This window comes from Arachis stenosperma, chromosome 5 (assembly GCF_014773155.1).
Source record: "Arachis stenosperma cultivar V10309 chromosome 5, arast.V10309.gnm1.PFL2, whole genome shotgun sequence".
NCBI lineage: Eukaryota > Viridiplantae > Streptophyta > Magnoliopsida > Fabales > Fabaceae > Arachis > Arachis stenosperma.
In genome coordinates this window covers 69,909,807-69,981,895 of record NC_080381.1, presented here as the reverse complement: position 1 = coordinate 69,981,895, position 72,089 = coordinate 69,909,807, and the positions used below count along the sequence as shown (strand labels likewise).

The following is a 72,089-nucleotide window of genomic DNA, read 5'->3' as shown; positions in this document are numbered from 1 at the left end:
ACTCATCTAAATAATCATCTGAGTCATCAAGATCGTCAAAATCATCATTCCTTTGAGAACTCTGTGGTTGTCCTGATCGCTGCAAAATAGGTGGGAGTTTTCTACCTTGGGCTGTGCTTTTCTGAGTGCTTAGAAAAGTAAAAGAAGGAGGTGGGAAAATACATGATCCAGAATTATTAGGACCCATGGACCTCACATACTCAGTCAAGCTGCTCAATTAATGACTAAACTGATCCATCTGTGAGTTACTGGTGTTGAGATCTTCACGTAAGGATTCAACAGTCTGTTGCCACTCTCTTTTCTCCTTTTGGTAGCGATCTTCAAGCTCTCTATATTTAGCAGCATGTTGTTCAACTTCCTTATTGAGTATTGCGATTCGTTCTCTAAGATCCAAAACATCAGTGCTGGTGGTCGTGGTTGGCCCATCAACTCGAGGTTGCATCATGGAAGAGTCCCTTACCTCACCCATGTCATATACCCTACCACTTCGTTTTCCACCCACTATCTCAATCCATATGCTTTCTTTAGAGACATGCGGTGGATTAGTTATACCACCCTCTATAGCAGCCTGCCGCTCTTACTCAGTCTAAAAAATACGCTCTTGAAATATATCCTACAATGAGAAAAAATGATTGATAAACTACTATAAGTATCAATAATGTAAAAGCTAAAAAAATGTGAAAAAATAAGTCCAACATTACAATGAAAGAAAGTATCAAGTTATTTCTTTTCACACATTCCAATTAAAAAAATAGTTACAATGATGAAAGGTAAGGTACCTTGTCTTTCAGGAGTGTTCATCAACCCATTGAGTCCTATCCTCTTTACAGGAATGAGTGTGCTCAAAAAACTCATCCATACGTGATGGTCTTCCAAGTGAATGATTCTACATAATGTAACCAAATTATCAACAAATATAGGTGTACAATTGATGACGTACTGAACTAAGCAATTGATGATGTATATACTTAAAGCCATGTATCAATAAAATCTCTCTAATCAAGTTTCATCAAACCTTAATACACAAAAGGTACTTACACAAAGTTGAGTGAAAATCTAGCTTTTTGCAAACTTCATACTTTAGTTAATGATAAAATAAATACAAATCCTAAGTGTATCCTCCCTATACATACAAGTTACTAAAGAAATTAAATTAAAAAAGTAAGAGTTATTACCATGACTCCAAAAGCCAAGTTAGTAATAACAGAGTTTTTAACAGAAATAGCAGCAAGATAAAGCTCACTTGTCAAACCAGCAAATGATAGTATAATTCAACACAAGACAAGTTAAAAACCAATTAATTAAAAAGTAAATATGAAAACATGCTAAATATAAGTGTAGTAGTTATCTTGGCAAATGATAGTATAAAGTAATACAAGATAAGTTCTCTCATGCCTTTTTACAAGACAAATTCTCGACAGTATTACAGCCTCTTGATCAGAAGAAAACTTAATAATGGGATTGCTAGAGGCCAAGATAAGAAGCATGCGTTATTGGAATCAAGTTATAAACACACCTTTCATGTATAATATGCTCTTATTCACTTCTTTGCTTACCTATCTAGGATGCATGTTTCAGGACCATGCAAAAATAATATAAGACATGTAATGTAATCCCATTATGAAGTGTAGGTGTGTAACTAACTGTGAACATGATTCTTAGCAAACCACAATTTTACAGATTCTGAAACCAACAAAGTAAAAAGTACAACTAATATTCATAAATTACCATAAAACATACACTAGAGTTGAATTGATCATGTCATATCCGATGGGTCATTTCATAGGGTTAATGTCACGATTACTCTGTGATTATACAACGAGAAGAGAATTAAAACCAATAATTCTTTGTCACTAATGATAAGTTTGACAATAAGCTAAATTAAATTAAACTCCTTTGGAAGCATAAAATGCAAATGAAGCAAATTGATTATACTATGAAATGATAAATTCACTTAAAAAAACATAAGTCAACAATTTCTAATAGAAAATTTTAATTTTTGGTTTTGAGTTAGTTGCTAAAACTTGAAAAGAAAGGACAGAAGAGTCCCAGGGATGGGCCAGAGTAGCAGGTCCATTCAGAATCTAGTAGCAAAAGCGAGATCTACAAGCGCAGTAGTGACCAATCAGATTGCTATAGCTTTGTTCCTTAGCAATGCCCATTTTTTTAATGTTCAATAACCATCACAATTAGTCATGATTGGTAATAAACTAATATCAAATCAACTCTATGTTTGTTAATCATAGTGGATTTATTTAATGTGAGAAGAGCTTACGAGAAAGCAATTTATCCATAATATGGCTCAAGCTAATTAACAACATTACAGATCTAGTTTCTTAAAAGAAAAACTTAGTGTGTCATGTCTTATACAGTTATTCACATTTTTACAAATGATAGTATAAATTATGATAGCAACTGATAGTATAAAGTAAAAAACCATTTAATTATGATAGCGTCACAAATTCAAAAGTAATACAAGACAAGTTCCCTCATGCATTTTTACTTGAACCAAATAACTTAAACAATGCATAAAGTAAAAAAAAGGTTCTATAAGCAACTTACCAAGTGTAATCTCGCTTCTGGAAAGGTGGTGCCTCCTACAGTGTGAAGGGAGGTACCTCAAGTCGATTTTCTGGCAGCTATATTTCTCGCCTATAATTGTCTATAGGTATCAGTGTCCCAATGTCTCATCAATTCACCAAGAACTTCTAGTGGGATCCAATATGGACGGGCACCTTTTTTTTTCCGAATGGCATGGAGTATACCTCGCAAGCGCTTGGCAGCTCTAAACCTCCAAGCTTGATAAATATCATGCTCTTCCGTGTCAAGAATGTCAAAGCATTTCTATTTTAAAAAAGGAAATAACATCTTGTTATTATATAACATACTATGATACATGTGGCTCAAAGTAATAAGAACAATAACTTGATGTCTCTCTAGCCAGGTATGCTTAACAAATTGAACCATCTACTCTAGCCCAATTCTTTACTGATCTCTTATAGGTACCTATTTCACGCTCAAATGGATACATCCACTTATACTGAGCTGGTCCACAAACACGTGCTTCATATGCCAAGTGAATTGGTAGATGCTCCATTACATCGAAAAAAGCAGGAGGAAAATTTTTTTCTAACTTGCACAAAATAACAGGAATATTAGCTTCCAATTGTACATGATCGCTGACCCGAAAAATAGATGAACAAAGGTCCCCAAAATATTGACTTATTTCGGTCAACGGTTTCCACACGTGGTCCAGCAACTCTTTGAATGCTAACGGAAGCAAAGACTCCATAAATTCATGACAATCATGAGTTTTCATCCCAAACAATTTTTCTTCCCTAACATCGACACACCTTTGTAAATTTGAAATATATCCATCTGGAATTTTCAACTCTTGTACCCATTTACAAACATTTTTTCATTGTTGGAGTGTCAAGACATAGTTTCATTTAGGCTTTGTCCACTGACCTTCACGTACCTGAACCAAATTCAAATCCGGTCACCTTCAAAGCACAACCATGTCTAACCTTACCTTTTCATTGTCTTTTGTTCTTTCACTATCATTAACAGTATTCATTATGCTATCAAAAATATTATTCTCAATATGCATTAGATTCAAACAATGACGAACCCAATGATCTTTCCAATATGGGAGATCCTAAAATATACTCTTTTTGGTCTAATTGTGTTCCACCCCATATCCACTCAATCGCACTTGTCCTCTTGTGTAAACTATTTTAGGATGTTTTCTAACTCTTTCCGAGACCTGTTCGCCGCTAAGCCTAATAGGAGGTTCTTCATCCTCCTCAACATTCTTCTTAAAACCAACTTTATTATGCCTATAAGATAACCTTCAGGTAAATATCTCTTATGACAATCAAACCATGAATTTTTTCCACCATAATCTAACCAAAAGGCCTTGGTATCCTCTATGCATATTGGACATGCTAATCTTCCCCCCGTGCTCCAACCAGACAACATTTCATAAGTAGAAAAATCGTTAATAGTCCATATTAATACGACCTTTATCTGAAAATTCCTCTTGCTATGAATGTCGTATGTTAGGACGCCTTCATCCTACAACTCTTTAAGTTCATTTATCAATGGTTGAAGATAAACATCAATTTTTTCTTTGGAATTTTCTTTTTCAGGTACGATGCACGTTAGGAATAAAAAAGGGGTCTTTCATACATATATGAGGTGGAAGGTTATAAGGGGTGACTATAACAGGCCAGCAAGAGTATGGTGTGCTAATATGAACATTAGGAGAAAACCCATCAAAACAAAGTCCAAGTCTAACGTTACACGGTTTACTTGCAAAATGGGGATGCTTGGTATCAAAATGTTTCCATGTTTCACCATGGGAAGGATGTGTCACCATGTCCTCGTTTCTGCGATATTGGTGATGCCACAACATATAAGGGGCAGTACTCATTGATGCATACAACCTTTGTAGCCTTGGAATCAATGGCGAATAATGCATTCTTTTATATGACACCTTTTTATTTTTACCGTTCCTTGACTTAAATCTCTGCTCCCCACAAAATTTACATTGTCTAAGATCTTTCTCCTCTTTGTAATATATCATACAACCATTGACACAAAAATCTATCTTAACCTCCTCAAATCCAAGCTGAGAAACAATTTTCTTAGCTTCATAGTAATTAGCAGGAATTTCATTTAGAGTTGTTTGCATTTCTCTAAACAAAGTTGTCCACTCATGAAAATATCTCTGGGATTGGTTTTCCTCTGGTTTTATACTCAGTATCTTACTAGCAAGTGATAATCGTGAATGGATACAATTTTCCCATAAGGGTTTACTAACTGAATCTAAGAGGTCATAAAATCTCTTAGCATCTCAATTTGGTTCCTCCACTGTTGGTTACATGTACATGTAAAACTCGGATTGCAAAGCATCAACAACCATCTCATGATAATGATCAAAATTTTCTTCCCATGTAACACCACCTAATGCAGAGCTACTTTCAATATCTTCATCTATCCCAATCTATCTTAAACTCTACCAATACTTTTTCGGAACTCGTTGCTTCCTTTTCCAAGACTCTTTCCCTTTCTTGATTTCTTTGAGCTGCATCATTATTATTTAAATAGATGACATACATAATTAGTTTGTTATTTCAGTTAGTTATAGCTTTTTGAGAGTTAGTTACGTGGCAATTAAGTAGTTAACTCATAGTAAGCTAACCGACATCTGCGTAAGAGCAAGAGGTACTACGATGAATTCAAAACAAGGATTGATAAGCTTTAATGTTAATAACTATGACTGCTAAAAAAATGATAAAACGAAAGAGAGGGGACATACACAAAGTGAGGGAGAAGACTCGGTAATAACCCCAAGAATGGTAAGAGGAATGCTTAAATTAAAATCCTTTTGATTAGCTCGAGATACAAATTCGGCAATATTCAATAGAGCAGTCTCAAGAACATAAACCTTACTCTTAGGCTCTTGATTTAATCCCTGCAATAGAGAAGGAAAAGTTCTGTTTAGCCAAGTAACAATGATAAATATCCTAATCAATTGACATATAAAATTGCAAACAAGATACATTTCACAGGCCCATGAGTAAACAAATTTCAAATAATAGGATATATTCACAGCTTACTTACATTTGATTCCAACATTCCTATATTTGTTTTTCATGCATATGTTATTTTACTCATGTTTACATGATGAATTGGCACAGGGATCAAAAAAATAAGAGTCAAAGTTTGGAGAGGTATTCAATATTTAACTCTTATACCTCATGTGAATTCTTGTTTAGCCTTTTCCCCAAAATCAAGATGTCTGTCCTTTCTTTTATCGTTCATGAGGTTGTCGGATTTAATGCCAACTATGGTATTGACATATTAGGTTCACTGCTTAGATATTATTATGATGTAGATAGTTGATGATCCTTATTCGCACAAATAGGAAGCTGAATATAGCACTTATGAACATAGTGAATAGCTGTGACATTAAATTATTTTAGTTTCGTGCTGCAGTACATCAAATTTTCTACTAAACATGATCCTCTATGTTTCAACCTCAAAAACTGGTAAAGAAAACTTATCCAATCCTCCCTTGGAATAGTTATTACTATGCACTGCATTAGTTTCTTGCAGCAAGTACCAAAATTTCTCAAAATAATCCTTGTTAACATGATTTCTCCTATGAGGGTACCCTAAATACAAGTAATTTGATGGATTGAAAACTGGTGTTTCTTTCTCACCTCTATGCATTTTATTATTGTTATTAGGCCCTATACTTCTATGCATATAATCATCATCATAATTCTTTGTTGGCACTGAATTATTTACCTTCAAACATTTCTTTATCACCTTAGCTTCTTCCCTTAATCTTTCTCCTATGTCATTGATGTTTTGCCAATGCTTACATGATCTTGAACTACTACTAATACTACTACTCCTTGATGATTTCAAACTTGAAGAAGATCCATTATTATTGGAATTACTAGGGATTCTATTGCACTCAATGCATAAACAATTACCTTGATCTATTTTAGCCGAAAGAGGACTTATATACATAGTCGTACATAATTCATGTTGGAATCAAATGCAAGTAAGCTGTGAATATATCCTATTATTTGAAATTTGTTTACTCATGGGCCTGTGAAATATATCTTGTTTGCAATTTTATATGTCAATTGACTAGGACATTTATCATTGTTACTTGGCTAAACAGAAATTTTCCTTCTCTATTGCAGGGATTGAATCAAGAGCCTAAGAGTAAGGTTTATGTTCTTGAGACTGCTCTATTAAATATTGCCGAATTTGTATCTCGAGCTAATCAAAAGGATTTTAATTTAAGCATTCCTCTTACCATTCTTGGGGTTATTACCGAGTCTTCTCCCTCACTTTGTGTATGTCCCCTCTCTTTTGTTTTATCATTTTTTAGCAGTCATAGTTATTAATATTAAAGCTTATCAATCCTTGTTTTGAATTCATCGTAGTACCTCTTGCTCTTACGCAGATGTCGGTTAGCTTACTGTGAGTTAACTACTTAATTGCCACGTAATTAACTCTCAAAAAGCTATAACTAGCTGAAATAACAAACTAATTATGTATGTCATCTATTTAAATAATAATGATGTAGCTCAAAGAAATCAAGAAAGGGGAAGAGTCTTGGAAAAGGAGGCAACGAGTTCCAAAAAAGTATTGGTAGAGTTTAAGATAGATTGGGATAGATGAAGATATTGAAAGTAGCTCTGCATTAGGTGGTGTTACATGGGAAGAAAATTTTGATCATTATCATGAGATGGTTGTTGATGCTTTGCAATCTGAGCTTCACATGTACATGTAACCAACAGTGGAGGAACTAAGTTGAGATGCTAAGAGATTTTATGACCTCTTAGATTCAGTTAGTAAACCCTTGTGGGAAAATTGTATCCATTCACGATTATCACTTGCTAGTAAGATACTGAGTATAAAACCAGAGGAAAACCAATCCCAGAGATATTTTCATGAGTGGAAAACTTTGTTTAGAGAAATGCAAACAACTCTAAATGAAATTCCTGCTAATTACTATGAAGCTAAGAAAATTGTTTCTCAGCTTGGATTTGAGGAGGTTAAGATAGATTTTTGTGTCAATGGTTGTATGATATATTACAAAGAGGAGAAAGATCTTAGACAATGTAAAGTTTGTGGGGAGCAGAGATTTAAACCAAGGAAGGGTAAAAATAAAAATGTGCCATATAAAAGAAGGTTGTATGCATCAATGAGTACTGCCCCTTATATGTTGTGGCATCACCAATATCACAGAAACAAGGACATGGTGACACATCCTTCCCATGGTGAAACATGAAAACATTTTGATACCAAGCATCCTCATTTTGCAAGTAAACCGTGTAACGTTAAACTTGGACTTTGTTTTGATGGATTTTCTCCTAATGTTCATATTAGCACACTATACTCTTGCTGGCCTGTTATAGTCACCCCTTATAACCTTCCACCTCATATGTGTATGAAAGACCCCTTTTTTATTCCTAACATGCATCGTACCTGAAAAAGAAAATTTCAAAACAAAAATTGATGTTTATCTTCAACCATTGATAAATGAACTTAAAGAGTTGCATCTACACTTTTTATAAAGGTGGAAAATATTCATCATTTTCCATCTGTGGATGTTGATGCAACTAGAATTTGTAGCAAATATAAAATAAAATAAAATAAGATGCTGCTTAAACAGGTTTCTAAACGAGACGGTAAACAATGATCTAACATTGGATTGTTAAACTAACGTGCTAACATTCTGTTGCATATAACATAACTAGGCTAATGATAGTCTAATAATTTTATCTTTGAGCTTTCAAGTTACTATTTTGTCACATATAAAGTTCAAAGTACTCCATTTTCACCAATACAACTGAATCATATAGTTTATATAATCCTTTATTTGGAAAAAAAATAAATTAAATAAAATTTTAAAAACTAAATATAGAATAAACGAAGTTTATATATTTGAAATATTGAGGATTAAAAATAATAATCCATGAGTAACAAGTAGTTTTCTTGTCTATTATTAACAGAATTTATTAATCACTATAAAGAATTTCCAGAATGGCAAGGAAGTGCATCACAAGCTTATCAAGCCTACAAGGAAGCGTTCTAGCTTCTATTTATTGTAAAATTACAAGAAAGTCTTAACACATATGAATAAGAAAGTTAGAATGCTAACATTATCAGGATGCCAAGAGACACTTGTTACTGAAGAATCATGTCTTTTTCTGATTAGTTTGCTGACCCACCTGCAAAAAAAAGAGAGGAAATAAATCAACAAAATAAAGAATAAGAACAGAAATAGCATGCAACATCTAATAATTAAATAAGGTAGACATGTATACATTTTGATATTCTTTTAACCTCATAAAACACACAAGTTTAGAATTTGCAGAAAAGCTAATTTCAATGTTAGATTCTACTTCTAGCAACCGTTGCACTTATATAAGATAGAAAAAGTCATAAGTATGCCTTAAAGAAAAAATAGAAAACACAATCATTACATTGCCAGGATGAAATAAACATGGAAAAATAAAATATATGAAAGAAGCATGGACAAACCAGTTGTTTTTCTACTCATAGTAACATATACAAATAGTTTTGGCTCCATTTCTCACTACGAACTTGTTTTCTACTAGCACAGAACTTAAACACATATTAAAAACAAATGAACCAAAAAACAAAAGCTATGGAATAATTATGGAAAACAAGAAGAAATGTTATATAGGAAGAGTGGTCACTTGTTAAAGAAGGGAAAAATGACCGCGTAGAGGACAAAACCTCTAACATTAACATCACACCATAGGCTTAGCTCTTAAAATAAAATAGGACTAGAAAAAACATGACCAAAATTTCTGTAAGAACCGCAATTAATTAACCACTTAATTAATTAATTTAATTACCCAAAATATGTTTCAAAAATTTAAAATATTAATTAGAAAATTTAATATTTGGACTCAATAAATTTTTTTAAGTTGGAAAATGTAATTTTCTGCAAAAAATTGTGTAAAAATGTGTATCGGTAAATCAACTAGCAGTACTGGCTTAAATTTGTCCGGTACTGTGTGAGAGCAGTAAAAACTGTAGAAAAACTTAGAAAAATAATTAAAGTTAAAAATTGGGCACTAATTCTAAAAGTTTAGCCCAAAATTGGGCCAAACGGGCCAAAAACGCTAATGGGTTAGACCGGGCCCAAGTTGGGCCCAAGCCCAACATACATAAATGGGTTATAACCAATGTTCTGAAAACTGAACTGGACCAGCCGGTTCAACCGGATTAACTGGAAATCGATCACTTAACCGGTTCGGTTCAGACATGAAACCGTTCTGCAAAAAACCGATTTGAAAACTGACTGAATCGGCGGTTAACTGGTGAATTGCTAGAACCGACCAATTTTTTTCCAGGATTTCCGGTTCGGGTATATAACCTCTAACGCGTCGTTCCCACGCCACCCCCACCTCTTTCTCTCATCTCTGAAAATCAGAAACCTTACCCTAACCTAAACCCAGCCACCAGCCCACCATCACCATCCCCTATGGCCGAACTCTTCTTCTCCGGTGGATGGTGCTTTCGCCGCCGGCAGGAATCGTGGGTGCCGTCGCACTCTTCTCATCGCCAATCCCTTCTCATCTTTCCATTTCCCGTCACCATCGCACGAGGAAGCGTTAATCCCGTGGCCTCATCGTCGCGAAGGTTGCTCGGTCGATCGTCGTCTCTTCAAGCACGCGCTCTCTCTCTCTCACTCACTCTTTCTGTGTCTGAGCTTTGAGCTCTTTGTCGCTCTTTGTTTGAGTTCACTTCCCCTGTTCCGTTGTCATCAGCCTGTCACTTCCCATTCCTCCCTCGCCGTCACTTTCTTTCCTTCTTCGCCGCTGGTAAGTGTTGCTGCTTTAATTAATATTGCTTGTTTTGTACATTTGTTAATAATACCGATTCTGGGTTCTGGGTTCTTTGATTTCTGATTCTGAGTTTGATAATTTTGCTTAATTCGAGTTACTGATTTTCTGAAAGATGATTGAATTGAATGATTCGATTAAATATTTTCTTTGCTGAGTTAATTTGTTTGAGTTAATTTTGTTGAAGGTTAATTTATTTTTGCTGGGTGTTGAAGATGGAACAGGAACAATAGCCAGAAGTCATTATTTATTCAATTTGTTGAATGTTGATGTAATTCTGAATTCAATTTTATTTGGATTCTGATTTTGGAATTTGATTCAATTTAGTTTTTGCTGTTGATATGTTTTCAGATAGTTTGGATTCATAAGTTAGAACTATATTGTTGATTAATTGATTTGCTGCTGAAAGTTTGAAACTATGTTCCCTTCCCTTTTTTTTTGTGTAGTGTGTTTTCCCTTCCCAAGCACAATAGCATGAAAACTAGAGTAAATGAATGGAACACAAGCACAATAATGCAAACACAAATGTGACGAGGGTGCTGTTGAACAAGTGATCATGAAGGCCTTACACACACATGTGCAATATCCACACAAAAGTACAGAACATATGTGTCAATATGTAGAACCTCAAATGAAATGGTACATTGTACAAGTTCTGGTAGGATTGCTTTTCCATTACTTTTCCACTTGCTCTAGATGCTCTCTTTTTTTTTTGTTGCAATTTTACTTTTTGTCAGTCAATAGTTATGTATATATGTTTAACGGGATTTTGTGAAAGTTGAAAACTTGTCTGTTAACGATTCTTTTGATAGTTAGTAGAATATTATGTGTTTGTCATTGTGTGCGTTTTGATTATTTTGAGCTATGAACTTTGATGTTTGAAGTTGTTTGTGAACTTCTAATATTAAATTATAGATAATTTATTATGTGAAATTGTGAAATTTTGAATTTTATTAAGTTAAAAATTATTAAATTTATATATTTAAAATTATACATAGATTTTCTAATAATTTTATTTAATATTTAATTAAACCGGTTGAACCCCGGTTGAACCTCGATTGAACCAGTGAACCATTAAACCAGTCATCTTACCGGTTTATTAACCGATCCGGTTCTCACAACCTTGGTTATAACACCTATTCAGCACAAACACTCCACAAAACACAACACACACCAGCTGTCAAGGCAAGAGAGGGAGAAGAGAGTGACACTATTCACACCAACTTTCGGTGGCCATGACTCGGGCTACGGTGCTTCAATTCGCGAACGGTTTGCAGCCATGTGAAGCTCTCACTGAGCCTGTTAATTCTATCTAACTTTTGTTGGTAAGATTTTGAAACTCCCTCCCCATTCTACATCCTTAAGAAATTCAAAATTTTATGTTTGAGTATTGAATAGATTTTGTGTTTTCAATTTATCAGGTGGTATCTAAGGTTGGGCTATTGGTGGTTTGTACCCTAAATACCATCAGGGAAGGTAAGAAAACTCTTTAACTTTGTTTATTTGTGAATTTGATAAATTCTAGGTTGATTTATGGTGATTTATATGATTTTAGCTTGAATGGAGTAATTTGTGGAGTTGTCTTTGCTATTTGGGAGCATTTGGACTTGAATTGGTGGCTTGGTTTTGGTTGAAAGCTTGATTGGAATAAAATTTGGTGTTTTGTGCATATTGGGAATCGACCAATGTATAGTTTCGGTTTCGTCAATGTAATATATAATATTTCTAGACACTTAGGCTAGTGGACCTTAGGATAGGATTGAAATTGGTTGTTGACAATCATTAAATTAATGATGTGTGATGATGTTAAATGATTTTGATGATTTGATGACTTATGGTGAAAATTGTTGATGTTGAGGTTGAATTATTGTAATTATGAGACTTTATGATGAGGTATGGTAAATGATGCTTATGAATAGTGAGATTGTGTTAAAGTTGCGAATATTGGAATCTTGATGTAGAAATTGTAGATTTTTGTTGAATTATGTTGGAAAAGTTGAATGAAATAGGTTTAAAATGATGGAGGATGTTAATTGGTAAGTGAGGAGACACAGGGATGTGATTGTGGGCATGAATGGTGAGATTTGGTGTGAACTAGAATGCTTATGAAATGGTTTTGGTTGTGGAGTTTTGAAATTTAGAGAACCTTGCTGATTTCGTAAAACTTGGTTTTTGATGAACTTTGGTGGATCATAAATTGATCCTCAAACCTTAAAATTGGATGATCTTTGTTTTAAACTAAAGGTTATTTCAAGATCTTTAAAATGATATAAAGTTTGAGGAAAATGGAGTTTTGTAGAGGAATTTATGAGCGTTTAAATTTTGGTGTTTTAACACTAAAATTCTGTAGCTTAAGATTTTTCTAAGTCGAGTACAGCATGCATATGCGACACGGTGCACACGACGCGAGTATTTTTCACTGCATGGGCATCTTGCCTACGTAGGCTTTGCATGTGTACGCAGACATGCAATTTTTTATACTTGCGTACATGAACATTTAACACACGACGCGAGCATTCCATTCGGGTTGGGACACTTGCGTACGCGAGCAGGGGGTCGCTTATGCGTACGACCACCCATTTTTAACAGCATGCGTACGCGGGACAGGGACTTGCATACGTGAGACCCCTGTCTTGCTGAAAAATTGTTTTTCTTCATTTTTAAAGGTTCTCTAGCTTTCTAATCTTCTTTAAGTACCGTTTAAGAATACTATATAGTAATTAGGTCCTAATATTACTAAAGAAGAGTTAGTGACTTAATTTAGTGAATTTATGTATGAATTTAAAAGATGGAGAGTTAGGTTTCTGTGGTACTGATGATGGATTAATTGTGTGAGATAGCGGAGTACTGCAATGATGATTAATGTGATTAGTTGTGAAATTACGCACTAATGATGTTTGAGACGAGTTTAGGACTTGGGGTTAATGATGACTTTACTGAGTACTGAAAATGATTTCTGAAAACCACTGATATATTGTTTTATACTAGTATTGTTGAGATGCTATGCACTTGGCAAGGACGATGGTTAATCCCGCTTACGTTGAGATGTGAGGTCTGTGGCAGAGTATCCCACTTGCATCCTTTCGAATCACAAGAGTGTGTCCAGCACTATATCTTGGGTAGTGTGCCCGGCGCTATATCCGTGGGGAGGGGGGATCCCACTTATATTTATGACTGAAAGGCGACATTCCTATGGGAATATGTCGGGTTGGAAGTTGAATCGACAATATGATATCATAGCCAAATAGGACAAACATTCATCATGTGCACATTCTATATGTTTGCTTACTTTGCTGACCTGCATTGTTTTGCCTAATCGTATAACATACTTAATTGCTTGTTGAATTACTTGATATACATGATTCTACTTGTGTTTTACTTGTATTGCTATTACTTATGTTTTCTACTGGGATTGAGGAGTGATGAGCGGATAATTTATACGCTTTCTGGCATTGTTTTTAGTATGCTTTTAGTATATTTTAGTTAGTTTTTATTATATTTTTATTAGTTTTTAGTTAAAATTCACTTTTCTGGACTTTACTATGAGTTTGTGTGTTTTTCTGTGATTTCAGGTATTTTCTGGCTGAAATTGAGGGTCCTGAGTAAAAATCTGATTCAGAGGCTGAAAAGGACTGCAGATGCTGTTGGATTCTGACCTCCCTACACTCGAAGTGGATTTTCTGGAGCTACAGAAGCCCAATTGGCGCGCTCTCAACGGCGTTGGAAAGTAGACATCCTGGGCTTTCCAGCAATGTTGCAAATCAGCATCAGAATTCCTGGCGTTTAACGCCGGAACTGGCATAAGAATTGGAGTTAAACACCCAAACTGGCATAAAAACTGGCGTTTAACTCCAGAAAAAGTCTCTACACATAAAAGCTTCAATGCTCAGCCCAAGCACACACCAAGCGGACCCCAGAAGTGGATTTTTACGTCATTTACTCATTTCTGTATACCCTAGGTTACTAGTTCACTATTAATAGGATCTTTTGACATTGTATCTGTACCTCATGACACTCTACACGTTTCTCTTTGTATCTTCTATAGCATGAGTCTCTAAACCCCATGGTTGGGGGTGAGGAGCTCTGCTGTGTCTTGATGGATTAATGCAATTACTACTGTTTTTCATTCAATCATGCTTGCTTCTATTCTAAGATATCACTTGTTCCTAAACCTGATGAATGTGATGATCCGTGACACTCATCATCATTCTCATCTATGAACGTGTGCCTGACAACCACCTCTATTCTACCTTAAATTGAGTAGATATCTTTTGGATTCCTTAATCAGAATCTTCGTGGTATAAGCTAGAATTGATGGCGGCATTCAAGAGAATCCGGAAAGTCTAAACCTTGTCTGTGGTATTCTGAGTAGGATTCAAGGATTGAATGACTATGACGGGCTTCAAACTCCTGAAGGCTGGGCGTTAGTGACAGACGCAAAAGAATCACTGGATTCTATTCCGACCTGATTGAGAACCGACAGATTATTAGCCGTGCTGTGACAGAGCGCGTTGAACATTTTGACTGAGAGGATGGGAGGTAGCCATTGACAACGGTGAAACCCTACATACAGCTTGCCATGGAAGGAGCCTTGCGTGCTTGAAGAAGAAGACAGTAGAAAAGCAGAAGTTCAGAAGATAGAGCATCTCCAAAACCTCAACCTGTTCCCCATCACTGCAAAACAAGTACTTATTTCATGTTCCATTGCTTTTTACAATCAACCTTGATAATTATTGATATCCTGACTAAGAGTTACAAGATAACCATAGCTTGCTTCAAGCCGACAATCTCTGTGGGATCGACCCTTACTCACGTAAGGTGTTACTTGGACGACACAGTGCACTTGCTGGTTAGTTGTGCGGGATTGCAAAAGTGTGATTGCAATTTCGTGCACCAAGTTTTTGGCGCCGTTGCCGGGGATTGTTCGAGTTTGGACAACTGACGGTCTATCTTGTTGCTTAGATTAGGACTGTTTTGTTTCTGTTGGTTTGGAGTCTTTTATTTGAGTTTAGTTTCAAATTCTAAGTTTGGTGTCCCCTTTGTGTTTTTCCTTTAAAATTTTCGAAAATTTGTGTTTGATTTTCTAAAAATTTTAAGTTTGGTGTCATTTTGCTATTTTTCTCTTTCCTCATTTCAAAAATCAAATCTTTTTCAATATAATTTTCAATCATATATTTTCAATTGCTAATTCCAAAATCTTTTTAATTAACTAATTGATTTAGTTCTCAAATTGCTTTGATCTTATTTCTTTTAGTTTTCGAAATTTGATTTTTTTATTTGTTTTATTTTATTATTTTCGGTAAAAAAAAGTTTTACTTTACTTGTGAATTCATATCATATTCCCTTTCTCCATCATGGACTAAAGTGGAATTGAACAGTTCAGAAGGACTCTGGGGTCATATGCTAACCCCATTACAGCTGCATATGGGAGTAGCATCTGTGTACCTCCCATTAAAACAAGCAGCTTCGAACTAAATCCTCAACTCATTATCATGGTGCAGCAAAATTGCCAGTATTCCGGTCTTCCACAGGAAGAACCTACTGAGTTTCTGGCACAATTCTTACAACTTGCTGACACAGTACGTGATAAAGAGGTGGATCAGGATGTCTACAGATTATTACTGTTTCCATTTGCTGTAAAAGATCAAGCTAAGAGGTGGTTGAGTAACCAACCTACAGCAAGCATAAAGACATGGAAACAGTTATCAGACAAATTCCTGAATCAATTTTACCCTCCAAAAAGGATGACAAAGCTAAGGCTGGACATCCAAGGCTTTAAACAAGAGGATAATGAATCCCTTTATAATGCCTGGGAGAGGTATAGCGGTATGCTAAGAAAATGCCCCTCTGAAATGTTTTCAGAGTGGGTACAGTTAGACATCTTCTACTATGGGCTTACAGAAAAAGCTCAGATGTTCCTATACCACTCAGCAGGTGGATCTATACATATGAGGAAGACGATTGAGGAGGCTCAAGAGCTTATAGATACTTGATGAGCGGATAATTTGTACCCTTTTTGGCATTGTTTTTAGTATGTTTTTAGTAGTTTTAGTTGAGTTCTTAGTATATTTTTATTAGTTTTTAGTTAAAATTCACTTTTCTGGACTTTACTATGAGTTTGTGTGTTTTTTTGTGATTTCAGGTATTTTCTGGCTGAAATTGAGGGACCTGAGCAAAAATCTGATTCAGAGACTAAAAAGGACTGCAGATGCTGTTGGATTCTGACCTCCCTGCACTCGAAGTGGATTTTCTGGAGCTACAGAAGCCCAATTGGCGCGCTCTCAACGGCGTTGGAAAGTAGACATCCTGGGCTTTCCAGCAATATATGATAGTCCATACTTTGCCCAAGATTTGATGGCCCAAACCGGCGTTCAAAGTTACCCTCAGAAATTCCAGCGTTAAACGCCGGAACTGGCACCTAAATGGGAGTTAAACGCCCAAACTGGCATAAAAGCTGGCGTTTAACTCCAAGGAGAGTCTCTACAAGAAATTGCTTCATTGCTCAGCCCAAACACACACCAAGTGGGCCCGGAAGTGGATTTTTATGTCATTTACTCATCTCTGTACACCCTAGGCTACTAGTTCTCTATAAGTAGGACCTTTTACTATCGTATTTGACATCTTTTGATCACTTTAGATCTCTAGATCATCTTTGGACATCTAGTTCTTAGATCATTGGGAGGCTGGCCATTCGGCCATGCCTAGACCCTGTTCTTATGTATTTTCAACGGTGGAGTTTCTACACACCATAGATTAAGGTGTGGAGCTCTGCTGTACCTCGAGTATTAATGCAATTACTATTGTTCTTCTATTCAATTCCTCTTGTTCTTTGTCCAAGATATCACTTGTTCTTCAACTTGATGAATGTGATGATCCGTGACACTCATCATCATTCTCACTCATGAACAAAGTGACTGACAACCACTTCTGTTCTACAAGCAACCAAGGCTCTAGTGTTTATCTCTTGGATTCCTGATACACGATGCATGGTTGATCGCCTGACAACCGAGTGCTCGCCTGACAAACGAGCCAGCCATTCCGTGAGATCAGAGTCTTCGTGGTATAGGCGAGAACTGATGGCGGCATTCAAGAGAATCCGGAAGGTCTAACCTTGTCTGTGGTATTCTGAGTAGGATTCAATGATTGAATGACTGTGACGTGCTTCAAACTCCTAGCAGGCGGGGCGTTAGTGACAGACGCAAAAGAATCACTGGATTCTATTCCGGCCTGACCGAGAACTGACAGCTGATTAGCCATATGCTGTGACAGAGCATAGGAACATTTTCACTGAGAGGATGGGAGGTAGCCACAGACAACGGTGAAACCCTTGCATAAGCTTGCCATGGAAAGGAGTAAGAAGGATTGGATGAAGACAGTAGGAAAGCAGAGAGACGGAAGGGAAGGCATCTTCATACGCTTATCTGAAGTTCCTACCAATGAATTACATAAGTATCTCTATCTTTATCTTTATGCTTTATGCGTTTATCACCTATACCCATTTGAGTCTGCCTGACTAAGATTTACAAGGTGACCAAAGCTTGCTTCATACCAACAATCTCCGTGGGATCGACCATTACTCGCGTAAGGTTTATTACTTGGACGACCCAGTGCACTTGCTGGTTAGTTGTGCGAAGTTGTGTTTATGCTAAGGTATTGAGTACCAAGTTTTTGGGGTTCATTACCGGGGATTATGAGAGTTGTGAAAAGTATTGTTCACAATTTCGCGCACCAAGTTTTTGGCGCCGTTGCCGGGGATTATTTTGTGTATGGACAACTGACGGTTCATCTTGTTGCTTAGATTAGGTATTTTTCTTCAGAGTTCTTAAGAATGAATTCTAGTGTTTCAAGGTGATGTTCTTATCATCACCAAAGCTGATTGATCTTCATCAATTTAGCTCTTGAATGCAATGTCCTGCTGAAGCTTGGCTAGCCATGTCTAATTCCTTTAGACTGAAGCTTTAGACTAACATTGCATGATTCCTGGAATTCTCATTAAGAATTTTGATACCTTTATTTTCTTTTCCATATAATTTTCGAAAAAGCACAAAAAAAATTACAAAATCATAAAAACCAAAAATATTTCATGTTTCTTTTTTGAGTCTAGTGTCTGATTTTAAGTTTGGTGTCTTGCATGTATTGTTTATTTGATCTTGGTTCTATTTTCAAGTCAATAGTACAGGGAACTGAAGATTCAGAACATGCAGCAGAGGAATTACACAGAAAAAGCTGGGCGTTCAAAACGCCCAGTGAAGAAGGACAGACTGGCGTTTAAACGCCAGCCAGGGTACCTGGTTGGGCGTTTAACGCCCAAAAAGGTAGCATTTTGGGCGTTAAACGCCAGAATGGATACCATTCTGGGCGTTTAACGCCAGGATGGCACAAGGGGGAAGATTTTGTTTTCAAACCAATTTTTTTTCCAAGTTTTCAAAGTTTCTCAAAATCAAATCTTTTTCAAATCATATCTTTTCAATCAAATGTTTTCAAAATCAATTTCTTTCTTTTTTTAAGATACTTACTAACAATTAATGATTTGATTGAACATCTCAAGTATATTGCCTTTTCTGTTGAGAAATGTTTAATGTTTGAATCATATCTTTTCTTGTTAGGCAAGTCATTAATTTTTAAAATCATATCTTTTAAAATTGTTTTCAAATCATATCTTTTCAATCATATCTTTTTAATCACATCTTTTTCAAAATAGTTTTCAATCAAATCTTTTTAATTTCTAATTTCAAATCTTTTTCAAAAATCACTTGATTCCTTTTCCACTTTGAGTTTTCGAAAATTATCAATCAATTTTTCAAAATGTTTTTTAAAAAAAAAACTTTTTAATTAATTTTCGAAAATTCTCTTCCCCTCTTCCCACATCCTTCTATTTATGGAGTACCACTCCTTCTCAATGCACAATTCGAACTCTCTCTGATTAAGTTCGAATTCTTCTACCTCTTTCTTCTATTTTTCTGTTCTTCTGACACCTCAAGGAATCTCTACACTGTGACATAGAGGATTCCACATTTTCTTGTTCTCTTCTCTTTCATATGAGCAGGAACAAAGACAAAAGCATTCTTGTTGAAGCTGACCCTAAACCTGAAAGGACCTTGAAGCGAAAGCTAAGAGAAGCTAAGGCACAATTCTCTGTAGAGGACCTAACAGAAATCTTCAAAGGAGAAGAACACATGGCAGCCGAAAACAACAACAATGCCAACAATGCAAGGAAGGTGCTGGGTGACTTTACTGCACCTACTCCCGACTTTTATGGGAGAAGCATCTCTATCCCTGCCATTGGAGCAAACAACTTTGAGCTTAAGCCTCAATTAGTTTCTCTAATGCAACAGAATTGCAAGTTCCATGGACTTCCATTGGAAGATCCTCATCAGTTTTTGGCTGAGTTCTTGCAAATCTGTGACACTGTCAAGACTAATGGGGTTGACCCTGAGGTCTACAGACTTATGCTATTCCCTTTTGCTGTAAGAGACAGAGCTAGGACATGGTTGGACTCTCAACCTAAAGAAAGCCTGGACTCTTGGGAAAAGCTAGTCAATGCCTTCTTGGCAAAGTTCTTTCCACCTCAAAAATTGAGTAAGCTTAGAGTGGAAGTCCAAACCTTCAGACAGAAAGATGGAGAATCCCTCTATGAAGCTTGGGAAAGATACAAACAATTGATCAGAAAATGTCTTTCTGACATGCTTTCTGAATGGAGCATCATAGGTATTTTCTATGATGGTCTCTCTGAACTATCCAAGATGTCTTTGGATAGCTCTGCTGGAGGATCTCTTCATCTGAAGAAGATGCCTATAGAAGCTCAAGAGCTAATTGAAATGGTTGCAAATAACCAATTCATGTACACTTCTGAAAGGAATCCTGTGAACAATGGGACAAGTCAGAAGAAAGGAGTTCTTGAGATTGACACTCTGAATGCCATACTGGCTCAGAACAAGATATTGACTCAACAAGTCAATTTGATTTCTCAAAGTCTGTCTGGAATGCAAAATGCACCAAGCAGTACTAAGGATGCTTCATCTGAAGAAGAAGCTTATGATCCTGAGAACCCTTCAATGGAAGAGGTGAATTACTTAGGAGAACCCTATGGAAACACCTATAATTCTTCATGGAGAAATCACCCAAATTTCTCATGGAAGAATCAAGAGAGACCTCAACAAGGTTTCAACAACAATAATGGTGGAAGAAACAGGTTTAGCAATGGCAAGCCTTTTCCACCATCTTCTCAGCAACAGACAGAGAGTTCCAAGCAGAACACCTCTGACTTAGCAACCATGGTCTCTGATCTAATCAAAACCACTCAAAGTTTCATGACTGAAACAAGGTCCTCCATTAGGAATTTGGAGGCACAAGTGGGACAGCTGAGCAAGAAAGTTACTGAACTCCCTCCTAGTACTCTCCCAAGCAACACAGAAGAAAATCTAAAAGGAGAGTGCAAGGCCATCAACATGGCCGAATTTGGAGAGGAAGGAGAGGAAGTGAACGCCACTGAGGAAGACCTCAGTGGGCGTGCACTGACCTCCATTGAGTTCCCCAATGAGTAACCATGGGAATCTGAGGCTCAAAATGAGACCATAGAGATTCTATTGGATTTACTTCTGCCTTTCATGAGCTCTGATGAGTATTTTTCCTCTGAAGAGGATGAGTATGTCACTGAAGAGCAAGTTGCTAAATACCTTGGAGCAATCATGAAGCTAAATGACAAGTTATTTGGAAATGAGACTTGGGAGAATGAACCTCCTTTGCTCACCAAAGAACTGGATGACTTGTCTAGGCAGAAATTACCTCAAAAGAGACAAGATCCTGGGAAGTTTTCAATACCTTGTACCATAGGCACCATGACCTTCAAGAAGGCTCTGTGTGACTTAGGGTCAAGTGTAAACCTCATGCCTCTCTCTGTAATGGAGAAGCTAGGGATCTTTGAGGTGCAAGCTGCAAGAATCTCATTGGAGATGGCAGACAACTCAAGAAAACAAGCTCATGGACTTGTAGAGGATGTTTTGGTGAAGATTGAAAACCATTACATCCCTGCTGATTTCATAGTCCTAGAGACTGGGAAGTGCATGGATGAAACCATCATCCTTGGCAGACCCTTCCTAGCCACAGCAAAGGCTGTGATTGATGTTGATGGAGGCGAACTGATCATTCAAGTGAATGAAGAATCCTTTGTGTTTAAGGCTCAAGGATATCCCTCTGTCACCATGGAGAGGAAGCATGAAGAGCTTCTCTCAAATCAGAGTCAAACGGAGCCCCCACAGTCAAACTCTAAGTTTGGTGTTGGGAGGCCACAACCAAACTCTAAGTTTGGTGTTGAACCCCCACATTCAAACTCTAAGTTTGGTGTTGGGAGGTCCCAACATTGCTCTGAGTATCTGTGAAGCTCCATGAGAGCCCTCTGTCAAGCTACTGACATTAAAGAAGCGCTTGTTGGGAGGCAACCCAATGTTATATTTTATCTATTTCTCTTTGTTATTTTATGTTTTTTGTAGGTTGATGATCATAAGAAGACACAAAATCAATTGAAAAAGCAAAAACAGAATGAAAAACAGGAAGAAAAACAGCACACCCTGGAGGAAGAACCCACTGGCGTTTAAACGCCAGTGAGGCTAGCAGTTGGGCGTTTAACGCCCAGTCTGGCACCATTCTGGGCGTTTAACGCCAGAAAGGGGCACCAGACTGGCGTTAAACGCCAGAAAAGGGCAAGAACCTGGCGTTAAACGCCAGGAATGGGCACCAGCCCGGCGTTTAACGCCAGAAATGGCTCAAAACGTGATTTTGAATGCCATTTGGTGCAGGGATGACTTTTCCTTGACACCACAGGATCTGTGGACCCCACAGGATCCCCACCAACCCCACCACTCTCTCTCTCTTCTTCACCCATTCACCAATCACCTCAACTCCTCTTCTCCAAAAACCCCTCACCTATCAAATCCCTTTTTTTTCTTCACCACTCACATCCATCCTTCATAAAACCCCACTTACCTCACCATTCAAATTCAAACCACTTTCCCACCCAAACTCACCCTCACATGACCGAACCATAAGCCTCTCCTCCCCTATATAAACCCTTCTTCACCCCTTCATTTTCACACAACCTAAACACCACTTCTCCCCCTCTTTGGCCGAACACAAAAGCCATTCCCTTCTTCCTCATTTCTTCTTCTTCTACTCTCTTCTTTCTTCTTTTGCTCGAGGACGAGCAAACCTTTTAAGTTTGGTGTGGTAAAAGCGTTGCTTTTTCGTTTTTCCATAACCATTTATGGCATCCAAGGCCGGAGAAACCTCTAGAAAGAGGAAAGAGAAGGCAAAAGCTTCTACCTCCGAGTCATGGGAGATGGAGAGATTCATCTCAAGGGTGCATCAAGACCACTTCTATGAAGTTGTGGCCTTGAAGAAGGTGATCCCCGAGGTCCCTTTTTCACTCAAAAAGGGTGAATATCCGGAGATCCGACATGAGATCCGAAGAAGAGGTTGGGAAATTCTTACCAACCCCATACAACAAGTCGGAATCTTGATGGTTCAAGAGTTCTATGCCAATGCATGGATCACCAAGAACCATGATCAAAGTGTGAACCCGGATCCAAAGAATTATCTTACTATGGTTCGGGGGAAATACTTGGATTTTAGTCCGGAAAATGTAAGGTTGGCATTCAACTTGCCTATGATGCAAGGAGATGAACATCCTTACACTAGAAGGGTCAACTTTGATCAAAGGTTAGACCAAGTCCTCATTGACATTTGTGAAGAGGGCGCCCAATGGAAGAGAGATTCAAGAGGGAAGCCGGTTCAATTGAGAAGGCATGACCTCAAACCCGTGGCTAGAGGATGGTTGGAGTTTATCCAACGCTCAATCATTCCCACTAGCAACCGGTCCGAAGTTACTCTAGACCGGGCCATCATGATTCATAGCATCATGATTGGAGAAGAAGTGGAAGTTCATGAGGTTATAGCCCAAGAACTCTATAAGGTGGCGGACAAGTCCTCTACCTTAGCAAGGTTAGCCTTTCCTCATCTCATTTGTCACCTCTGTTATTCAGTTGGAGTTGACATAGAGGGAGACATCCCCATTGATGAGGATAAGCCCATCACTAAGAAAAGGATGGAGCACACAAGAGACCCCTCTCATCATGAGATCCCTGAGATGCCTCAAGGGATGCACTTTCCTCCACAAAACTATTGGGAGCAACTGAACACCTCCCTAGGAGAATTGAGTTCCAACATGGGACAACTAAGGGTGGAGCACCAAGAACATTCCATCCTCCTTCATGAAATTAGAGAAGATCAAAGAATCATGAGAGAGGAGCAACAAAGACAAGGAAGAGACATTGAGGAGCTCAAGCACTCCATAGGATCTTCAAGAGGAAGAAAGAGCCGCCATCACTAAGGTGGACCCGTTCTTTAATCTCCTTGTTCTTTATTTTTCTGTTTTTCGAAAATTAATGCTTATGTTTGTCCATGTTTGTGTCTTGTGATCATTAGTGTCTTAGTGTCTATGCCTTAAAGTTATGAATGTCCTATGAATCCATCACCTTTCTTAAAAGAAAAAACGTGCTTAATTGAAAAAAAGAAAGAATTGCATGAATTTTGAATTTTATAGCAGTTTAATTATTTTGATGTGGTGGCATTACTTTTGTCTTCTGAATGTATGCTTAAACAGTGCATATGTCTTTTGAATTTGTGGTTCATCAATGTTGGCTCTTGAAAGAATGATGAAAAAGGAGACATGTTACTGAGGATCTGAAAAATCATAAAAATGATTCTTGAAGCAAGAAAAAGCAGTGAATACAAAAAAAAAAAGAGGCGAAAAAAAAAACCGAAAAAAAAAGAAAGAGAAAAAGAAAGAAAAAGAAAAAATAAGTTGTGATCCAAGGCAAAAAGAGTGTGCTTAAGAACCCTGGACACCTCTAATTGGGGACTCTAGCAAAGCTGAGTCACAATCTGAAAAGGTTCACCCAATTATGTGTCTGTGGCATGTATGTATCCGGTGGTAATACTGGAAGACAGAGTACTTTGGGCCACGGCCAAGACTCATAAAGTAGTTGTGTTCAAGAATCATCATACTTAACTAGGAGAATCAATAACACTATCTGGATTCTGAGTTCCTAAAGAAGCCAATCATTATGAGTTGCAAAGGATAGAGTGAGATGCCAAAACTGTTCAGAGGCAAAAAGCTAAAGGCCCCGCTCATCTAATTAATACTGATCTTCATAGATGTTTTTGGAGTTCATTGCATATTCTCTTCTTTTTATCTTATTTGATCTTCAGTTGCTTGAGGACAAGCAACAATTTAAGTTTGGTGTTGTGATGAGCGGATAATTTGTACCCTTTTTGGCATTGTTTTTAGTATGTTTTTAGTAGTTTTAGTTGAGTTCTTAGTATATTTTTATTAGTTTTTAGTTAAAATTCACTTTTCTGGACTTTACTATGAGTTTGTGTGTTTTTCTGTGATTTCAGGTATTTTCTGGCTGAAATTGAGGGACCTGAGCAAAAATCTGATTCAGAGACTAAAAAGGACTGCAGATGCTGTTGGATTCTGACCTCCCTGCACTCAAAGTGGATTTTCTGGAGCTACAGAAGCCCAATTGGCGCGCTCTCAACGGCGTTGGAAAGTAGACATCCTGGGCTTTCCAGCAATATATGATAGTTCATACTTTGCCCAAGATTTGATGGCCCAAACCGGCGTTCAAAGTCACCCTCAGAAATTCCAGCGTTAAACGCCGGAACTGGCACCTAAATGGGAGTTAAACGCCCAAACTGGCATAAAAGCTGGCGTTTAACTCCAAGGAGAGTCTCTACAAGAAATTGCTTCATTTCTCAGCCCAAACACACACCAAGTGGGCCCGGAAGTGGATTTTTATGTCATTTACTCATCTCTGTACACCCTAGGCTACTAGTTCTCTATAAGTAGGACCTTTTACTATTGTATTTGACATCTTTTGATCACTTTAGATCTCTAGATCATCTTTGGACATCTAGTTCTTAGATCATTGGGAGGCTGGCCATTCGGCCATGCCTAAACCCTGTTCTTATGTATTTTCAACGGTGGAGTTTCTACACACCATAGATTAAGGTGTGGAGCTCTGCTGTACCTCGAGTATTAATGCAATTACTATTGTTCTTCTATTCAATTCCGCTTGTTCTTTGTCCAAGATATCACTTGTTCTTCAACTTGATGAATGTGATGATCCGTGACACTCATCATCATTCTCACTCATGAACAAAGTGACTGACAACCACTTCTGTTCTACAAGCAACCAAGGCTCTAGTGTTTATCTCTTGGATTCCTGATACACCATGCATGGTTGATCGCCTGACAACCGAGTGCTCGCCTGACAAACGAGCCAGCCATTCTGTGAGATCAGATTCTTCGTGGTATAGGCGAGAACTGATGGCGGCATTCAAGAGAATCCGGAAGGTCTAACCTTGTTTGTGGTATTCTGAGTAGGATTCAATGATTGAATGACTGTGACGTGCTTCAAACTCCTAGCAGGCGGGGCGTTAGTGACAGACGCAAAAGAATCACTGGATTCTATTCCGGCCTGACCGAGAACCGACAGCTGATTAGCCATATGCTGTGACAGAGCATAGGAACATTTTCACTGAGAGGATGGGAGGTAGCCACTGACAACGGTGAAACCCTTGCATAAGCTTGCCATGGAAAGGAGTAAGAAGGATTGGATGAAGACAGTAGGAAAGCAGAGAGACGGAAGGGAAGGCATCTTCATACGCTTATCTGAAGTTCCTACCAATGAATTACATAAGTATCTCTATCTTTATCTTTATGCTTTATGCGTTTATCACCTATACCCATTTGAGTCTGCCTAACTAAGATTTACAAGGTGACCATAGCTTGCTTCATACCAACAATCTCCGTGGGATCGACCCTTACTCGCGTAAGGTTTATTACTTGGACGACCCAGTGCACTTGCTGGTTAGTTGTGCGAAGTTGTGTTTATGCCAAGGTATTGAGCACCAAGTTTTTGGGGTTCATTACCGGGGATTATGAGAGTTGTGAAAAGTATTGTTCACAATTTCGCGCACCAAGTTTTTGGCGCCGTTGCCGGGGATTGTTTTGTGTATGGACAACTGACGGTTCATCTTGTTGCTTAGATTAGGTATTTTTCTTCAGAGTTCTTAAGAATGAATTCTAGTGTTTCAAGGTGATGTTCTTATCATCACCAAAGCTGATTGATCTTCATCAATTTAGCTCTTGAATGCAATGTCCTGCTGAAGCTTGGCTAGCCATGTCTAATTCCTTTAGACTGAAGCTTTAGACTAACATTGCATGATTCCTGGAATTCTCATTAAGAATTTTGATACCTTTATTTTCTTTTCCATATAATTTTCGAAAAAGCACAAAAAAATTACAAAATCATAAAAACCAAAAATATTTCATGTTTCTTGTTTGAGTCTAGTGTCTGATTTTAAGTTTGGTGTCTTGCATGTATTGTTTATTTGATCTTGGTTCTATTTTCAAGTCAATAGTACAGGGAACTGAAGATTCAGAACATGCAGCAGAGGAATTACACAGAAAAAGTTGGGCGTTCAAAACGCCCAGTGAAGAAGGACAGACTGGCCTTTAAACGCCAGTCAGGGTACCTGGTTGGGCGTTTAACGCCCAAAAAGGTAGCATTTTGGGCGTTAAACGCCAGAATGGATACCATTCTGGGCGTTTAACGCCAGGATGGCACAAGGGGGAAGATTTTGTTTTCAAACCAATTTTTTTTCCAAGTTTTCAAAGTTTCTCAAAATCAAATCTTTTTCAAATCATATCTTTTCAATCAAATGTTTTCAAAATCAATTTCTTTCTTTTTTAAGATACTTACTAACAATTAATGATTTGATTGAACATCTCAAGTATATTGCCTTTTCTGTTGAGAAAGGTTTAATGTTTGAATCATATCTTTTCTTGTTAGGCAAGTCATTAATTTTTAAAATCATATCTTTTAAAATTGTTTTCAAATCATATCTTTTCAATCATATCTTTTTAATCACATCTTTTTCAAATAGTTTTCAATCAAATCTTTTTAATTTCTAATTTCAAATCTTTTCAAAATCACTTGATTCCTTTTCCACTTTGAGTTTTCAAAATTATCAATCAATTTTTCAAAATGTTTTTAAAAAAAAACTTTTTAATTAATTTTCGAAAATTCTCTTCCCCTCTTCCCACATCCTTCTATTTATGGAGTACCACTCCTTCTCAATGCACAATTCGAACTCTCTCTGATTAAGTTCGAATTCTTCTACCTCTTTCTTCTATTTTTTTGTTCTTCAGACACCTCAAGAAATCTCTACACTGTGACATAGAGGATTCCACATTTTCTTGTTCTCTTCTGTTTCATATGAGCAGGAACAAAGACAAAAGCATTCTTGTTGAAGCTGACCCTAAACCTGAAAGGACCTTGAAGCGAAAGCTAAGAGAAGCTAAGGCACAATTCTCTGTAGAGGACCTAACAGAAATCTTCAAAGGAGAAGAACACATGGCAGCCGAAAACAACAACAATGCCAACAATGCAAGGAAGGTGCTGGGTGACTTTACTGCACCTACTCCCGACTTTTATGGGAGAAGCATCTCTATCCCTGCCATTGGAGCAAACAACTTTGAGCTTAAGCCTCAATTAGTTTCTCTAATGCAACAGAATTGCAAGTTCCATGGACTTCCATTGGAAGATCCTCATCAGTTTTTGGTTGAGTTCTTGCAAATCTGTGACACTGTCAAGACTAATGGGGTTGACCCTGAGGTCTACAGACTTATGCTATTCCCTTTTGCTGTAAGAGACAGAGCTAGGACATGGTTGGACTCTCAACCTAAAGAAACCCTGGACTCTTGGGAAAAGCTAGTCAATGCCTTCTTGGCAAAGTTCTTTCCACCTCAAAAATTGAGTAAGCTTAGAGTGGAAGTCCAAACCTTCAGACAGAAGGATGGAGAATCCCTCTATGAAGCTTGGGAAAGATACAAACAATTGATCAGAAAATGTCCTTCTGACATGCTTTCTGAATGGAGCATCATAGGTATTTTCTATGATGGTCTCTCTGAACTATCCAAGATGTCTTTGGATAGCTCTCCACAAAAGAAGAAGTTATGGCAGTAGCCACTGATCCTAATCCTCAAGAACAGATGGTTGAGCTTAATCAGCAATTACACCAGATGACAAAACAGTTAGCAGAATTTAAAGAGATGCTCCAAGAAACTAAAATTGCTAACAAGAACATAGAATCACAATTGAATCAGGCAAAACAGCAGCTATCTAAACAGATAACAGAAGAATGCCAAGCAGTTCAACTGAGGAGTGGGAAGACATTGAATAACACTGCTCAAAGTAGCAAAAAGCCAATAAAGGAATAATTGACAGAGGATAGCCAAACCACTATCTAAAATCCCTCTGAGGACAGTAAAAGCCCAGAGAGGAATACTCTTGGCGTTCAAACGCCAGAAAAGGGGGGAAAGCTGGCGTTAAACGCCCATTCCCTGCCCAGTTCTGGCATTCAAACGCCAGAAAAGGGGGAAAAGTTGGCGTTAAACGCCCATTTTTCACCCAATCCTGGCATTCAAACGCCAATGGGAAATCAGACACCTGAGAGTGCTGATAGTAACCCCTCTAAAAAGGCTTCTCCAACCACTTCTGTAAGGAATAAACCTGCAGCAACTAAGGTTGAAGAATATAAAGCCAAGATGCCTTATCCTCAGAAACTCCACCAAGCGGAGCAGGATAAGCAATTTGCCCGCTTTGCAGACTATCTAAGGACTCTTGAAATAAAGATTCTGTTTGTAGAGGCACTTGAGTAAATACATTCTTATGCTAAGTTCATGAAAGAGATCTTAAGTCATAAGAAGGATTGGAGAGAAACTGAAAAAGTATTTCTCATTGAAGAATGCAGTGCAGTCATTCTAAAAAGCTTACCAGAAAAGCTTCAAGATCCAGGAAGCTTTATGATACCATGTACATTAGAAGGTGCTTGCACCAAGACAGCCCTGTGTGACCTTGGAGCAAGCATCAATCTAATACCTGCATCCACTATCAGAAAGCTTGGGTTGACTGAAAAAGTCAAACCAACCCGGATATGCCTCCAACTTGCTGATGGCTCCATTAAATATCCATCAGGCATAATTGAGGACATGATTGTCAAGGTTGGGCCATTTGCCTTTCCAACTGACTTTGTAGTGCTGGAAATGGAGGAGCACAAGAGTGCAACTCTCATTTTAGGAAGACCTTTCCTAGCAACTGGACGAACTCTCATTGATGTACAAAAAAGGGAAGTAACCCTGAGAGTCAATGAGGATGAGTTCAAGTTGAATGCTGTAAAAGCTATGCAGCATCCAGACACACCAAATGACTGCATGGGCGCTGACATTATTGACTCTTTGGTGGAAGAGATCAATATGACTAAAAGTCTAGAATCAGAGCTAGAGGACATCTTCAAGGATGTTCAGCCTGATCAGGAAGAATCAGAGGAAACAAAAGAATTTTTGAAAATTCCTCAGGAGGAGGATAAGCCTCCCAAACCTGAACTCAAACCACTACCACCATCCCTGAAGTATGCATTTCTGGGAGAGGGTGACACTTTTCCAGTGATTATAACCTCTGCTTTAAATCCACAGGAAGAGGAAGCACTGATTCAAGTGCTAAGGACACACAAGACAGCTCTTGGGTGGTCCATAGTGTCTTAAGGGCATTAGCCCAGCAAGATGCATGCACAAGATCCTATTGGAGGATAATGCCAAACCAGTGGTCCAACCACAAAGGCGGCTAAATCCAGCCATAAAGGAGGTGGTGTAGAAAGAGGTCACTAAATTACTAGAGACTGGGATTATTTATCCTATTTCTGATAGCCCCTGGGTGAGCCCTGTCCAAGTTGTCCCCAAGAAGGGAGGCATGACAGTAGTTCATAATGAAAAAAATGAACTGGTTCCTACAAGAACAGTCACAGGGTGGCGTATGTGTATTGACTACAGAAGGCTCAATACAGCCACCAGAAAGGATCATTTTCCTTTACCATTCATAGACCAAATGCTAGAAAGACTAGCTGGTCATGATTATTACTGCTTTTTGGACGGCTATTCAGGTTACAACAAAATTGCAGTGGATCCTCAAGACCAAGAGAAAACAGCATTTACTTGCCCTTCTGGCGTGTTTGCCTACAGGAGGATGCCTTTTGGTCTGTGTAATGCTCCTGCAACCTTTCAGAGATGCATGCTATCCATCTTCTCTGATATGGTGGAAAAATTCCTGGAAGTCTTCATGGATGACTTCTCAGTATATGGAGACTCATTCAGCTCCTGTCTTAACCACCTAGCACTTGTCCTGAAAAGGTGCCAAGAGACTAACCTGGTTTTAAACTGGGAGAAATGTCACTTTATGGTGACTGAAGGAATTGTCCTTGGACACAAATTTTCAAGCAAAGGAATAGAGGTGGATAAGGCAAAGGTAGAGGTAATTGAAAAATTACCACCACCTGCCAATGTTAAGGCAATCAGAAGCTTTCTGGGGCATGCAAGATTCTACAGAAGGTTTATAAAATATTTTTCAAAAATTGCAAAACCTCTGAGCAACCTGCTAGCTGCTGACACACCATTTGTGTTTGACACATAGTGTCTGCAGGCATTTGAGACCCTGAAAGCTAAGCTGGTCACAGCACCAGTCATCTTTGCACCAGACTGGACATTGCCATTGGAACTAATGTGTGATGCCAGTGACCATGCCATTGGTGCAGTGATGGGACAGAGGCATAACAAGCTTCTGCATGTCATTTATTATGCCAGCCGTGTTCTAAATGATGCACAGAAGAATTACACAACCACAGAAAAAGAGTTACTTGCAGTGGTCTATGCCATTGACAAGTTTAGATCCTATCTAGTAGGATCAAAGGTGATTGTGTACACTGACCATGCTGCTCTTAAGTACTTACTCACAAAGCAGGATTCAAAACCCAAGCTCATAAGATGGGTGTTGCTTCTGCAAGAGTTTGATATAGAAATAAGAGACAGAAAAGGGACAGAGAACCAAGTAGCTGATCATCTGTCCCGAATAGAACCAGTAGCTGGGGCGTCCTTCCCTTCTACTGAGATCTCTGAGACTTTCCCAGATGAGCAACTCTTTGCCATTCAGAAAGCTCCATGGTTTGCAGATATTGCAAATTATAAAGCTGTGAGGTACATACCACAGGAGTACAGCAGGGTGCAAAGAAAGAAATTAATTTCAGATGCCAAGTACTACCTATGGGATGAGCCATATCTCTTTAAGAGATGTGCAGACGGAATGATCCGCATATGTGTACCCAGAGAAGAAGCACAAAGGATCCTGTGGCATTGCCATCAATCACAGTATGGGGGACATTTTGGAAGTGAGCGAACAGCCACTAAGGTCCTCCAATGTGGCTTCTACTGGCCTACTCTCTATAGAGATGCCCGAGAGTTTATGCATAACTGTGACAGCTGCCAAAGAGCTGGTAACTTACCTCACGGATACGCCATGCCTCAACAAGGGATCTTAGAGATTGAATTGTTTGATGTATGGGGGATTGACTTCATGGGTCCGTTCCCACCATCATACTCAAACACTTACATTCTTGTGGCAGTGGACTATGTATCTAAGTGGGTAGAAGCAATTGCTACACCCACTAATGATACTAAGACCGTGCTGAAATTCCTCCAGAAACACATCTTCAGCAGATTTGGTGTTCCCAGAGTCCTAATCAGTGATGGGGGTACTCATTTCTGCAATAAACAGCTCTACTCTGCTATGGTCCGATATGGAATTAGCCACAAAGTGGCAACCCCGTATCATCCACAGACAAATGGGCAAGCTGAAGTCTCTAACAGAGAACTAAAAAGAATCCTAGAACGGACTGTAATTGCCCGTAGAAAGGATTGGACAAAGAGCTTGGATGATGCTCTGTGGGCATACAGAACAGCATTCAAGACTCCAATAGGAACCTCTCCATACCAACTTGTGTATGGTAAGGCCTGTCATCTGCCCGTGGAACTGGAACATAAAGCCTACTGGGCAACCAGATTCCTAAACCTGGACGCTAAGTTAGCTGGTGAAAAAAGATTACTCCAGCTAAATGAGCTAGATGAATTTAGACTCAGTGCCTTTGAAAATGCAAAGATTTATAAGGAAAAGGCAAAGAAGTGGCATGACAAGAAGTTGTCATCCAAAGTCTTTGAGCCAGGACAAAAAGTTCTGCTCTTCAACTCTAGGCTCAAATTATTCCCTGGAAAACTTAAATCCCGATGGAGGGGTCCGTATGTGATTACAGGAGTGTCACCATATGGATATGTTGAGCTTCAGGATACTGATTCTGACAAAAAGTTCATTGTTAATGGACAGAGGATCAAGCATTATCTTGAAAGCAATTTTGAGCAAGAATGCTCAAAACTGAGGCTTGAATGATCCTCAGTGAAGGTCCAGCTAAAGACAATAAAGAAGCGCTTGCTGGGAGGCAACCCAGTCATTAACAGGTTATCTGTTTTGTTTAATCAAAGTTTAATACATATTCTCAAAGGGCAAATATCAAAATTGAAGGAATTCACAGAGTTACAGAAGGATTCAGTGCAAAATGCAGAGAAAAAGAGCTTGCTGGCGAAAAAATGCCAGTAAAGGGTACTTTGGGCGTTAAACGCCAGAATGGGCACCATTCTGGGCGTTTAACGCCAGGTGTGCAGCATCCTGGGCGTTTAGCAAAACGCCCAGTGATGAAGGGAATTATGGCGTTTAACGCCAGCCAGGGTACCTGGCTGGGCGTTAAACGCCCACAATGGCCAGCATTTGGGCGTTAAATGCCAGAATAGATACCATTCTGGGCGTTTAACGCCAGAAAGGTGGGGGACGGAGATTTTGCTTTCTGATTAAAATTTTTTCAAACTTTCCTGTTTTGATCCATAATTTTCTACATAAACACATCTCAAACCTTCATCATTCACCTTCAAATTTTCAAAAAATTAAAATCATTCTTCAAATCTCTCTCAAATCCTTCCCAAATCTTCTTCAAAAACTCAAATATTTCTCAAATTCTTTCCATATCTTCTCAAATCCCCTTCAAAATTTTCGAAATCTCTCCCCCTCCCTTATAAATACATGTTCGGCCATCCCTTTCTCCACACCATTCGAATTTGCTCTCGTCCTCTCTCCCCTCTTTCCTTTCTTTTTGCTTGAGGGCAAGCAAACCTCTAAGTTTGGTGTAATTTTCCGTGATCACTAAGTCAAGATTCATCAAGATCATGGCTCCTAAAGGAAAACAAACCAACTCAAGAGGCAAGAAAGAGAATAATCCAAAGAGTCTTTGGAATCAAGAGAAGTTCTTAACCAAAGAACATGAAGACCATTATCACAAAATAATGGGTCTGAGGTCAGTGATCCCGGAAGTCAAATTTGATCTAAAAGAAGATGAATATCCGGGGATCCAAGAGCAAATTCGAAACAGAGGATGGGAAGTTCTAACCAATCCTAAGAAAAAGGTTGGAAGAAATATGGTTCAGGAATTCTACTCAAATCTGTGGCTGACAGATAAGCAGAGAATGACTGGAACTGCTTTCCATACTTACAGAACCATGGTCAGAGGGAAAGTTATCTACTTCCATCTGGACAAAATAAGAGAGATCTTCAAATTGCCTCAACTGCAAGATGATCCTGAATCCTTTAATAGGAGAATGGTGAGAGCAAATAAGGGGTTGGATCAAGTTTTAGAGGACATATGCCTCCCTGGAACTAAGTGGACAACCAATTCAAAAGGTGTCCCAAACCAACTCAAGAGAGGAGACCTCAAACCAATTGCAAGAGGCTGGCTAGACTTTATTGGGCGTTCCATATTGCCCACTAGCAACCGTTCTGAGGTCACTATCAAGAGAGCAGTGATGATTCATTGCATTATGCTTGGAAGAGAAGTGGAGGTTCATCATCTGATTGCTTGTGAGATCTACACAATTGCAAACAAAAATTCCACTGAAGCCAAACTGGCTTACCCAAGCTTGATCTCCTTGCTCTGTAAAGAGGCTGGGGTGAAGATGGGAGTAGATGCATTCATACCAATTGAACATCCAATCACCAAGAAGTCAATGGAAGGACAAATGCAAGACAACTCTATCAAAAAGAGGGCGCAGGAATTCCTCCCTGAATTTCCTGAAATTGACTACTGGGCCAGCCTAGAAGCATCTATCACCAAGTTGCAAGAAACTATGGAACAACTTAAGGAAGAACAGCAGAATCAGAACTGCATGCTCTGCAAATTGCTGAAGGAACAAGAGAAGCAGGGGCGTGAACTTCAAGAGCTGAAATGCCAAAAGCTCTCCCCTCAAGTTGAGGGAGCATCCACTTCTCAAAATCAAGGTTGTTGAGTCCTAACTCTGTGATAACCTCTATCATTAGGAGCCTATTTAAATTTTTGTTTTCTATTACTATTAGTCTTATCTTATATCTATTTTTGAGTCTTGTTCTTAATTCATGATTAATAAAATTTAAAGTTCATGTCTTAAAGCTATGAATGTCCTATGAATCCATCACCTCTCTTAAATGAAAAATGCTCTAATCACAAAAGAACAAGAAGTACAGGATTTCGAATTCATCTTTGAAACTAGTTGAATTAGTTTGATGAGGTGACAATACTTTTTGTTTTCTGAATGAATGCTTGAACAGTGCATATGTCTTTTGGATTTGTTGTTTTAAGAATGTTAAAATTGTTGGATCTTGAAAGAATGATGGAAAAGGAGAACTGTTATTAAGGATCTGAAAAATCATCAAATTGATTCTTGAAGCAAGAAAAAGCAGTGAATACCAAAAAAAAAATGAAAAAAAAAGTTGTGTTCCAAGGCAAAAAGAGTGTGCTTAAGAACCCTGGACACCTCTAATTGGGGACTATAGCAAAGCTGAGTCACCATCTGAAAAGGTTCACCCAAGTATGTGTCTGTGGCATGTATGTATCCGGTGGTAATACTGGAAGACAGAGTGCTTTGGGCCACAGCCAAGACTCATAAGGTAGCTATGTTCAAGAATCATCATACTTAACTAGGAGAATCAATAACACTATCTGAGTTCTGAGTTCCTATGGATGCCAATCATTCTAAACTTCAAGGGATAAAGTGAGATGCCAAAACTGTTCAGAAGCAAAAAGCTACTAGTCCCGCTCATCTAATTGGAGCTAAGTTTCTTTGATATTTTGGAGTCTATAGTATATTCTCTTCTTTTTATTCTATTTTGATTTTCAGTTGCTTGAGGACAAGCAACAATTTAAGTTTGGTGTTGTGATGAGCGGATAATTTATACGCTTTTTGGCATTGTTTTTAGTATGCTTTTAGTATATTTTAGTTAGTTTTTATTATATTTTTATTAGTTTTTAGTTAAAATTCACTTTTCTAGACTTTACTATGAGTTTGTCTGTTTTTCTGTGATTTCAGATATTTTCTGGCTGAAATTGAGGGTCCTGAGCAAAAATCTGATTCAAAGGCTGAAAAGGACTGCAGATGCTGTTGGATTCTGACCTCCCTGCACTCGAAGTGAATTTTCTGGAGCTACAGAAGCCTAATTGGCGCGCTCTCTACGGCGTTGGAAAGTAGACATCCTGGGCTTTCCAGCAATGTATAATAGTCCATACTTTGCCCGAGATTTGATGGCCCAAACCGGTGTTGCAAATCAGCATCAGAATTCCTGGCGTTTAACGCCGGAACTGGCATAAGAATTGGAGTTAAACGCCCAAACTGGCATAAAAGCTGGCGTTTAACTCCAGAAAAAGTCTCTACACATAAAAGCTTCAATGCTCAGCCCAAGCACACACCAAGCGGACCCTGGAAGTGGATTTTTACGTCATTTACTCATTTCTGTATACCCTAGGTTACTAGTTCACTATTAATAGGATCTTTTGACATTGTATCTGTACCTCATGACACTCTACACGTTTCTCTTTGTATCTTCTACAACACGAGTCTCTAAACCCCATGGTTGGGGGTGAGGAGCTCTGCTGTGTCTTGATGGATTAATGCAATTACTACTGTTTTTCATTCAATCATGCTTGCTTCTATTCTAAGATATCACTTGTTCCTAAACCTGATGAATGTGATGATCCGTGACACTCATAATCATTCTCACCTATGAACGTGTGCCTGACAACCACCTCCGTTCTACCTTAAATTGAGTAGATATCTCTTGGATTCCTTAATCAGAATCTTCGTGGTATAAGCTAGAATTGATGGTGGCATTCAAGAGAATCCGGAAAGTCTAAACCTTGTCTGTGGTATTCTGAGTAGGATTCAAGGATTGAATGACTGTGACGGGCTTCAAACTCCTGAAGGCTGGGCGTTAGTGACAGACGCAAAAGAATCACTGGATTCTATTCCGACCTGATTGAGAACCGACAGATGATTAGCCGTGCTGTGACAGAGCGCGTTGAACATTTTCACTGAGAGGATGGGAGGCCATTGACAACAGTGAAACCCTACATACAGCTTGCCATGGAAGGAGCCTTGCGTGCTTGAAGAAGAAGACAGTAGGAAAGCAGAAGTTCAGAAGATAGAGCATCTCCAAAACCTCAACCTGTTCCCCATCACTGCAAAACAAGTACTTATTTCATGTTCCTTTGCTTTTTACAATCAACCCTGATAATTGATGAGCGGATAATTTGTACACTTTTTGGCATTGTTTTTAGTATGTTTTTGGTATGATCTAGTTAGTTTTTAGTATATTTTTATTAGTTTTTAGTTAAAATTCACTTTTCTGGACTTTACTATGAGTTTGTGTGTTTCTCTGTGATTTCAGGTATTTTCTGGCTGAAATTGAGGGACCTGAGCAAAAATCTGATTCAGAGACCAAAAAGGACTGCAGATGCTGTTGGATTCTGACCTCCCTGCACTCGAAGTGGATTTTCTGGAGCTACAGAAGCCCAATTGGCGCGCTCTCAACGGCGTTGGAAAGTAGACATCCTGGGCTTTCCAGCAATATATGATAGTCCATACTTTGCCCAAGATTTGATGGCCCAAACCGGCGTTCAAAGTCACCTCAAGAAATCCCAGCGTTAAACGCTGGAACTGGCACCCAAATGGGAGTTAAACGCCCAAACTGGCACCAGAACTGGCGTTTAACTCCAGAAGAGTCTCTACACGAAAAATGATCATTGCTCAGCCCAAGCACACACCAAGTGGGCCCGGAAGTGAATTTTTATGTCATTTACTCATTCTGTACACCTTAGGCTACTAGTTTTCTATAAGTAGGACCTTTTACTATTGTATTAGAAATCTTGGGATCTTTGGAACCTTTTTCTTTAGATCTTTTGATCACTTTGGGAGGCTGGCCTCACGGCCATGCCTAGACCTTGTTCTTATGTATTTTCAACGGTGGAGTTTCTACACACCATAGATTAAGGTGTGGAGCTCTGCTGTACCTCGAGTATTAATGCAATTACTATTGTTCTTCCATTCAATTCCGCTTGTTCTTTGTCCAAGATATCACTTGTTCTTCAACATGATGAAGTTGATGATTGACGCCCATCACCATTCTCACTCATGAACAAGGTGACTGACAACCATTCTTGTTCTACAAGCATCTGAGGCTTAGTGAATATCTCTTGGATTCCTGATTGCACGATGCATGGTTGATCGCCTGACAACCGAGTGCTCACCTGACAAACGAGCCAACCATTCCGTGAGATCAGAGTCTTCGTGGTATAGGCGAGAACTGATGGCAGCATTCAAGAGAATCCGGAAGGTCTAACCTTGTCTGTGGTATTCTGAGTAGGATTCAATTATTGAATGACTGTGACGTGCTTCAAACTCCTAGCAGGCTAGGGCGTTAGTGACAGACGCAAAAGAATCAATGGATTCTATTCCGGCCTGAACGAGAACCGACAGATGATTAGCCTATGCTGTGACAGAGCATCAGGGACGTATTTTCACTGAGAGGATGGGAGGTAGCTGCTGACAACAGTGAAACCCTACACGAGCTTGCCATGGAAAGGAGTAAGAAGGATTGGATGAAGGCAGTAGGAAAGCAGAGAGACGGAAGGGAAGGCATCTTCATGCGCTTATCTGAAGTTCCTACCAATGAATTACATAAGTATCACTATCTTTATCTTTTATGCTATTTTCGTTCATCATCATATACATCTGAGTTTACCTGACTAAGATTTACAAGATGACCATAGCTTGCTTCAATACTAACAATCTCCGTGGGATCAACCCTTACTCGCGTAAGGTTTATTACTTGGACGACCCAGTGCACTTGCTGGTTAGTTGTGCGAAGTTGTGTAATGCCATGGTATTGAGCTACCACGTTTGTGGAGCCATTACCGGGGATTATGAGAGTTGTGAAAAAGTATTGTTCACAATTTCGCGCACCAAGTTTTTGGCGCCGTTGCCGGGGATTGTTCAAGTTTTGAGCAAGCTTGTGGTAACAATGCCTGGGATTGTTCTAGTTTGGACAACTGACGGTTCATCTTGTTGCTTAGATTAGGTATTTATTTTTTTCGAAATTCTTGAAGATGAATTCTAGAGTTTCATGATGATTTGTTGAAATCTGGCTGGCTGAGAAGCCATGTCTAATCTGATTGGACCGAGGTTTCAACTTATCACCACAAGAGCTTGTTGATTTTCATCAATTTTGCTTTTGGAGCAGTGATCTGCTAAGGCTTGGCTGACCTTTGGTCATGTCTAGTATTTTGGACCGAAGCTTTCTTTGAAAGCTTGGCTGGCTGTGAAGCCATGTCTAATTCCTGGACCGGAGCCTTAGACTAGCATTGCACTGATTCCTGGAATTCTCATTAAGAATTTTGATACCTTTTCCCACTTAATTTTCGAAAAACTCAAAAAAAAAAAATTTTATAAAATCATAAAATCCAAAAAATATTTCTTGTTTGAGTCTAGAGTCTCATCTTAAGTTTGGTGTCAAATGCATGTTTTTGTTATATTTTTCGAATCCATGCATGTATTTCTTTGTTTTGATCTTTGAATTCTTTTGGCTTGAGTGTTTATGTGTCTCATATAGTGTCAGTAGTACACAAACTGCTAAGTTTGGTGTCTTGCATGCATTGATATTTCATTCTTATTGCATTTTGATTATTAAAAATCCAAAAATATTTTTAATTTGTGTCTTTTCAAGTCAATGATACAAAGAATTGAAGATTCAGAACATACTGCAGAGGAATTATACAGAAAAAGCTGAGCATTCAAAAATGCCCAGTGAAGAAGACAGACTGGCGTTTAAACGCCAGCCAGGGTACCTGGTTGGGCGTTTAACGCCCAAAGAGGTAGCATTTTGGGCGTTTAACGCCAGGATGGTGCTAGGGGGAAGATTTTGTTTTCAAAATCAATTTTTTTTCAAGTTTTCAAAGTTTTTCAAAATCAAATCTTTTTCAAATCATATCTTTTCAATCAAATGTTTTCAAAATCAATTTCTTTCCTTTTTCAAAGATACTTCCTAACAATTAATGATTTGATTGAACATCTCAAATTTGTTACCTTTTCTGTTGAGAAAGGTTTAATGTTTGAATCATATCTTTTCTTGTTAGGCAAGTCACTAATTTTCAAAATCAAATCTTTTAAAATAATTTTCAAAACATATCTTTTAAAATTGTTTTCAAATCATATCTTCTCAATCACATTTTTTTTAAAAAAACCAATCATATCTTCTCAACCACATCTTTTTCAAAATAGTTTTCAATCAAATCTTTTTAACTTCTAATCTCAAAATCTTTTTCAAAACTCACTTGATTCTTTTTCCACTTTGAGTTTTCGAAAATTATCAATCAATTTTTCAAAATGATTTTAAAAACTTTTTAAGTAATTTTCGAAAATTTTCCTCCCCTCTTCCCACATCCTTCTATTTATGGAGTACTGTTCCTTCTTAATGCACAATTCGAACTCTATCTCATCAAGTTCGAATTCTTCTATCTTCTTTCTTCTATTTTTCTTTTCCTCTGACACTTCAAGGAATCTCTATACTGTGACATAGAGGATTCCACATTTTTCTTTTTCTCTTCTGTTTCTTATGAGCAGGAACAAAGACAAAGGCATTCTTGTTGAAGCTGACCCTGAACCTGAGAGAACCTTGAAGCGAAAGCTAAGAGAAGCTAAAGCACAACTCTCTGTTAAGGACCTGACCGAATTCTTCAAGGAAGAAGAACCCATGGCAGCCGAAAACAACAACAATGCCAACAATGCAAGGAAGGTGCTGGGTGACTTCACTGCACCTACTCCTGATTTCTATGGGAGAAGCATCTCTATCCCTGCCATTGGAGCAAACAACTTTGAGCTTAAGCCTCAATTAGTTTCTCTAATGCAACAGAATTGCAAGTTCCATGGACTTCCTATGGAAGATCCTCATCAGTTTTTAGCTGAGTTCTTGCAAATCTGTGACACAGTCAAGACTAATGGGGTTGACCTTGAGGTCTATAGACTGATGCTATTCCCTTTTGCTGTAAGAGACAGAGCTAGAATATGGTTGGATTCTCAACCTAAAGAAAGCCTGGACTCTTGGGAAAAGCTAGTCAATGCCTTCTTGGCAAAGTTCTTTCCACCTCAAAGATGGAGTAAGCTTAGAGTGGAAGTCCAAACCTTCAGACAGAAGGATGGAGAATCCCTCTATGAAGCTTGGGAAAGATACAAACAATTAATCAGAAGATGTCCCTCAGACATGCTTTCTGAATGGAGCATCATAGGTATTTTCTATGATGGTCTCTCTGAACTATCCAAGATGCCCTTGGATAGCTCTGCTGGAGGATCTCTTCATCTGAAGAAGACGCCTACAGAGGCTCAGGAACTAATTGAAATGGTTGCAAATAACCAATTCATGTACACTTCTGAAAGGAATCCTGTGAACAATGGGACTAGTCAGAAGAAAGGAGTTCTTGAGATTGATGCTCTGAATGCCATTCTGGCTCAGAACAAGATATTGACTCAACAAGTCAATTTGATTTCTCAAAGTCTGTCTGGAATGCAAAATGCACCTGGCAGTACTAAGGAAGCTTCATCTGAGGAAGAAGCTTATGATCCTGAGAATCCTTCAATGGAAGAGGTGAATTACCTAGGAGAACCCTATGGAAACACCTATAATTCTTCATGGAGAAATCACCCAAATCTCTCATGGAAGAATCAAGAGAGACCTCAACAATGTTTCAATAATAATGGTGGAAGAAATAGGTTTAACAATGGCAAACCTTTTCCATCATCTTCTCAGCAACAGACAGAGAATCCTAAGCAGAACCCCTCTGACTTAGCAACCATGGTCTCTGATCTAATTAAAACCACTCAAAGTTTCATGAATGAAACAAGGTCCTCCATTAGAAATTTGGAGACACAAGTGGGACAGCTGAGCAAGAAAGTTACTGAACTCCCTCCTAGTACTCTCCCAAGTAATACAGAAGAAAATCCAAAAGGAGAGTGCAAAGCCATAACCATGGCCGAATATGGAGAGGAAAGAGAGGAGGTGGACGCCACTGAGGAAGACCTCAATGGGCGTGCACCAATCTCCTCTGAGTTCCCCAATGAGGAACCATGGGAATCTGAGGCTCAAAATGAGACCATAGAGATTCCATTGGACTTACTTCTGCCTTTCATGAGCTCTGATGAGTATTCTTCCTCTGAAGAGGATGAGTATATCACTGAAGAGCAAGTTGCTAAATACCTTGGAGCAATCATGAAGCTAAATGACAAGTTATTTGGAAATGAGACTTGGGAAGATGAACTTCCCTTGCTCACCAAAGAACTGGATGACTTGTCTAGGCAGAAACTGCCTCAAAAGAGGCAGGATCCTGGGAAGTTTTCTATACCTTGTACCATAGGCACCATGACCTTCAAGAAGGCCTTGTGTGACTTAGGGTCAAGTGTAAACCTCATGCCCCTCTCTGTAATGGAGAAATTAGGGATCTTTGAGGTGCAAGCTGCAAAAATCTCACTAGAGATGGCAGACAACTCAAGAAAACAAGCCTATGGACTTGTAGAGGATGTTCTGGTAAAAGTTGAAGACCATTACATCCCTACTGACTTCGTAGTCCTAGAGACTGGGGAGTGCATGGATGAATCCATCATCCTTGGCAGACCCTTCCTAGCCACAGCAAGGGCTATGATTAATGTTGATAGAGGAGAGTTGATCATTCAAGTGAATGAAGAATCCTTGGTGTTTAAAGCCCAAGGACATCCCTCTGTCACCATGGAGAAGAAGCATGAAGAGCTTCTCTCAAAACAGAGCCAAGCAGAACCCCCACAGTCAAACTCTAAGTTTGGTGTTGGGAGGCCACAACCAAACTCTAAGTTTGGTGTTGAACCCCCACATTCAAACTCTAAGTTTGGTGTTGGGAGGTTCCAACACGGTTCTGAGTATTTCTGAGGCTCCATGAGAGTCCTCTGTCAAGCTAATGACATTAAAGAAGCGCTTGTTGGGAGGCAACCCAATGTTTTATAGTTAACTATTTTCTTTTGTTATTTTATCTTTTTTGTAGGTTGATGATCATAAGAAGTCACAAAAACAATGAAAAAAGCAAAAACAGAATGAAAAACAGGAAGAAAAACAGCACACCCTAGAGGAAGATGCTGCTGGCGTTTAAATGCCAGTAAGCCTAGCAGATGGGCGTTTAACGCCCAGTCTGGCACCATTCTGGGCGTTTAACGCCAGAAAGGGGCACCAGACTGGCGTTAAACGCCAGAAAAGGGCTAGAACCTGGCGTTAAACGCCAGGAATGGGCACCAGCCCGACGTTTAACGCCAGAAATGGCTCAAAACGTGAATTTTGATGCCATTTGGTGCAGGGATGACTTTTTCTTGACACCACAGGATCTGTGGACCCCACAGGACCCCACCATCACTCTCTCTCTTCTTCCCCCATTCACCAATCACCTCAACACCTCTTCCCCAAAAACCCTTCACCTATCGAATCCCATCTTTCTCTTCACCACTCACATCCATCCTTCATAAATCCCCACCAACCTCACCCTTCAAATTCAAACCACTTTCCCTCCCAAACCCACCCATAATGGCCGAACCTTTACCCCCCTCTCTCCTATATATACCCTTCTTCAACCCTTCATCCTCACACAACCTAAACACCACTGGCCGAACACACCACCATCTCCTTCTTCTTCATTTCTTCTTCTTCTACTCTCTTCTTTCTTCTTTTGCTCGAGGACGAGCAAACATTTTAAGTTTGGTGTGGTAAAAGCGTTGCTTTTTCATTTTTCCATAACCATTATGGCATCCAAGGCCGGAGAAACCTCTAGAAAGAGGAAAGGGAAGGCAAAAGCTTCCACCTCCGAGTCATGGGAGATGGATAGATTCCTCTCAAGGGTGCATCAAGTCCACTTCTATGAAGTTATGGCCTTGAAGAAGGTAATCCCCGAGGTCCCCTGTTCACTCAAAAAGGGTGAATACCCGGAGATCCGACATGAGATCCGAAGAAGAGGTTGGGAAGTTCTTACCAACCCCATTCAACAAGTCGGAATCTTGATGGTTCAAGAGTTCTATGCCAATGCATGGATCACCAAGAACCATGACCAAAGTGTGAACCTGAATCCAAAGAATTATCTCACTATGGTTCGGGGGAAATACTTGGATTTTAGTCCGGAGAGTGTGAGGGTGGCGTTCAACTTGCCTATGATGCAAGGAGATGAGCATCCTTACACAAGAAGGGTCAACTTTGATCAAAGGTTGGACCAAGTCCTCACAATCATATGTGAAGAGGGCGCACAATGGAAGCAAGATTCAAGAGGAAAGCCGGTTCAACTAAGAAGGCATGACCTCAAGCCCGTGGCTAGAGGATGGTTAGAGTTCATACAACGCTCAATCATTCCCACTAGCAACCGGTCCGAAGTTACCATAGACCGGGCTATCATGATCCATAGCATCATGATTGGAGAAGAAGTGGAAGTTCATGAGGTCATAGCCCAAGAACTCTACAAGGTGGCGGATAAGTCCTCTACCTTAGCAAGGTTAGCCTTTCCTCACCTCATTTGTCACCTCTGTTATTCAGTTGGAGTTGACATAGAGGGAGATACCCCCATTGATGAGGACAAGCCCATCACCAAGAAAAGAATGGAGTACACAAGAGACCCCTCTCATCAAGAGATCCCTGAGATACCTCAAGGGATGCACTTTCCTCCACAAAACTATTGGGAGCAACTAAACACCTCCCTAGGAGAATTGAGTTCCAACATGGGACAACTAAGGGTGGAGCATCAAGAACACTCCATCATCCTTCATGAAATTAGAGAAGACCAAAGAATCATGAGGGAGGAGCAACAAAGACAAGGAAGAGACATTGAGGAGCTTAAGCACTCCATAGGATCTTCAAGAGCAAGAAAGAGCCGCCATCACTAAGGTGGACCCGTTCCTTGATTTTCTTGTTCTTTATTCTTCTGTTTTTCGATTTTTTTTATGCTTATGTCTATCCATGTTTGTGTCTTGTGATCATTAGTGTCTTAGTGTCTATGCCTTAAAGTTATGAATGTCCTATGAATCCATCACCTTTCTTAAATAAATCGTGCTTAAATTGAAAAAGAAAAAGAATTGCATGAATTTTGAATTTTATAACAGTTTAATTATTTTGATGTGGTGGCATTACTTTTGTTCTCTGAATGTATGCTTAAACAGTGCATATGTCTTTTGAATTTGTGGTTCATGAATGTTGGCTCTTGAAAGAATGATGAAAAAGGAGACATGTTACTGAGGATCTGAAAAATCATTAAAAATGATTCTTGAAGCAAGAAAAAGCAGTGAATACAAAAAAAAAAAAAAAACCCGAAAAAAAAAGAAAAAAAAGAGAAAGAAAAAAAGAAAGAAAAAGAAAGAAATAAAGTTGTGATCCAAGGCAATAAGAGTGTGCTTAAGAACCCTGGACACCTCTAATTGGGGACTTTAGCAAAGCTGAGTCACAATCTGAAAAGGTTCACCCAATTATGTGTCTGTGGCATGTATGTATCCGGTGGTAATACTGGAAGACAGAGTGCTTTGGGCCACGGCCAAGACTCAATAAGTAGCTGTGTTCAAGAATCATCATACTTAACTAGGAGAATCAATAACACTATCTGGATTCTAAGTTCCTAAAGAAGCCAATCATTCTGGATTTCAAAGGATAGAGTGAGATGCCAAGACTATTCAGAGGCAAAAAGCTAAAAGCCCCGCTCATCTAATTAATACTGATCTTCATAGATGTTTTTGGAGTTCATTGCATATTCTCTTCTTTTTATCTTATTTGATTTTCAGTTGCTTGGGGACAAGCAACAATTTAAGTTTGGTGTTGTGATGAGCGGATAATTTGTACACTTTTTGGCATTGTTTTTAGTATGTTTTTGGTATGATCTAGTTAGTTTTTAGTATATTTTTATTAGTTTTTAGTTAAAATTCACTTTTCTGGACTTTACTATGAGTTTGTGTGTTTTTCTGTGATTTCAGGTATTTTCTGGCTGAAATTGAGGGACCTGAGCAAAAATCTGATTCAGAGACCAAAAAGGACTGCAGATGCTGTTGGATTCTGACCTTCCTGCACTCGAAGTGGATTTTTTGGAGCTACAGAAGCCCAATTGGCGCGCTCTCAACGGCGTTGGAAAGTAGACATCCTGGGCTTTCCAGCAATATATGATAGTCCATACTTTGCCCAAGATTTGATGGCCCAAACCGGCGTTCAAAGTCACCTCAAGAAATCCCAGCGTTAAACGCTGGAACTGGCACCCAAATGGGAGTTAAACGCCCAAACTGGCACCAGAACTGGCGTTTAACTCCAAGAAGAGTCTCTACACGAAAAATGATTCATTGCTCAGCCCAAGCACACACCAAGTGGGCCCGGAAGTGAATTTTTATGTCATTTACTCATTTCTGTACACCTTAGGCTACTAGTTTTCTATAAGTAGGACCTTTTACTATTGTATTAGAAATCTTGGGATCTTTGGAACCTTTTTCTTTAGATCTTTTGATCACTTTGGGAGGCTGGCCTCACGGCCATGCCTAGACCTTGTTCTTATGTATTTTCAACGGTAGAGTTTCTACACACCATAGATTAAGGTGTGGAGCTCTGCTGTACCTCGAGTATTAATGCAATTACTATTGTTCTTCCATTCAATTCCGCTTGTTCTTTGTCCAAGATATCACTTGTTCTTCAACATGATGAAGGTGATGATTGACGCCCATCACCATTCTCACTCATGAACAAGGTGACTGACAACCATTCTTGTTCTACAAGCATCTGAGGCTTAGTGAATATCTCTTGGATTCCTGATTGCACGATGCATGGTTAATCGCCTGACAACCGAGTGCTCGCCTGACAAACGAGCCAACCATTCCGTGAGATCAGAGTCTTCGTGGTATAGGCGAGAACTGATGGCAGCATTCAAGAGAATCCGGAAGGTCTAACCTTGTCTGTGGTATTCTGAGTAGGATTCAATGATTGAATGACTGTGACGTGCTTCAAACTCCTAGCAGGCTAGGGCGTTAGTGACAGACGCAAAAGAATCAATGGATTCTATTCCGGCCTGAACGAGAACCGACAGATGATTAGCCTATGCTGTGACAGAGCATCAGGGACGTATTTTCACTGAGAGGATGGGAGGTAGCTGCTGACAACAGTGAAACCCTACACGAGCTTGCCATGGAAAGGAGTAAGAAGGATTGGATGAAGGCAGTAGGAAAGCAGAGAGACGGAAGGGAAGGCATCTTCATGCGCTTATCTGAAGTTCCTACCAATGAATCACATAAGTATCACTATCTTTATCTTTTATGCTATTTTCGTTCATCATCATATACATCTGAGTTTACCTGACTAAGATTTACAAGATGACCATAGCTTGCTTCAATACTAACAATCTCCGTGGGATCAACCCTTACTCGCGTAAGGTTTATTACTTGGACGACCCAGTGCACTTGCTGGTTAGTTGTGCGAAGTTGTGTAATGCCATGGTATTGAGCTACCACGTTTGTGGAGCCATTACCGGGGATTATGAGAGTTGTGAAAAAGTATTGTTCACAATTTCGCGCACCAATAATTATTGATATCCTGACTAAGAGTTACAAGATAACCATAGTTTGCTTCAAGCCGACAATCTCCGTGGGATCGACCCTTACTCACGTAAGGTATTACTTGGACGACCCAGTGCACTTGCTGGTTAGTTGTGCGGGATTGCAAAAGTGTGATTGCAATTTTGTGCACCAAGGAGGTTTGGAAGGCAGTGGCGATGGGATCACATGGCAGTTAGGCTAGCGAAGGCTGTGGGACAGCAGGGTAAATGTTAGATTAGAAATCTCCTAAGTTAGATGACCTGTTTAAGGATTTATTTAAATTGTCTTATAAGTTGAATCTTATGCTTGATGTGAAGTTCTAGGATTGTCTCTGGCGTCCCGAAATCTTATATCTTACATTAATGGGAACTATTACCATACTGAGAATCTCTGGTTCTCATATCATATTACGTTATTATTTTTCAGATGCAGGTCACAACTCACCTCAGTGAGTTGTGGAATGGTGATAGAGCAGAGGATCTTTATCATATTTTGGATTTCTTTTGGATATTTTGTTTTAGTACTCTCACTTTTGTATCTTTATTGGCTTTAAGGGCTTACTTTGAGAGATATGTTGTGTACTGTTTTAACTTACCAAAATATGTTCTGTCTGTATATAATTAGTCGGTCCAAACTCTGCAAGCTGAGGCTAGTATTCTATGACTATTATGTTTATATATCTACATATACTTTGTTGTCTTGTACTTGTATCTTATCCTTTACATTTTTAGTTATCCTGTGAACGCTTCGCGTTTTTTTTGTTTCTGCTTTTTGAGCTGTAATTTCTTCATTGAGCTTCTCGTATTATTATTATTCCTTTATATATATATATATATATATATATATATATATATATATATATATATATATATATATATATATAATCGTATAAGCCTTAGAACCGTCGTGGCACTTAGTTATCCTTTACTTTACGGTATGGGGTAAGGCTTAGGGTAATTAGGGTGTTACAATTTCTAGATTTAGAAAATAGGAGATTATGATTAGATCATAGTTTACACCTGAAATAGGGGATTTTCAAATGAAACTGAAGTTGGCTTTGAAAAGAGTTCAGTAACAATCAGATAAAGGCACCTGGTTCTTGTGAGCTCGATTGAGAGAGAACGGAGAAGGACCAAAGTAGGAGGAGCGACGACGACAATAGAGAGAAGGAGCGACGACGACAATAGAGAGAAGGAGCGACGACGGCACGGCAGTAGCAGAGCGACGGCGGCACGAGCAAGAGGAGCAATAGTGGTGCGAACGTGGGGAGCGACAACGGCACAACAGCTACAGAGCGCGACGGCAACGTGAACAAGAGGATTGATGGTGGCGCAACAGTGAGGAGCAACGTCGGCAGCGAAGAATGAGGGTTGGTGAATTTGGGGTAAAATTAAAGTTGCTGATGAAATGGGGAATTTGGGGGAATTCTGTTTCTGAACGTGCTGGCGGGAAGTGGACGCGGGGCTATGTTTTTAGCAATAAAAATTGACAGCATATTTGTCAATTTTAATTTGAAAAAAAATCAACACTCTTAGCATCTATTTTATACATTAAATTCACATCGTTTATTTGATTTTAGAAAGAAATCTAGACCGTTCAAATTTATCGACGATAAACATTGTCGATATTTTAAATATAAAAATAGACGCCATATCTGTCGGTTTTAAAATAAAAGTATTTACCATTCCTAGTTCGTCGTCAATATAACGATAATAAAGAAAGGGTTAATGCATAAAAAAAATCGACAGCCAGGCTGTTGATTTTATTATTTTATTTTTTATGATCTTTTTTTTAAATATCGACATTAAGCTGTCGAAAAATATCGACAAAAGAAATAATCGTCGATTTTTTGCGTCGAAAAATATGCTTTTTTTATCGTGAAGAACAAATAAATATTTATTATATTTTTTTATTATACACTATGTATCAATATTACATTTAAATATTTACTCTCTTTGTTACCGAAAAGAATTTACTATGTTAACAATTTTACAATAATAATAATAATAATATAATAATTCAATTAGTGTATTGAATAGTATAACACATCTCAAAGTTAACCTCAAACCTAATAATGAGAAGGTTTCTTAAAATACACATGAAATATGTCATAGGAGAAAATAACATTTCCTAAATAATAAGAAACATTGAACACATGACCCACACTGAATCAAAGTCTCACTCCCAGATTAATTCCAAGTTAAGTAAACTAATAAACAAAAAATCAAATCAAATAACTCAGAAAATTAAACTGCCTTAAAATCAATCACGGAGTCCACATAAAGTCTCAACAAACGTGTGAGGCAGAACGTCAAGTACCACCCACACACTAACTGTTAAGGAAACAACTTAACTCTGCTTGATGATATCATTAAAAGGAAGATTACACTGATTACTTATGAAATGAGCCAATGTAGTATACAACACTCTTTATTTAAAATTTGTAACCAAACTTTTACTTCGTAAAAAAATTCAATTAAATTCCTTTAATTTAAATGTTGTCCATCAAATTTCTCCTTCATACAAGTATTTTGGATGCCTTTATTATTTAAAAATTTTGTAATGAGTGTTCTATAATTTATTAAGCACAAATACTTTACTGAGTTGTCGTATTTATGTGTCGGATATATTTCGAATACGACATTCATCGACATTCGTCTAACACGCGTGCTTTTTATGTCCACCAATTGTATCTTAATAAAAAATAAAAAATTCTTCTCCGGATATATTTAGACATACCTACATACCATCATATATTAACGTATACAATTTTATTCTTAACATGTATTCTTGAAATAGAAATAATATATATTATTTTTTATGAAAACAAAAATATTTTAAATACTTTATATAATTAAAAAATATTAAAAATAGTTAAAAAACTAATTTATATTTTAATATCAATAAAATATCAAAATATTATTATAATTTATATAAATATATATAACGTGTCCCTGTATTTTATAAGAATTTAAAATTCGTGTGTCTATATATTTCGTGTCGTGTCGAATCTAATGTCCGTATCAATACCCATACATCATAGCAATATTTTTTTATGAGATTTTTGGCGTAATGTAAACACTTAATAGAAAACATTTAAGTTATATAGAACTGCATAAATTTAGCTAAAAATAAAGTGAAATTACAGAGAATTTCAAAGTAATTAAACTTATATAATTATTATTAATAATTAATAATATCACTTGACTAAAAGAAGTTTTGCATAACTTTTTAATGAAGGATAACTATCTTGATCGAATAATTATAGCAATAATATAAAATTTAGATTGATTTAATTTCTAAGAATATTTTTATTTGTTTTTAATTTGTTATTATAATAAATTAATTTATAAGATGATAATAAAACTACAAATAAAACAGACAACATAGATATTGTTTAATTATTATATTATTGTTGTATTATATTAGTATTGTATAATTTATTTAGTATAAATTTTATTTTTTTCAATTTTTACAATTTTTTATTCCAACAATATATTTCAATTAAATCGTTCATACAATTTTAATGTTATGTCATTAATATTAACATCATTTGAAGATGTATTTTTTTCAAAGAGACTATATATATATGATTTGTTTTAATAAAATTGTTATTTTTATACATTATAACGTTATATATATGTTTGATTGCATAAATTTATTATTTAGTTTGATAGTTAAATTTGTCTTTAAAAGATCATTTATTTTTTAAATTAGTTCTCAAATAAATTTTTTAGTCATATTAGTTCTTGAAAAATAAAACGTAAATCAAATTAGTCTTTTGGTTAGTTAAATGATACTGTGTTACGTTAAGTGTCACATGCCATGATAACATGATAGGTTAATGCATGTGTCACAAGATGATTAGTTAACGTGTTAAGTGAGTGACACTAGCACGTTGCGTGTCATTTGACATATAAAAAAAGTTATTTATAATCAAAATAGTTCCTAAAAATTTAAACATAAGTCATTTTTATTTTTAAAATTTAAAAAATTAATCAAATGAGTCCTTATATAAATTTCTTTTATTTATAATCTTTTATATCTCACTAAATAAATATAGTGGTTATTTTTAAAAAATTATATTAAAATATTAAGATTCAACAAGTGATTCCACAAATTAGTTTTTCAATTATTGAGTTCTACCATATAAATTAAACAATAATAAAAATCATAATTTTTAAAAATTTAAAAAAATTAAATTTTAAAATAATTACTATATTATTTAATGAGATTTAAAATATTAAATTTTTAAATATATAATCAACAATAATTTGATAAACTCATTTAAATAAAAAAATTTCACTATAAAAATTATAATTTGAAAATGTAAAATTTTAAAATACAAATAACAAAATAACTTTGTAATAGTTTAATTACTTTTGTTATTTTATGTAAAGAGAATTTTGTTTATTAAAGTCTAAAAAATAATATCAAAATTATTACTATCAAAAAATATTTTTAATATAATATTATGAAGAAAAAATAAAAAAAATTTATATAAGGACTAATTTTATTAATTTTTAAAATTTTAGAGATGAAAATAATTTACGTCTGGATTATCAAGGACTATTTTGATTATAAATAACTTTTTAAATGTTATTTGTACACCAAAATCAGCCACTAAAATCAGCTACCAATGTATTTGTGTTAAATACATGTGTGGTTTAATTTATTTTCAATATGTATAATGTGTATTTGTATTCTATCATGTATTTTATATTGGTGATTGACTTTGATGACTGATTTTAATGTACACATAACATAACTTTTTTAAATCTCAAGTGACACGTGACGTATTAGATGTCATTGACCTGATATGTCAACTAATCATCTTGTGACACGTGGCATTAACTTACGACATTATAATACCACGTGACACTTTACTTAGAAAATTGTTGTGTAATTTTTTAAACGATGAAAAATTATTTTGATAGAATAATTAATAATAATATTAAATTTAAATTGAATTAAAGTTAAATTAAGTTTTTAAGTGACAAATTTCGTATTTAGTTTTAAATTATTATTATAATATATAGTCATATAAATATTAATATTAATGTGATATTTTATACACCCAAAATGAAATTGAAATGGAAGTTTGGTTTGGAATTTGTCTAAAAACTTTTTTAAAATACCAAAAGTGTGTTCGAAAGAAAACACGTTGGCTTTGGACAAATGTGCACAATCTTCTCCCAGAATCTCGCTCTCTCCTTCCATTGTTCTTTCTCTGAGGTTCAAAACCAAAATATCAAGCACACGTCTCACTTTATAACATCATCTTCCTCCCACTGATTTCTATTTCTTCTACACACAATGAATCTCTCACATTCCATAATTTCCCATGTCAATAAATAATGATAATAGTAGTAATCACAAGTCTTAATTGCCTTGGAGTTTTCTTTCTTGAGCATTAAAAACAACGCCTTTCCTTCCAAAAAGGCCCATTGTAACTTGATGGGTGCCAAGAACCTTCTTGTGCTTAAAACTCACGTCGATGGTTCCATCAATATAAGCTTTGTGAATGATTTTGTTTATGGCAACATGTTCTGGGCTTTTCGTTCTTTGTGGGGTTTCATATCCACTGTTGTGGTTTATTTCTCTGGGCTCATACTGAGATACATATTAAGGTTTGTTCTGTTGACTATTATTTCTCTGGTTAGTGTTTGCGATTCCATTCAATATGAATAATGCTTTATATCTTTTTTTTTTCCTTTTTGTGATTTCAGGTTTCTTCAGCTTGGTGATGCAAAGAATGAGGTTAACGTTCAACCACCTGATGCAGATTCTGAGGCCAATGGGATCTCAGAAAAACTTGCTACTTTCTTCTTTTGGAGTGAAAATTTTCTAGAAGTTGGTGAAGAAAGACAAACTGAAATAGAAACAGAGAGCTCTGCTTCCATGGAAGATAATGAAAAAAGTGACGGAGAAACAGAGAGCTCTGTTTTGAAGAAGGTTGAATGTGATACTAATAAAGACCATGCGGAAAGTGGAATAGAAGGTGAAGAAGATGGATCTGATTTCATGGAGAGTAACTCTTCTGTTCATGAAGATGCTGAGAAGAATGTTGCTGAAGAAGAGGGATTTGTGTTCATGGAAATGGACTGGGATCCTCGTAAATGTAAACTAGATGAAGATGAGACAGAGTTCTTGGGGTTAATCGAAAGCAATTCTAGTGTTCTTGAAGGTGGTGAGAAAATTGATGAAAGCAAAACAGAGGAATCTGTTTTCATGGAGAATGGTTTTAACACCAAGAACAGAGAAGAAGAAAAAGAAGAGGAAACTGTGGAGACTAATTTCACAACGAACACGAGGAAGTGTGAGTACATGTGCGGAAAAGACACAATTAGTGGGTTCATAGAAGAGCCCACAGCCATGAGCTTCAGCTTTAGAGAATTTTACATGGGTCCATATGTTTCAACAACCATTTCTCATAATTCATGTACCGACAGTGCCAAACAATTTTCAGCTCTTGATTCACAAGCAGAGGACTCTGTAGCTCATGGAGAAACAAAGGACTCTGTTCAAGAACAGGGTTCTAGTACTACTGCTCCTCCTAATCCTAGTACTAGTGTTCCATTTTGGTTCGAGAGCCACCCATTTGTTGAAACTGATTTGTCCGACAAAGATAATGATGACTTCCTTTTCAATGAAAACTTGATAGTATCGGATTCGGAGTCGGAGTCATCTAGCTCAAGTGGCTTAATCTGGGGCAACGTCGACAACAAAGTTGACAGTGATTCGTTAACATATGAGTTTCTTGTTGGTAAGAGCATTGATGAAAGCTTTGAGACTAAGATTATGAAGCTGATGATGCAAGAGGATCGAATCGAAGGTGAGGATGCGAAGCAATCTTCATCCGATGATGATGATGATGGGTTCATAGAAATGGGACAGGTTAAGAACGATTCGAAGTCCTTCAACACACATGAAGAGAAAGGGTGGAGCAATGACATGAAGAAAAGTGAAGCTAAGTGCAAAAAGAATCTTCAATCGAATGAACCGGATTCCAATTTTGATACTAACGAGGATGATTTGGAATGGGAGCATGATGATTTGGTGGAGCAATTGAAGCTGGAGTTGAAAAATGCAAGGCGAGGAGGACTAGCCACAATTCCAGAAGAGGACGAGGGCGAGGACGAAGACGAGAAAGAAGAGGAGAAGGCGGAGAACGAAAAAGAAGAGCTAACGGAGTCTCCGAAACCGAAAATGGGGTTTGATGAAGATCTTGAGCAATTGGAAGTCGCAGAGAAGGTTGAATACAGTGAACAAATAGATGAAATTGAGAGAGTTTACAAGAGCTATGCAGAGAAGATGAAGAAACTGGATATCTTGAATTACCAGACCATGCATGCATTAGGTAAGAACCAAATTAATTTTCATATCATTGTTAAAATTGGTGTTGTTAGAGCATTTTGAATTTTTGAACAATTTCAACGTTGTTCTTTTGAAAGTTTTCAGCATCTTGCTTTACCAAACTCTCATCCCATCTGCATCATCAAAAGTAGCATATTGAAGTTCATTTTTTTCCTGGTAATTTCATAATATTCTATAACGCCTTTTTTCTTGATGAATTTATGCCACACTTTTTCTTTTACTTTCAAATAATTGTTAAGTACAATGGTTAATGGTGGGCCCTTGTTTTACACCAGTCATATCTTGTTTAATTATGTACACATAAAGCTATTCATTTCTAGTTTATTTCTCAACAATAATTGAATAGATAGTGACAAGTCTGCTTCATATAATTGAACAGATAGGTCTACTTTATACATTAAAGACGTTAAAGTATCAGGGATATTGGGATTTATTTCACCTAGTTTTTAGAATTTAAAGCATTCAATAAAGATGAAGGAACCTTGAAATAGTGTTTTTTTGAGATTTGACCCGGATTGGTTTCTAGTATTGTACTCTAAGCAAAAGAAAACTTGTTTCTTTAGCAATAAAATAATAATCAAGCTAATATCTTTTATTGTTGGGTTTTGCTATCCATTTGTTTTATTATTATTAACTCACCTACTTTGCTGCTTACAATTATTGTAGGTCTAATTCAACTTAACAAAGACCCTCTTAAATTAATTTCGATACCAAAATCCACAACCCAAGGTGCAAAGCCCGTGATTTCCCATAATCTATGGCCAAGAAAAGGATCAAAGAACACAAATGATCCAATTTTGAAACGTGTTCATGAACTTCATAGAGATCTTGAATTGGTCTATGTTGGGCAAGTTTGTCTCTCATGGGAAATCCTTTGTTGGCAACACAAGAAGGCACAAGAGTTGCAACAAGAACATCATAGTCATGGTCATAGGTATAACCTTGTTGCTGGTGAGTTTCAACTTTTCCAAGTTCTCTTGCAAAGGTTCATAGAGAATGAGCCGTTTCAAGGGCCGAGGATTCATAACTATGTCAAGAACCGCTGCGTCATTCGCAACCTTCTCCAAGTTCCGGCCATCAAAGGTGAAGTATCAAAATCAAATATTTAGTTTCTATTCATCTTATATTTAACAATGTTATGTGTACGAAAAATATCAGTAACTCATGTTGAATATATGTTCAAATAAAAAGTACACATTAAAAATAAATTAAACAATATATATTTATACACAAATATATAGTGATTAATTTTTTGCATGCATATAACTTAGCTTCACCCAAGTATGCGCGTATTTGTATTTGTGCAACAAATTGCTGCCTCATCTGAGATTTTTTTCCCTTTTCTTTTCGGTAGTTGATAGCTTGAAGGATAGGAATATGAGTAAAGTAGAAGAAGAGGTTCCAATTACAAGTGGAAGGTTGGCAGATATCATAAAAGAATGCATGAGGGTGTACTGGGAATTTGCCGGAGCAGATAAGGATTATGGGAACGTGGTCCTTAAACTTTCTCAGCGAATTCCAGCTGAACTCAAAGATCCTTCAACTTCAGGTCTTATAGATGATATGAGAGTTCAACTACATAAGGTATGCTACTATATGCAAAGATGAAAAAGGATTATACTACATGAGACCCTTCAATTTCAGGTCATATCAGTACTCTTATTATACATTTGCATTAGTCTATATAATTTCTTTATTATACTACATGAGACCCTTTAATTTAGGATTTTGAAAAACTAAGTATTTTGTTTAATTGTATCATTAGTCTATATAATTTCTTTTTTCACATAAGCATACATTTTTATTATAGTATTTTTATTTTTTGTAAATAAAAATAAGTGATTGTGGATTTGTAATTTTTTTTAAGAAAAAGATTAAGTTATCATAGAATTGTTAAAGAAAATACTAAATACATGCACACATTTCTCACCTTTTGTAAAAAATAATGTTATTTATTTTCTGTTATCTATTATTAGTTTGATTAATTTTTAATACAAAATAAAAAAGAAAATTCATCAAAAGAATAGATGCTCATAATAAATTACAAATTTAGATTCTTGGTTTGTATGTATGCAGAAGGAGAAATGGCTGAAGGACTTGGTGAGGAGTGGGAATTGCATAGTAAGGAAGTTCCAAAAGCACCACCAAGACGAACTTGATCATGAGCAATTGGTTGCCCAAGTTGGGTTGAGATTAATTTCAAGGGTCCTAAGCATGTCAAGATTAAGGAAGGAACAGGTTCTATGGTGTAACGAAAAGTTGCACCGCATCAGATTCTTGAGCAGGAAGAACGTTCAGGTTGAACCTTCTTTCTCGCTTTTTCCATGTTGAATCAGAAGTCAGAACTATAGAGATACTTTAATTTAACACAGAAAATTAATTATATACCTAAACTACCATCTAGGAGCATCTGCATACATTGAACTCATTTTGTTCCATTGTATATGTATAATAATAACGATATAAAGATATATATAGATATGGATAACGCTTATTACAAAGGTTGCGAGAACTCAACCTATCAATGAACTGGTATTTAGTGATTTAGTAATTTAATCTGTTTAATTAAATAGAAAATAAAATTATTAAAAATTTAATATTTAATTTTAATATTTAAATTTAGTTATTTTTAAACTAATAAAATTTAAAATTTGATAATTTCACATAATAAATTATCTAATTTATTATTAAAAATTTAAAAACAACTTTAAACATTAAATTTATAATTAAAAAAAAGTCAAAATAAACTCAATGTTTTACTACAAAAAAAAAAAAAAAACATTAGCAAATAAGTTTTCAATTAAATAAAGACATTCATCACAAATCATTTAAGTAATACAAGTTATATACAGCAAAATATAAAACCTCATCCATAAAAAAAATACACATTCAAATTCTTTAGAAGTTCTTATGAACAAAATCATTCCAAAAAATTTAACAAAGTATCATGCACCATCATAAATATTATTCCAAAATTAATAAAACAAAAATAACAAAAAAAAAAGATTTTATTTTGTCCAGCAACGAGACTAATCAACAGTTAATCAAACTGAAATCATGATTAATTTTTGACAATTATAGCAACTAAAATCTACTCTGTCCAGCAATTAGAATCTAAAATAAAAAGTATAGTAATTTAAAATTGTTATAATTAACAAAATAAGAATAAAATTAAATTGAACTGTTGAAGAACTCAAGAAAGAGAGAGAATAACATAATCAAACTGTATAATATTTTACTGCGACAGAGAGAGAGAGAGATTCCACAGCAAAGGAGGAACTGCAGTGACAAAGTGAGCTTAAAAGAGAATCAGTTTGCGACGGCGAAAATTTGAGCAGAGATTCTGATACGAAAATAAAAGGATAAATAAGACAAGAATTGAAATTGAATAAAAAAAATACATTGAAATTGAAATAGAAACAAAAAGGATAGGTTGAAATTGAATACAAAGAGAATCACTCTACTTTCTACCTAATTTTTTAACGTAACAAGAAAGGGACTCCTCAACCTAACTTGTCAACGCCATAGTTTGGGAATTAATTCGAAGGGACTCCTCAACCTTCTAACCAATTCCCTGATGCAATAAGAGAGGGACTCTTCAACTTTAATTGTCCACACCATGATTTCATTACGAAACCAAAAAGGGGTTTTAAACCTCTAAATCATTCTATTCTACAACTACAATAGCTAAGGAGGTATTTATAACCTCTTATTAGGTTAAAACCAAGGTTGCGAGAACCGGACCGGTCATCGAACCGGTCGAGTTATTGGTTCAATGGTTCAATGGTTCAACCGGGGTTGAACCGTGGTTGAACCGGTTTAATTAAATATAGAGTAAAATCATAAAAAATTCAATACATAATTTTAAAAATTTAAATTCAATCATTTCTAAACTAATAAAATTCAAAATTTAACAATTTCACAAAATAAATTATTCATAATTTATCATTAAAAGTCACCATCACTTCACAAAATTAAAGCATTCTGTCTATGAAATCACCTAAATTGCAAGAAGTTTGAGCATTTCACTCATTTAGGTGTTTTCATAACAAAAATAACATCAACCACAAGCATGAAGAGCTACCATGAGCAATGGATAAACATGAGTTTCATAACTTAAACAAGCATCAAGAGACAACCTAAAGTGCATTATTCTTGAACAATTTGCCTAAACAAAGAGCGGTTCAAACTATATGGTAACTACAACATATAATTCAAACTCAAAGCATCACAGAGGCATTTAATCGGAACACCTAGCACGCAATGTACAAATTTATCATAAACAAACAAACTTCAGCTGCAATGCTTATCCATTCAACAACTTCCACACTTAATACAGCCAAACACAATAACAAATAGAAGTAACCAAGCTTATATAAGCAAGCAAAGCATCAGCCAACCGAGAAATTTCCAATTCTCAAAACTTGCAACAAACCTAGAATCTACAAACTGAACTACCTTATTCCAACAACCTAGAATCCACTAACGAAAATAAAAAATCCAACTAAACTAATGTAGAACAAACTATAGACTGGTGGCAGAGCGTTAATGGATCACAACTTAATTATTATAAAAAATCACAACTTAATTATCATAAAAAATCCACACTTAAGCACACTCTTTTGGCCTTGGATCACAACTTCATTATTATTTTTTTTCTTTCTCTTTTTTTTTTGCATATACTCTTTTTTTTTTTTGAATTCACTGCTTTTTCTTGCTTCAAGAATCATTTTTATGATTTTTCAGATCCTTAGTAATATGTCTCCTTTTTCGTCATTCTTTCAAGAGCCAACATTCATGAACAACAAATTTAAAAGACATATGCACTGTTCAAGCATACATTCAGAAGTCAAAGTATTGCCACCACATCAAAATAATTAATCTGTTATAAAATTTAAAATTCATGCAATTCTTCTCTTTTTCAATTAAGAACATTTTTCATTCAAGAAAGGTGATGGATTCATAGGACATTCATAACTTTAAGGCATAAACACTAAGACATTAATGACCATAAGACACAAACATAGATAAACATAAGCATAATTTTCGAAAAACAGAAAAATGAAGAACAAGGAAATTAAAGAACGGGTCCACCTTAGTGATGGCGGCTTGTTCTTCCTCTTGAAGATCTTATGGAGTGCTTGAGCTCCTCAATATCTCTTCTTTGCCTTTGTTGCTCCTCTCTCATGATTCTTTGATCTTCTCTAATTTCATGGAGGAGGATGGAATGTTCTTGGTGCTCCACCCTTAGTTGTCCCATGTTGGAACTCAATTCTCCTAGGGAGGTGTTGATTTGCTCCCAATAGTTTTGTGGAGAAAAGTGCATCCCTTGAGGTATCTCAGGGATTTCATGATGAGTGGGATCTCTTGTTTGCTCCATCCTTTTCTTAGTGATGGGCTTGTCCTCATCAATGGGGATGTCTCCTTCTATGTCAATTCCAACTGAATAACAGAGGTGACAAATGAGATGAGGAAAGGCTAACCTTGCCAAGGTAGAGGACTTGTCCGCCACCTTATAAAGTTCTTGGGCTATAACCTCATGAACTTCTACTTTCTCTCCAATCATGATGCTATGAATCATGATGGCCCGGTCTATAGTAACTTCAGACCGGTTGCTAGTGGGAATGATTGAGCGTTGGATAAACTCCAACCATCCCCTAGCCACGGGCTTGAGGTCATGCCTTCTCAGTTGAACCGGCTTCCTTCTTGAATCTCTCTTCCATTGAGCGCCCTCTTCACAAATGTCTATGAGGACTTGGTCTAACCTTTGATCAAAGTTGACCCTTCTAGTGTAGGGGTGTTGATGAGCGGATAATTTATACGCTTTTTGGCATTGTTTTTAGTATGTTTTTAGTATCTTTTAGTTAGTTTTTAGTATATTTTTATTAGTTTTTAATTAAAATTCACTTTTCTGGACTTTACTATGAGTTTGTGTGTTTTTCTGTGATTTCAGGTATTTTCTGACTGAAATTGAGGGTCCTGAGCAAAAATCTGATCCAGAGACTGAAAAGGACTGCAGATGCTGTTGGATTCTGACCTCCCTGCACTCGAAGTGGATTTTCTGGAGCTACAGAAGCCCAATTGGCGCGCTCTCAACGGCATTGGAAAGTAGACATCCTGGGCTTTCCAGCAATATATAATAGTCCATACTTTGCCCAAGATTTGATGGCCCAAACCGGCGCTCAAAGTCACCTACAGAAATTCCAGCGTTAAACGCCGGAACTGGCATAAAATTCGGAGTTAAACGCCCAAACTGGCATGAAAGCTGGCGTTTAACTCCAGAAAAGGTCTTTACACGAAATTCCTTCATTGCTCAGCCCAAGCACACACCAAGTGGGCCCGGAAGTGGATTTTTCTGTCATTTACTCATTTCTGTAAACCTTAGGACACTAGTTTACTATTTATAGGATCTTTTGACATTGTATCCGTACCTTATGACCTCATAACATTTCTTACACGTTTCTTTCCACAGTATGAGCCTCTAAACCCCATGGTTGGGGGTGAGGAGCTCTGCTGTGTCTTGATGGATTAATGCAATTACTACTGTTTCTTATTCAATCATGCTTGCTTCGATTCTAAGATAACACTTGTTCTTAATCCGGATGAATGTGATGATCCGTGACAATCATCATCATTCTCAACTATGAACATGTGTCTGACAACCACCTCTGTTCTATCTTAGATTGAGTAGTTATCTCTTGGGTTCTTTAATCGGAATCTTCGTGGTATAAGCTAGAACTGATGGCGGCATTCAAGAGAATCCGGAAGGTCTAAACCTTGTCTGTGGTATTCTGAGTAGGATTCAATGACTGGATGACTGTGACGTGCTTCAAACTCCTGAGGGCGGGGCGTTAGTGACAGACGCAAAAGAATCACTGGATTCTATTCCGGCCTGATTGAGAACCGACAGATGATTAGCCTATGCTGTGACAGAGCATCAGGGACGTATTTTCACTGAGAGGATGGGAGGTAGCCACTGACAATGGTGAAACCCTACATACAGCTTGCCATGGAAGGAGCCTTGCGTGTTTGATGAAGAAGACAGTAGGAAAGCAGAGATTCAGAAGATGGAGCATCTCCAAACCTCAACCCATTCTCCATTACTGCAATACAAGTAACCATTTCATGTTCTTTTGCTTTTTACAATCAATCCTGATAATTTCTGATATCCTGACTAAGATTTACAAGATAACCATAGCTTGCTTCAAGCCGACAATCTCCGTGGGATCGACCCTTGCTCACGCAAGGTATTACTTGGACGACCCAGTGCACTTGCTGGTTAGTTGTGCGGGATTGCAAAAGTGTTATTGCAATTTCGTGCACCAAGTTTTTGGCGCCGTTGCCGGGGATTGTTCGAGTTTGGACAACTGACGGTTTATTTTGTTGCTTAGATTAGGACTGTTTTATTTTTGTTGGTTTAGAGTCTTTTAGTTGAGTCTAGTTCATATTTTAAGTTTGGTGTCAATTGCATGCTTTTGTTCTTCTTTTAGTTTTTCGAATTTGCATGTCCTTAGTTCCTTTTTGATTCATAAAAGTTCTAAGTTTGGTGTCCTCTTTGTGTTTTTCCTTTAAAATTTTCGAAAAAAATTTGTGTTTGATTTCTAAAAATTTTAAGTTTGGTGTCTTTTTGTGTTTTTCTCTTTCATCTTTTTAAAAATCAAATCTTTTTCATAAAAATTTTTCAATCATATCTTTTTAATTGCTGTTTTCAAAATCTTTTTTTTACTAATTGATTCAGTTCTCAATTTACTTTGATCTTTTTCTCTTTTGATTTTCGAATTTTCATTTTAATTTTCCTTTATTTTATTTTAATTTTTTTCGGTTATTTCAAAAAATAAAATAAAATAAACAAAATTTATCTCTTTGCAATCATTATCATTTCCCTTTTGTCCATTATGGACTTAAGTGGAATTAATCAGTCCAGAAAGACTCTGGGGTCATATGCTAACCCCATTACAGCTGCATATGGGAGTAGCATCTGCACGCCCCCCATCAAAGCAAGCAGCTTTGAGCTAAATCCTCAACTCATTATCATAGTGCAGCAAAATTGCCAGTATTCCGGTCTTCCACAGGAAGAACCTACTGAGTTTCTGGCACAGTTCTTACAAATTGCTGACACAGTACATGATAAAGAGGTAGATCAGGATGTCTACAGATTATTACTGTTTCCATTTGCTGTAAAAGATCAAGCCAAAAGGTGGTTGAATAACCAACCTACAGCAAGCATAAAGACATGGAAACAGTTGTCAGACAAATTCCTGAATCATTTTTACCCTCCAAAGAGGATGACACAGCTAAGGTTGGACATCCAAGGCTTTAAACAAGAGGATAATGAATCCCTTTACAATGCCTGGGAGAGGTATAGAGGTATGCTAAGGAAATGCCCCTCTGAAATGTTTTCAGAGTGGGTACAGTTAGACATTTTCTACTATGGGCTTACAGAGAAAGCTCAGATGTCTTTAGACCACTCAGCTGGTGGATCTATACACATGAGGAAGACAATTGAAGAAGCTCAAGAGCTTATAGACACTGTTGCTAGAAACCAATATTTGTACTCTAGCAATGAGTTCTCTCCAGAAGAGGAAGTCATGACAGTAGTCACTGACTCTAATCCTCAAGAACAGATAATGGAGCTCAATCAACAACTACTCCTGATGACAGAACAGTTAGCAGAATTTAAAGAGATGCTCAATGAAACTAAAGTTGCTAATAAGAGCATAGAACTACAGTTGAATCAAGCAAAACAGCAAATATCTAAACAGATAACAGAGGAGTGTCAAGCAGTTCAATTGAGGAGTGGGAAGACCTTGAATAACACTGCTCAAAAGAGTAAAAAGCCAAACAAGGAACAAGTGACAGAGGACAACCAAACCACTGTTCAAAATCCCTCTGAGGATAGAAAGAGCCCAGAGAGGAATATTGGCGTTCAAACGCCAGAAAGGGAAGGAAAGCTGGCGTTAAACGCCCATTCCTTGCCTAGTTCTGGCGTTCAAACGCCAGAAAAGGGGGAAAAGTTGGCGTTAAACGCCCATTTTCCACCCATTCCTGGCGTTCAAACGCCAAGGGAAGATCAGACACCTGAGAGTGTTGACAGTAGTCCCTCTAAAAAGGCTTCTTCAACCACTTCTGTAAGGAATAAACCTGCAGCATCTAAGGTTGAAGAATATCAAGCCAAGATGCCTTATCCTCAGAAACTTCGCAAAGCGGAACAGGATAAGCAATTTGCCCGCTTTGCAGACTATTTAAGGACTCTTGAAATAAAGATCCCGTTTGCAGAGGCACTTGAGCAAATACCTTCTTATGCTAAGTTCATGAAGGAAATCCTAAGTCATAAGAAGGATTGGAGAGAAACTGAAAAAGTGTTTCTCACTGAAGAATGCAGTGCAGTCATTCTAAAAAGCTTACCAGAAAAGCTTCAAGATCCTGGAAGCTTTCTGATACCATGCACATTAGAAGCACTTGCACCAAGACAGCTTTATGTGATCTTGGAGCAAGCATCAATCTAATACCTGCATCCACTATCAGAAAGCTTGGGTTGATTGGAGAAGTCAAACCAACCAGGATATGCCTCCAACTTGCTGATGGCTCCATTAAACACCCATCAGGCATAATAGAGGACATGATTGTCAAGGTTGGGCCATTTGCCTTTCCAACTGACTTTGTGGTGCTGGAAATGGAGGAGCACAAGAGTGCAACTCTCATTCTAGGAAGACCTTTCCTAGCAACTGGACGAACTCTCATTGATGTACAAAAGGGGGAAGTAACCTTGAGAGTCAATGAGGATGAGTTCAAGTTGAATGCTGTAAAAGCTATGCAGCATCCAGACACACCAAATGACTGCATGGGCGCTGACATTATTGACTCTCTGGTAGAAGAGATCAATATGGCTGAAAGCCTAGAATCAGAGCTTGAGGACATCTTCAAAGATGCTCAAACTGATCAGGAAGAGCCAGAGGAGGCAAAGGAATTTTCGAAAATTCCTCAGGAGGAGGATAAGCCTCCTAAGCCTGAACTCAAACCACTACCACCATCCCTGAAATATGCATTTCTGGGAGAGGGTGACACTTTTTCAGTGATTATAAGCTCTGCTTTAAATTCACAGGAAGAGGAAGCACTGATTCAAGTGCTAAGGACACACAAGACAGCTCTTGGGTGGTCCATAAGTGATCTCAAGGGCATTAGTCCAGCTAGATGCATGCACAAGATCCTGTTGGAGGATAATGCCAAACCAGTGGTTCAACCACAGAGGAGGCTAAATCCAGCCATGAAGGAGGTGGTGCAGAAAGAGGTCACTAAATTACTGGAGGCTGGGATTATTTATCCTATTTCTGATAGCCCCTGGGTGAGCCCTGTCCAAGTTGTTCCCAAAAAGGGAGGCATGACAGTGGTTCATAATGAAAAAAATGAACTGGTTCCTACAAGGACAGTCACAGGGTGGCGCATGTGTATTGATTACAGAAGGCTCAATACAGCCACCAGAAAGGATCATTTTCCTTTACCATTCATAGACCAAATGCTAGAAAGACTAGCTGGCCATGATTACTACTGCTTTTTGGATGGCTATTCAGGCTACAACCAAATTGCAGTAGATCCTCAGGACCAAGAGAAGACAGCATTTACTTGCCCTTCTGGCGTGTTTGCCTACAGGAGGATGCCTTTTGGTCTATGCAATGCACCTGCAACCTTTCAGAGGTGCATGCTCTCTATCTTCTCAGATATGGTAGAGAAATTTCTGGAAGTCTTCATGGATGACTTTTCAGTATATGGAGACTCATTTAGCTCCTGTCTTAATCACCTAGCACTTGTCCTGAAAAGATGCCAAGAGACTAACCTAGTTTTAAACTGGGAGAAATGTCACTTTATGGTGACTGAAGGAATTGTCCTTGGGCACAAAATTTCAAGCAGGGGAATAGAGGTGGATAAGGCAAAGGTAGAGGTAATTGAAAAATTACCACCACCTGCCAATGTTAAGGCAATCAGAAGCTTTCTGGGGCATGCAGGATTCTACAGAAGGTTTATCAAGGATTTTTCGAAAATTGCTAAACCTTTGAGTAACCTGTTAGCTGCTGACACACCATTTGTGTTTGACACACAGTGTCTGCAGGCATTTGAGACCCTGAAAGCTAAGCTGGTCACAGCACCAGTAATCTCTGCACCAGATTGGACATTACCATTTGAATTAATGTGTGATGCCAGTGATCATGCCATTGGTGCAGTGTTGGGACAGAGGCATAACAAACTTCTGCATGTCATTTATTATGCTAGCCGTGTTCTAAATGATGCACAGAAGAACTACACAACCACAGAAAAAGAGTTGCTTGCAGTGGTCTATGCCATTGACAAGTTTAGATCCTATCTAGTGGGATCAAAGGTGATTGTGTACACTGACCATGCTGCTCTTAAATACTTACTCACAAAGCAGGATTCAAAACCCAGGCTTATCAGATGGGTGTTGCTTCTGCAAGAGTTTGATATAGAAATAAGAGACAGAAAAGGGACAGAGAACCAAGTGGCTGATCATCTGTCCCGGATAGACCCAGTAGCTGGGACGTCCCTCCCTTCTACTGAGATCTCTGAGACTTTCCCAGATGAGCAACTCTTTGCAATCCAGAAAGCTCCATGGTTTGCAGACATTGCAAATTATAAAGCTGTAAGGTTCATACCCAAGGAGTACAGCAGTGTGCAAAGAAAGAAATTAATTTCAGATGCCAAGTGCTACCTTTGGGATGAACCATATCTCTTTAAGAGATGTGCTGACGGAGTGATCCGCAGATGTGTACCCAGAGAAGAAGCACAAAGGATCCTATGGCACTGCCATGGATCACAGTATGGGGGACATTTTGGAAGTGAGCGAACAGCCACTAAAGTTCTCCAGTGCGGCTTCTACTGGCCTACTCTCTATAAAGATTCCCGAGAGTTTGTGCGTAACTGTGACAGTTGCCAAAGAGCTGGTAACCTGCCTCACGGATATGCCATGCCTCAACAAGGGATATTAGAGATAGAATTGTTTGATGTATGGGGAATTGATTTCATGGGACCATTCCCACCATCTTACTCAAACACTTATATTCTGGTGGCAGTGGACTATGTATCTAAGTGGGTAGAAGCAATTGCTACACCCACTAATGATACCAAAACCGTACTGAAATTCCTCCAGAAAAACATTTTCAGCAGGTTTGGCGTCCCCAGAGTGCTAATCAGTGATGGGGGCACTCATTTCTGCAACAAACAGCTATACTCTGCTATGGTTAGATATGGAATTAGCCATAAAGTGGCAACTCCGTATCATCCACAGACAAATGGGCAAGCTGAAGTCTCTAACAGAGAACTAAAAAGAATCCTGGAACGGACTGTAATGGCCCGGAGAAAGGATTGGGCAAAGAGCTTGGATGATGCTCTGTGGGCATACAGAACAGCATTCAAGACTCCTATAGGAACCTCCCCATACCAAGTAGTATATGGGAAGGCCTGTCATTTGCCTGTAGAACTGGAACATAAAGCCTACTGGGCAACCAGATTCCTAAACATGGATGCACAGTTAGCTGGTGAGAAAAGACTGCTCCAGCTAAATGAGCTAGAGGAGTTCAGACTCAATGCCTTTGAAAATGCAAAAATTTATAAGGAAAAGGCAAAGAAGTGGCATGACAAGAGATTGTCAACCAGAGTCTTTGAGCCAGGACAAAAAGTTCTGCTCTTCAACTCCAGGCTCAAATTGTTTCCAGGAAAACTCAAATCCCGGTGGAGGGGTCCGTATGTGATTACAGAAGTCTCACCATATGGATATGTTGAGCTTCAGGATACTGATTCTGACAGAAAGTTCATTGTAAATGGACAGAGAATCAAGCACTATCTTGAAGGAAATTTTGAGCAGGAATGCTCAAAACTGAGACTTGAGTGATTCTCAGTAAAAGTCCAGCTAAAGACAGTAAAGAAGCGCTTGCTGGGAGGCAACCCAGTCATTAGAAAGTTATATGAATTGTTCTTACAGAGGCAAGTATCAAAAATGAAGGGATTCACAGAGTTACAGAAGGATTCAGCTCAAAAAGCAGAGAAAATGAGCTTACTGGCGGAAAAACGCCAGTAAGGGGCATTTTGGGCGTTAAACGCCAGAATGGGTACCATTCTGGGCGTTTAACGCCAGGAATGGTGCCATTTTGGGCGTTAAACGCCAGAATGGGCACCATTCTGGGCGTTTAACGCCAGGTGTGCAGCATCCTGGGCGTTCTGAAAAACGCCCAGTGACAAAGGATTTCTGGCGTTTAACGCCCAGCCAGGTGCCCTGGCTGGGCGTTAAACGCCCAAAAAGGGTAGCAAATGGGCGTTAAACGCCAGAATGGGTGCCATTCTGGGCGTTTAACGCCAGAAAGGTGGGGGGACCACATTTTTGTTTTCAACTCAATTTTTTTCAAACTTTCCTCTTTTAACCATACTCTTCTACATAAATGCACTTCAACCTTCATCATCACTTTCAAATCTTCACAAATCAAAACCATTCTTCAAATCTATTTCAAATTAATCACAAATCTTCTTCAAAAACTCACCCTTTTCTCAATTTCTCTCCATATCTTCTCAATTTTCTTTCAAATTCTTATTTTTTTTCGAAATCTCTTCTCCCTCCCCTTATAAATTCACGTTGGAACCCCCTTTACCCACACCATTCGAATTTCCTCTTTCTCTCTCTCTTCTTTCTTTTCTTTGCTTGAGGACAAGCAAACCTCTAAGTTTGGTGTGCTTTTCCGTGATCACTAAGCCAAGATTCATCAATATCATGGCTCCTAAGGGAAAACAAACCAATTTAAGAGGCAAGAAAGAGAATAATCCAAGAATCTTTGGAATCAAGAGAAGTTCTTAACCAAAGAACATGAAGACCATTATCACAAAATAATGGGTCTGAGGTCAGTGATCCCGGAAGTGAAATTTGATCTGAAAGAAGATGAATATCCGGGGATCCAAGAGCAAATTCGAAACAGAGGATGGGAAGTTCTAACCAATCCTGAGACAAAGGTTGGAAGGAACATGGTTCAGGAATTCTACTCAAATCTGTGGCTAACAGATAAGCAGAGAATGACTGGAACTGCTTACCATACCTACAGAACCATGGTCAGAGGGAAAGTTATGTACTTCCATCTGGACAAAATAAGAGAAATCTTCAAGTTACCCCAACTACAAGATGATCCTGACTCCTTCAATAGGAGGATGGTGAGAGTAGATAAAGGGTTGGATCAAGTTCTAGAGGACATATGCCTCCCTGGGACTAAGTGGATAACCAATTCAAAGGGTGTCCCAAACCAACTCAAGAGGGGAGACCTCAAGCCAATTGCAGAGGTTGGCTAGACTTCATTGGGCGTTCCATATTGCCCACTAGCAACCGTTCTGAGGTCACCATCAAGAGAGCAGTGATGATTCATTGCATTATGCTTGGAAAAGAGGTGGAGGTCCATCATGTGATTGCTTGTGAGATCTACACAATTGCAAATAAGAATTCCACTGAAGCCAAATTGGCTTATCCAAGCTTGATTTCCTTGCTCTGTAAAGAGGCTGGGGTGAAGATGGGAGTAGATGAGTTCATACCCATTGAACACCCAATCACCAAGAAGTCAATGGAAGGACAAGTGCAAGACAACTCCATCAAGAGAAGGGCGCAGGAATTCCTCCCTGAACTCCCAAGAATTGACTACTGGTCCAACCTAGAAGCATCTATTAACAAGTTGCAAGAGACTATGGAGCAACTGAAGGAAGAACAGCAGAATCAAAACTGCATGCTCTGCAAATTGCTGAAGGAACAAGAGAAGCAGGGGCGTGAAATCCAAGAGATGAAGCGCCAAAAGCTCTCCTCTCAAGCTGAGGGAGCATCCACTTCTCAAAATCAAGGTTGTTGAGTCCTAACTCTGTGAAAACCTCTATCATTAGGAGCCTATTTTTATTCGTTTTTCTTGTTTTGTTTTCTATTTTTATATCTATATTTGAGTCTTATTCTTAGTTCATAATTAATAAAATTTATGCCTTAAAGTTATGAATGTCCTATGAATCCATCACCTCTCTTAAATGAAAAATGCTTTAATCACAAAAGAACAAGAAGTACAGGATTTCGAAATTTATCTCTGAAACTAGTTGAATTAGTTTGATGTGGTGACAATACTTTTTGTTTTCTGAATGAATGCTTGAACAGTGCATATGTCTCTTGAATTTGTTGTTTTAAGAATGTTAAAATTGTTGGCTCTTGAAAGAATGAGGAGAAAGAGAACTGTTATTGAGGATCTGAAAAATCATCAAATAGATTCTTGAAGCAAGAAAAAGCAGTGAATACAAAAAAAAAATATATTTTCGAAAAAAAAGAGAAAGAAAAAGAAAAAGAAAGAAATAAAGTGGTGATCCAAAGCAATAAGAGTGTGCTTAAGAACCCTGGACACCTCTAATTGGGGACTTTAGCAAAGCTGAGTCACAATCTAAAAAGGTTCACCCAATTATGTGTCTGTGGCATGTATGTATCCGGTGGTAATACTGGAAGACAGAGTGCTTTGGGCCACAGCCAAGACTCATACACTGGCTATGTTCAAGAATCAATATACTTAACTAGGAGAATCAATAACACTATCTGAGTTCTGAGTTCTTATAGATGTCAATCATTCTGAACTTCAAAGGATAGAGTGAGATGCCAAAACTGTTCGGAGGCAAAAAGCTACTAGCCCCGCTCATCTAATTGGAGCTATGTTTCTTTGATATTTTGGAGTCTATAGTATATTCTCTTCTTTTTATCCTATTTTGATTTTCAGTTGCTTGGGGACAAGCAACAATTTAAGTTTGGTGTTGTGATGAGCGGATAATTTATACGCTTTTTGGCATTGTTTTTAGTATGTTTTTAGTATCTTTTAGTTAGTTTTTAGTATATTTTTATTAGTTTTTAATTAAAATTCACTTTTCTGGACTTTACTATGGGTTTGTGTGTTTTTCTGTGATTTCAGGTATTTTCTGACTGAAATTGAGGGTCCTGAGCAAAAATCTGATCCAGAGACTGAAAAGGACTGCAGATGCTGTTGGATTCTGACCTCCCTGCACTCGAAGTGGATTTTCTGGAGCTACAGAAGCCCAATTGGCGCACTCTCAACGGCATTGAAAAGTAGACATCCTGGGCTTTCCAGCAATATATAATAGTCCATACTTTGCCCAAGATTTGATGGCCCAAACCGGCGCTCAAAGTCACCTACAGAAATTCCAGCGTTAAACGCCGGAACTGGCATAAAATTTGGAGTTAAACGCCCAAACTGGCATGAAAGCTGGCGTTTAACTCCAGAAAAGGTCTCTACACGAAATTCCTTCATTGCTCAGCCCAAGCACACACCAAGTGGGCCCGAAAGTGGATTTTTCTGTCATTTACTCATTTCTGTAAACCTTAGGACACTAGTTTACTATTTATAGGATCTTTTGACATTGTATCCGTACCTTATGACCTCATAACATTTCTTACACGTTTCTTTCCACAGTATGAGCCTCTAAACCCCATGGTTGGGGGTGAGGAGCTCTGCTGTGTCTTGATGGATTAATGCAATTACTACTGTTTCTTATTCAATCATGCTTGCTTCGATTCTAAGATAACACTTGTTCTTAATCCGGATGAATGTGATGATCCGTGACAATCATCATCATTCTCAACTATGAACATGTGCCTGACAACCACCTCTGTTCTATCTTAGATTGAGTAGTTATCTCTTGGGTTCTTTAATCGGAATCTTCGTGGTATAAGCTAGAACTGATGGCGGCATTCAAGAGAATCCGGAAGGTCTAAACCTTGTCTGTGGTATTCTGAGTAGGATTCAATGACTGGATGACTGTGACGTGCTTCAAACTCCTGAGGGCGGGGCGTTAGTGACAGACGCAAAAGAATCACTGGATTCTATTCCGGCCTGATTGAGAACCGACAGATGATTAGCCTATGCTGTGACAGAGCATCAGGGACGTATTTTCACTGAGAGGATGGGAGGTAGCCACTGACAATGGTGAAACCCTACATACAGCTTGCCATGGAAGGAGCCTTGCGTGTTTGATGAAGAAGACAGTAGGAAAGCAGAGATTCAGAAGATGGAGCATCTCCAAACCTCAACCCATTCTCCATTACTGCAATACAAGTAACCATTTCATGTTCTTTTGCTTTTTACAATCAATCCTGATAATTTCTGATATCCTGACTAAGATTTACAAGATAACCATAGCTTGCTTCAAGCCGACAATCTCCGTGGGATCGACCCTTGCTCACGCAAGGTATTACTTGGACGACCCAGTGCACTTGCTGGTTAGTTGTGCGGGATTGCAAAAGTGTTATTGCAATTTCGTGCACCAGGTGTTCATCT

The 72,089-nt window shown here is 37.8% G+C and overlaps 1 protein-coding gene and 3 non-coding genes across 5 annotated transcripts; 1 reads left to right on the top strand and 3 right to left on the bottom strand.

The window, feature by feature from the left end:
- Positions 1-19,993: 19,993 nt before the first annotated feature.
- LOC130984312 (small nucleolar RNA R71) lies at positions 19,994-20,101 on the bottom strand. The gene has a single exon (XR_009088255.1). It is a non-coding gene; the product is annotated as a small nucleolar RNA R71 (small nucleolar RNA).
- Positions 20,102-28,297: 8,196 nt separating this feature from the next.
- LOC130984845 (small nucleolar RNA R71) lies at positions 28,298-28,405 on the bottom strand. The gene has a single exon (XR_009088751.1). It is a non-coding gene; the product is annotated as a small nucleolar RNA R71 (small nucleolar RNA).
- Positions 28,406-40,921: 12,516 nt separating this feature from the next.
- On the bottom strand, positions 40,922-41,029 carry LOC130984244 (small nucleolar RNA R71). The gene has a single exon (XR_009088190.1). It is a non-coding gene; the product is annotated as a small nucleolar RNA R71 (small nucleolar RNA).
- Positions 41,030-52,580: 11,551 nt separating this feature from the next.
- On the top strand, positions 52,581-61,401 carry LOC130979207 (uncharacterized). 2 transcript variants are annotated; one of them, XM_057902584.1, is made up of 6 exons: positions 52,581-52,997; positions 53,097-54,727; positions 55,411-55,827; positions 56,099-56,328; positions 56,821-57,042; positions 60,698-61,401. In XM_057902584.1, exons 1-6 carry the CDS (start codon positions 52,825-52,827, stop codon positions 60,710-60,712), a joined length of 2,688 nt encoding a protein of 895 aa, XP_057758567.1. In that variant the 5' UTR covers positions 52,581-52,824; the 3' UTR covers positions 60,713-61,401. The 2 variants fall into 2 exon arrangements, with proteins under 2 accessions (XP_057758567.1, XP_057758566.1); XM_057902583.1 differs by lacking the exon at positions 60,698-61,401 and having other exon boundaries at positions 56,821-57,244.
- The last annotated feature ends 10,688 nt before the right edge of the window (positions 61,402-72,089 follow it).

Excerpts from the sequence above, each read along its gene's own strand:
- LOC130979207 (XM_057902583.1), top strand. The coding sequence starts at position 52,825 with ATGGGTGCCAAGAACCTTCTTGTGCTTAAAACTCACGTCGATGGTTCC. Across the intron at positions 54,728-55,410 it reads CCAGACCATGCATGCATTAG|GTCTAATTCAACTTAACAAA; the intron begins GTAAGAACCAAA and ends CAATTATTGTAG. Across the intron at positions 55,828-56,098 it reads CCAAGTTCCGGCCATCAAAG|TTGATAGCTTGAAGGATAGG; the intron begins GTGAAGTATCAA and ends TCTTTTCGGTAG.